Source organism: Osmerus mordax, chromosome 8, assembly GCF_038355195.1.
Source record: "Osmerus mordax isolate fOsmMor3 chromosome 8, fOsmMor3.pri, whole genome shotgun sequence".
Classification (NCBI taxonomy): domain Eukaryota; kingdom Metazoa; phylum Chordata; class Actinopteri; order Osmeriformes; family Osmeridae; genus Osmerus; species Osmerus mordax.
In genome coordinates this window covers 18,627,212-18,699,300 of record NC_090057.1, presented here as the reverse complement: position 1 = coordinate 18,699,300, position 72,089 = coordinate 18,627,212, and the positions used below count along the sequence as shown (strand labels likewise).

At 42.3% G+C, this 72,089-nt stretch overlaps 2 protein-coding genes across 3 annotated transcripts; both read right to left on the bottom strand.

The window, feature by feature from the left end:
• Positions 1-14,242: 14,242 nt before the first annotated feature.
• hlx1 (H2.0-like homeo box 1 (Drosophila)) lies at positions 14,243-16,802 on the bottom strand. Of its 2 annotated transcripts, XM_067241998.1 has the most exons (4): positions 16,273-16,802; positions 15,708-15,884; positions 15,280-15,464; positions 14,243-14,921 (listed from the first exon to the last, which is right to left on the bottom strand). In XM_067241998.1, exons 1-4 carry the CDS (start codon positions 16,706-16,708, stop codon positions 14,607-14,609), a joined length of 1,113 nt encoding a protein of 370 aa, XP_067098099.1. In that variant the 5' UTR covers positions 16,709-16,802; the 3' UTR covers positions 14,243-14,606. The 2 variants fall into 2 exon arrangements, with proteins under 2 accessions (XP_067098099.1, XP_067098100.1); XM_067241999.1 differs by lacking the exon at positions 15,708-15,884.
• A 19,052-nt stretch (positions 16,803-35,854) lies between these two features.
• Positions 35,855-55,581, bottom strand: slc35f6 (solute carrier family 35 member F6). Its single transcript, XM_067242004.1, has 6 exons — positions 55,463-55,581; positions 54,201-54,273; positions 53,918-54,089; positions 52,473-52,688; positions 47,438-47,548; positions 35,855-37,110 (listed from the first exon to the last, which is right to left on the bottom strand). The coding sequence occupies exons 1-6, from the start codon at positions 55,537-55,539 to the stop codon at positions 36,623-36,625; spliced, it is 1,137 nt and encodes a 378-aa protein (XP_067098105.1). The 5' UTR covers positions 55,540-55,581; the 3' UTR covers positions 35,855-36,622.
• Between the last annotated feature and the right edge of the window lie 16,508 nt (positions 55,582-72,089).

Here is a 72,089-nt window from a genome sequence, read left to right as displayed (position 1 = left end):
TGAAATAAAAAATACTAGGTTGTTAATAATTTTAAGGGTTTAAGGACCTTAAACACAAAGGACCTGTCACAATTAAAGTCACCCAAAAGTTAAACAACTTTGAAGTTATTTTCATGTAAGTTCATGATTTGAGAAACTACTAGTTAATGTAGCTAGGGCCATAGGCTACTTTGTGTGGGCATCAATCTTTGCATGTCATGAAACGTAATATGTCATCACCTTTTGAGGAGAGAGAATGTATTTCACCCATGCCACAGCATATTTCCCCTCACTTGTGGACAAATCTGTCTCAAAGTAGATAGGCTATTTTTGATACAGACAACACCAAAAAGTGGCAGTCGGAGACTTTTATCCCACCCCAGACTTAAATGGATGTTTGTTTTTATTCTATTCACTTGCCAAACCATTTCTCCACATATTGAAGTATTTTGAGCAGTACCCTTAAAGGGATTACCAGGTCCATCTTTTGTTTAATACAATTTCATTCAAAAGATCCAAGATTCCATACAACTCCATTCATTTTGGTCTTGTTATTCTATCTGTCATAATCCTATTTGCAAAAATTCAATTTTGATATCTCCTGTGATTCACACATTGCAACTCTGTATAAGAAAACTGCCTGTGGAACATCAAGTGATTTGTAATTGCTTATCTGGCATAAACCTTGAAGAGGTGGTTAGAACTATTAGTAATCATATGTTATCTTACATTTACGTTTATATAATTTGAGAGACAAGCAAATGACATTCTACTTTGTCACTTCTGCAAATATCAACCAAGACTGGCAAAGGTGCTGAATACTTTCCAATATTTAATGTTTTTATTCATTTTTTTAAATATATATCTACCTATTAGGTAGTGATATCACATATTGCAGACAGTAGACCATGAAACCAATAAAGATGACCTGGAATGTGCTATTAACCTCACCAGAGTCTCTGCCTGAATGTGTTTAGATTTGATGTCATCGCAGTGCATTAGGCACAGTATAAACACAGGGAACAGGCCTTTTACTGTGTCTGAAACCAGACACACAATACTGATAATCAAACAAGTTAAAGAACACTGTAAGTGCAGTCTCATGCAAATAATTAAAACAAACATTTTGGAGGCACACTAGTCTGACCTAGATAGTGTCACAGGGTGAGAGTGAATGGGTGGGGAATCACAAGTCATCTTCTAAAAACACCATGCAGACAGTTCAAAGAATGTCCAAACATAGAAAGTGACATCCATCATATCAAAACCGTTTTACGTTTTATTTGGGCCTCTGGTATCTCTCATCGCTCTCGTAACATGACAGTAATTACAGCCATCAAGGTGCTCGGCTGGAGCCATCGTCCAAGAGCACGGAGACTGCTTCTCCTCAGTGCTCCCAGCATGGACGCTTGACATCATCTGCTCGTTTATTTTAAAAGGGCCTGAAGTATGTAATGGCGGTAATTGCAGACAGGTCAGATTTATACAGAGAGCCATCGCCCCAGCCTTATCCATACATCAACTTAACTGTTACTCTGAGAATAATCTTATAAACAAGATAAAGTATTACAGAGAGGAGGGAACATCCTATACAAAACCGCGTGTCTGCTTTACTTGTTCAAGACTTGTAAACGGTCAGAAAATCTGTCCTTCTCTGCCAGTATCTGAGATGAAGTCACAGATACGGAGGGAGTAGAATAAATTTGGGTGATAAATGTTGACATTTTTGTACAGGAACTGGCACATAAAACAAGCAGTGATAACACTTAACTATCTGAATATGTTCACATTTTGCCGCAACAGCTATTTGTTGGGGTTACTACCTCTTGCAGCTGGCTTCAGGGCAAGCAAGACCTTGAGCAAAAAAACTACTAAAATATGTCTCAAAGTTCTCAAAGTTATTACATGTATTTTAATTTCAATGGATAATGTTTTTCCTTTCCCCTCTTAAATATGAAATACTCAAGACTAGAATTTAGCATCTTTACTTCCATGAAACGTAACAACACATAATTGTTCTGTGTAAAACAGGCTTGATTGATTTGCAGTGGTAGTTATTGAGGTGTTACTATATTAGGTTTCACAGTATTAATGTCTATGATGTCATTACTTTCCATATTATTAATGTGTTCTGAATGATTTAACAATCACACCACCACATATTAATTCAAAGGAATATGGTACAGCTAAATCACAAAAAAAGTATTTAAAATACTTCAATAAAACTGAGACTGGGAATAGAAAAAGGGCTCCTCTTGGGAGAGCAATGTGCATAACATCAACAATCTGCTCTGAAATGTAAAATAAAGAAAGTGACCCTTGGCCTCAGCTCCAGCCTGTCTACTATTCATCAGCTTCCACAAGCTCCACTAAAAGCAGGCTTACAGCTGTCCGGCGCACACGGCATGAAATATGTTCTTGTGAATAGACAGAAAGTGTCGATGAGGTGGTATTTCTCAGGCCCCCTGTCTGTACGTTATCGTAGGATGTGGAGGCAGAGGGTGGGAGAGAGAGCGGAGTGGGGTGGAGAGGAGCCCTAAAGCATGATTTACTTGACCTCGCAAAGCTGGAACTCACGGCAAGAGCCTCATTAATTCCCAGGGTCATTCCGTTTGGACATAAATTGGTTAAAAATCGGAACGAGTGGAAGACTTCCAGACATACACAAAGAATTATGAAATCACAAGCCCACTCCCTCCCTATTCGACGCTCCAATGTCCTTACTCTTGCTAGTTTCCAAATCGGCCCACGTAAATCACCCAGACCGGTTCAGAGGAGTCGCCTAATCCTGATCGAGGGGAGTCGGCCAGTGGAACATTTTGTGCTTATTAGGCTGCAAATATGGTGTTGTTTTATGCGATTATCAACTGCGAAGGATTTTTCACCCCCATCCATTTTGGGGCCTGGCTCTGTCTTTTGTTTGGGAAAACAGAGGCTGGAGGAACTGCAGGACCGAGTAGGAAGCCCAATAAATTACACTAATGCACACAATCAAAGCGGCTCATATTCCTCCTGGCTTGTTATCAAGACTACTCCAGAGAGAATGTAAACTACCTCTCCCTCTTTCCCCTCCCCGTGCCAATATTTAATACTATCTTCTTTTAAAACATCTCTGTTTATGTAACAACAAATAAAAAGGCAGATTATTTCCAGCTTTTCTCATTTTCATTTTTGCAAAGACAAAAAGCTGTCAAATGTTGCTGCTGGTTTCATTAATACAGATAAAGATAAAGATACAGCATGAGTTCTATAAACTACAAAATAAAATTATGATCTGATGGTGAAGTCACACCTTCAGTTTATTTAGCCAGAGACAGGCTCCAGGATGAGGCTTTCTGAAAGAAACGTAGGCCCACACAAGGAAGAATCTGGAAAAGAAAACAAGCTAAAACCTGATTTAAAAAAACGTGTGTTTTCAGGCAAGGTTTATTTGGAAACCCACAGGCTAAGGTTAAAATGAACCTAATGAGACAGCAGCCTGTCCAGAATAGATTAATCACTGCTAGATCAGGGTTATCACCCACTGCCGTGCTCCAGTACTTTTAATCAGGCTCCTCACTGGTCACTCCCTATCACCCAGCAGTCCATCTCTGCAGCCGTCACCATCCATCAGGACCCACTGACAGGTCCAGGGAGCAAGGCTGGGAAGTGCATTAGTAAATTATTGCCTAGTGTCTTAGGCACTGTGTCCGTCATGTCTCAGACACAAACACTAATACACACTCATACACACACATAGCCGTGCATTAGTCTGTGCCCATACAAACACACACAAACACACACACATGCACTTACCACACAATTTCACCCATCCATCCACAGTTCAAATGTATCTGCACAAATGAGCGCATGCCCACAAACATGTTCATGAGCACATACACACACTTACACAAACACACACCATGTTCTTCCATACAAACAGACACACTTATCTTCTGCTGAGTGCTGGTCTGTCACACTCTTTATGTATGTGTGTGGAGGGTCTGTCTCTTGATTATTTTAAGTTTAAAGGTGATTTAGTGTTGCTGGAGCAAAATCAGTCACTGCAAATGACATGCCCCCCCAACCTCACCACCTCCCAATTGCAAGGGAATGTGGTCAAAGCAGTCTTTTGTCTCACTGAGGTGATAAAGCGAAAATAAAATATGATTTCCTTTGGCTTTAGTAAGAAGAGAGGGGGTAGTGGAAAGGACAACAATTGATTGCTTTATTATGTCGCTGGTGTATGTTTGAAGACTCTTCCATAATTTTTTATCTCATAAAACACAAAAGGCCAAGTTAGCCTCGACATGCTCCATCTACCACATTTCAAGGCATCTCTGTTTTGGGGGGACAAAACATTTGCAAGTATTATCTGCACTCTTTGGTTTTTGGAATAAGAATCCCAGCAAGTATGCTTCTCCCTGCAAGACATGACAAAGACGCAAGAACTATGAGAAGCTGCTTATGTTGTTGGAAAGCAAGCACATTGGTCAGTTGCTCAATGATGTGGTTGAGAATTGTAAAGGGAAGTATCTTGCCACGTCACCAATTTGCTATCCTGCTTGGCCACAGTACAGACACCAAGGTGCGGTGCTACATTCATGATTGTTATAAACAAACTGGATGCAGTTTAGCATGGTCTTGCATAAAAAATTCAATGCTATGGATGGTGATCAGCATTTTTATTTTTACATAAGTAAAATAAAGTACATAATATCATCATATATTATTTTGCAAGTCTCTTGCAAAATAATATATGTATTCAGACTGCAAGATGTTATCATCCTTTGAGTCACTTTTGGCACCACAACAATGGTGGCAGTGGTGGTGCGAAATTTACTGGCCTTTTGCCTACACTAATGTATACAGGGGTTATGAATGCATTGTGACGAAAAGTGATATTGGTGACAAATTTCCTTGAACTGAATAAGAATTATAGAAATGTATGACAATTGTATCAATAAATCTGTATGTAAAATATGGAATTTGTCAACCAAAATGTAACAGTGAAAAGCACTCTCTTCCTTTTAGCTTGTAAGACTGTCTATACTTTTTATGTTTGTATATTTTCTAGCTTTGTATACTTTCCCATCAAAAGAGGTCTGCTTGATTAATAACTGGACACATTTAAGGTGTTAGATCACATTAGAGTAGGCTCCGTTACAGCACCTATACAACAAGCCAACAACTGACTTCCTTGACTTATGGCTATCGGTGCAAAGACTTCTGGGTATGGAGGTCAAGAGAAAGAGAGTCGCGCACTTGATAATTGTTTTACACATTTGCTAATATTTTTACCTTGTTTTCTAGTGGAACAGGAGTGACTTAGCCTGGAAACCAGACCAATCTGCAAGCTCATGTTTTCTCTGCTCTGGCAGATGGGTCTGGACACCCTCCTTTTCAGACATATTTCCAGCAGACCTGGCCCAGGTCAGGCCAATCACAACTGTTTATCTATTATGGGGTGGATTTGATGACTGTACAGTGGAGTGCCGTTGAGGAATTTTTGTAAACAATCAATGTCTGCCACTGATTTTAAACAGCCTGTTGAATACGCTGAGAGGAACTGAATTTAACTATAAGAACAAACAATAGCACTTAAAGCTTTAGTTGATAAGAAAATTGTGTTTGCCTATGTGTGTGTGTGTTCACCTATCTACCTATTATTGTTCTCCTTGTAAATTGACTAAAGAAGGATATACTATTTCTGCATCTACCTCTTGGAGCCTCTACACATCTATCAGATCTTTGTGTAGTCCAGCTGGATCTGTACACGATATAGCCACAAATGAGCTCTAAGGGCTTCCCTTCCTCACCACTGTTCAACATCATCTGCTGCATATTCAGGGAGCTCCAACCAAGTCCTGGACAGACAGCCATCAGAGATTAGGCATCAGGCATTTTCCAGATAAAGAGACAACAAATCAAATTCAAACAACACAAAAACAAACAAACTCATCTGGTTGCTATTCCTCCTGCTGCCTGCAGTATCCATGCTGTGCAACATCCGTCTGCAGGGCCCTTGCTGCTGCCTGTCGCTGTATGGCCCTGTGTCCTGTCATAGCCCTAATGGAAGCCAGATGGCTGCCTGTCTGTTTAAGGCTCATAATCAATAGGCTGTGCTTGTCCCCGGCCATTGCTTGTGATCTGACAGCTTGTTATGAGAAGATCAGTGAAGAAGCAGTGCAAACAATTGGAAGTGTGTCGAGAGTGAGATAAACTAATTGGAATCCCCACATGGCTGGTTGGGGAGAAGGGTGGGGGCTGAGAGTGTGTGTGGGGGGGGGGGGGAGGGGAGGTTGGGGAGGGAGGGGAGGTTGGGGGGGGGGTCAGGGAAGGGATCTCTCCCTCCAGCCTCAACAAGCTTCATGACACCTCAGGCGTGTTCTCAGGACTTCCAGCCAACGCAAGGATTCCGGAAGATGGGGGAATTACGCCGGGAATTTTTTTTCTTCTCCCTGTCCAGATCCATAACCTGAAGTGGCACTCGAAGCAATGCAGTGCATCTCCATTTCCTGCGACTGTTTCCTGCAGTCACGGCCAATAGCTTCATTTCTCAATCAACCGCCTCATGTTAGGAAACATTAAGCCGGCACCTTTTTCCCTGGTGTAGGGAAGCGCACAGCAGCTCAAGACTTCGAGCCCCTAGAGAGAGAGGCCAAGGTGTCTGGGTTGGAGTGTGTAGGTCACAACCTGGAGCTTGTAATGATCACCTGATGGATATTGTGAGCCTGAGTTCAAACATGTGTTGGGGGAGTGGGCTAAAGAAGAGGCAGAGAGGACGGAAGGAAGGGAAAGGAGAGCTGGAGTAAAAAGCGATACACTTTACAAGTTGTAGCAATACACTTTATCTTCGCTGTCACACAGTGCATACTTTTGTAACAAACTTCATCCTACTTTCATTTGACTTCACTTGGGTAATTTAGAAGCAATGTTTGACTGATTTGAAGTCAAGCACATTTTTCATACAATACTTATGACCACATTCAAGGGCCAATAGAACATGTCTGCCATTCAGTTAAATTGACTGTTGCAGGAGAGCAGGAAGGAGCAGCGGACGCCTGAGGCTGGGGGTCAGAGGCTGTGGGCCTGAGGCTGGGCGTCTAAGGCTGGGGCCTGAGGCTGGGGGTCTGTAGGAATATCTCCATCTTAGCTGATAAAAGCAGCTGGCCGTGGCGACGCTCAGTAAAGTTTTATAGCCAGATATGCACAGATGATGTATTCCCAAACAGACCCTGCAGGAACTGAACTTTCACCTCTCATACACATGGGTTACAGGGCTCACACTCATACACCCCACATGATACACACACACACATGCGCGTGCATGCACATACACACACACACATACACACACACACACACACAATGACCCTGACTGAGTACTGAAACTGCTTACCCTTTGTAAAAGAGTATTGTGCGAAACAGTGCTGTGCATGAGACTGTGACTGACTGTGGCTATAACCACATGGATGCAAACAAGACGTGTAATAATGGTATCTCCTCTGTGTCTGTCCCCCCAACCAAGTCAGTTGGAAGGAAACACGAATAAAGGATGTGAAACCGAGATCGCTTTCTATAAATCGCCTGTGTGCTCCCTCTCTTGTGACTGTGCTCTGGTTGGTGTGGCCCTAGGGGTGTATTGCAGCAGGCCCCACACAGCCCTGTAGGTCTGGCCAGGCCGCTTTGTTTAAGTCCCAGCTCTCATCTTTCATTCTGCCAGTCAGAAGCGCTGTCACCCACTTTCTCTCTGTGTACTCTGTTTATTTTGGAACAAGAGCAAGACAAACTGAGGTGACATCTTATTTATTTTGGGACTATAACTCCCTCCCTCCCTAGGACAAGCCGAAGTGCGAAGAAGAATTCCTTGTTAATCCGTTAGTATCAGTTTGTGAAGAGTGTGTTCTCAGGAGGGTGTTGACACTGCAGGCTCCCCTCCTTTCACACGCCAACAGGCTCACATTTGCACACGCACACACATGTACATGCGCATACACGCACGCAGAGACACGTACATGTACAAACAAATGCATATGAACACATGCGTGTGCAAAAAAGCTTAGAGGAGCACATACATATGATCAATGGAGCCTGAGTCAGGTAATGAAGGCATTATCTGATAAAAGGACATGAAGAATGAGCTCATTTAGGCTGCTGGGATAGTTTGCCAAGGTGGTCTGAACACAGACCCCAGTTTCTCTGCCCCAACAGCAACAAACTGTTGCTGTTGGGGCGGCAAACTGTTTATTTGGCACAAAAAGACAAATACAGTTTATCTATTTCTGTTTTGCATCAGTCATTTTCCTTTCACACATTGAATAGCCCCTACACATTTAGAGAGAAATGTTTGATGTTTGTTTCCATAAAAAGATTGTGATTACACAATACATTTTCTTGCAGTGGAATTCCAAATGACAGCCATGAAAGCATTTAACATATTTTATGTGACCACATTAACCAAACTTCAATCACATCACACCTAAAAATGTGCTCATAGGCTCTTTTAGGCCTCATTATTTCACAAGACAAAAAACATGTTGCCATTGGGCTCCAGTTTGAAAAGATGTACAAGATGTATATCTTGATGTAAATAGATTCATATACAGTGTTGCTGTTTCATTTTAGAAGCTCTTCCACATTAAACTGCATCTGTGAGCCACGATAAGGCTGATGAAAGGGAACTGAGCAAACCTCAGGCTATGCTTAACATCTCTTCTCCTCTTGTACACCAGCAGGTAATCTCACGCAAGATGTGTCCTGTCACATACTGTTGCGTTGCATTACAGTAACACACAAATTAGTTCACCCTGTATTCAATATTATTAAATAAGCAATGTATATTCCATTCTTTACAGGAACATAATGAACTGTATATCCTATGGTTTCTGCAATGAGATAAAGAATGAGATGGGGAAGGCCTTAAAAAGCTTTGCAAATTATCATTTTGTCCAACAGCACCCTAAATACCTTATGTTATCAGTGTGATTAAACCCTGTGACCATCAAGTGAAACATTAGCACTAAACAGTTCCTTCCTGAACATTAGGGAGTCAGGTGGCTGAGCGGTGAGAGAATCGGGCTAGTAATCCGAAGGTTGCCAGTTCAATTCCCGGTCATGCCAACTGACGCTGTGTCCTTGGGCAAGGCACTTCACCCTACTTGCCTCTGGGGGAATGTCCCTGTACTTACTGTAAGTCGCTCTGGATAAGAGCGTCTGCTAAATGACTAAATGTAAATGTAAATGTAAATTAGTTAACCATGGAAATCATGACACACTTGGCAGCTAGAAAGAACTCTCTTTGTTGGTGCTTAACAGCTCTGATGCTTGCAGTAAAACTTCAAACACAAATCATGAAGCCACTGTTGGCTCAACACACTTTTAGAAACAGGATTTCAAGTCTTGGTTATGTCCCGACCATGACCACCGTATGAATGGAAGATCTTTTCTATCATCTCTGTGTTAATGTGTAAGCAGGCAGGCCAGGTGTACTGCTGTAGCACCCCAGTCGCTGTGTACAGTACTCCCTGAATTCAGCTTTTAGGGAAACAGGCAGGGGGCTGGAAAGAGGCCATCCCAGAGTACTAATTAATACCAAACCTCACCACTCCTCCCAACTAACAGTGTTCACCCAAGTATTTGGCCCAGAATGACATGGCTGCTGTCTGTAAGAAAATAATTCCTTTATGTCCACATTAAGGCAGGTCAAAGGGCCTTTTAGATCATAACTGATGGCTGTTGGCGATCAGTGGTGAGTGTGCAGGCAGGGTATTATTTGAGACGGGCGGTGAAATAGTTTTTAAGTAGGGGTGTCCAGGTGGCACTCCCTCTGAGGACTCTGCTGTCTGTGTGCCTTCCAAGGAAAACTCTGGTTGTTCCGAGGGGAGAGCTTCTGTTCAGGCTAAGAGGGAGGAACTCACAACAGGGTTTTCACTGCCCCGTGGTGCCCTGCTGGCTGTGGTGGCCCAGCCAGTGCAGGAGTAGGTAACTCTGGAGCCAAGGTGGAGTGAGAGAGGAAGGGAGGGAACTTGAGAGAAACCATGAAAAATGCAGAGTATGAAAATGTCTCCCTTGGTTTATGGCAGCAGAGCAAACCTTCCAAGAGAAACACATCTTTAAATTTAACTTGGGATGCCTTTTTTCTTCCTCTCCCAACAGTTGGCGAGGGTTTGGTTTCGAAAGCAAGGCCAAGTTGCTTGGAAACTGCAACCATGTTAAAAAAGCACTCAATAACGCGGGTTTTGGAAATGTGGCGACAGCTTCTGTATGAGGGGTTCAGTTTTCAACTTTGGAGAACATGTTTGGTTCAGGATTCATTTTGGGCAGTTATATAATAATCTTGAAGTGTTCAGACAAATATTTACATATACTTCATAAACGAGAAATTCATTTTTTATCATTTATAAATTTATGATTGCAAAGGGATAGACTGAAAGGATATTTTGATACCTGCAGGATTTTTAAAGGCATCATTCATAGATTATTTTTTTTTCACAGACTTATTTTGGCAACATTTGATGCAAATATAAAACATAAAGCCAGTATCGGTGGTCTGTTTCAAATGGAATACAGTATCACATTTTGATTATATTCAAACTATTCAAGACTGAAGACCATGAGGAACCCTCCCGATTAGAACCGCAATAATTGCACATAAATAACATATTTAATACATATTATTCCACTGAACTGGATTAACATGAAGGCTGGAAACAGTTTTGTCATGTTATCAAATTAAAGGTTTTATACCGTGCAACAATATTTTTCTAGGCTTGTGTGGAAGTAATCTCTCATGCTGATGACTCGGGGCTCATTTAGTAGAGAGCATCCTGGCACAGTCTCATAAATCTTCGATGGAACAAACACACCTTGGTCAGCACACACATCCCCAAAGAGTGACTGAATAAAATGCACCATTGAGATGAACAGCACCCAAAATATAACCAAATTAAATGTTTCTGCCTAAATTAACTGGCTGACCCAAGATGACTCCCTGGCAAGATTCCTAGTCAGTATTTACACATGATGGCTAGATCTTTCATGGTGGCCAATGGCTTTGATATCAAGTGGCTGCAGATTTAGCATGAACAGATTATTATCATGTTCATATTATGATCAGAATTTTATGTTTGCACAAAATTATATTGAGGACTTTGTACACCAGATGTAAAGAAATTAACTCCCCTTTGTCAGTGACTTTTGCCATTCTTTCCAGCTTAATATGCAGATATTTGTGGAATTTTGGTGTCGCTTTTGTCCTCTAGCAGTGTCACGTTGGAGGCCAGCATTGAATCATTGTGGCAATACAGCAGACATTTCCATCAGCTTATCAACAAACTTCACGGATAATGCTTCAAGGTGCTGGAGACGTCACAGTGGCAGTCATACTAATCCTTCAACTTGATTGTGTTTGGTGGATGAAACCCCCAAAGATTTTTCAACAGTAATTTGTTTTACACAGTTACTTTTTCAAACACTGAATACTGGAGAATCTTTGAGGTTGATATGTTTTATGTGTTACCCTGTTATGGGTTGCCAAAGGGGATGTATACAACAGGTTTAAATGGAGAGAGAAGGCTGACATTAAATATGGTCCAGATGGACTTTCTCCTATCCTAGCCATAAAAGTTCTTAGGGCAGTTCACAAATCAAGGCCTCTCAGTATTATGTTAAGCGTTAGGCTTGTTATTGTTATTTTATGTTTGCAAATACTTACGTAATTTACAACTTTTCATGGGTAATTTCAGAATCAACCCACCTAGACGTTTTGTACGTGTGCTTAACATTTAATACTTGACTGATAAACTATCCAGAGCCGTGTCTCTATTCCATGGAAACAGGTCAGTCTGATACTTAAGCAACATCCCATTGGGCTAGCATGAATTAAGAGCTAGGATAAAGAAGAACACTACCTACTTCATAACTACAGTCAGAGTGCTTTATGAGTAAGGGCACATTAGTTCATCTAAGTGTTGGTGTAATGTGTCTCTCATGGAAAAGAAACACGAGGCAGCAGGTAGTGAGGAGCGGGAAGGAGAAATGAAATTCAAGATGCTGGGCTTAAACGGAAAAACGGTTGATCTCCAGGGGTCATCCTTCTTTCCGGAGGAGAGGAAAGTGGACGCCATGGTGGGGAGAACTTCTGGTGGTGGTCTGGGACTGGGTCATTTTCTATGAAGTTGTTTCTCTCACACAACCCTGTATTATGGAAGACCTTTTCATGGTCAGTAACCATCTCAAGGTTTATTGAATGTAATAGTAACCCTACAAGCAAGATTAATTTTACGGTAAAAATGGGATTGCTCAAAACACTGTGTCACTTCTATTATGCACTATGCTAAGAAAATGTTTTTTCATTGAAGAAGAGCATCAGGGAATGTCGCAGATTTATGAGTTCTTTTAAAATATAATTATTCTCACAGACACCAATGGTCTTAACAGACATGGGTGAGGGGCTTGTGGGGCTCACTGATGGCATAACATCAGGCTGGAATGTGCTGCGTCCTGTAGGCCTATGTACAATACTTCTAGCTGACTTTGTGTCTTCCTGAGGGCATAGAAGTGAATACAGACAATCACAGACCAATATAATTCCTAAACACAAGGCATGTTGTAAATAATTTTGGTTATTTAATCTTGCATATCTGCATGCAGTTTTTTGCTGTTGGCCAAAACTGTATCCTGTGTCAATAATTAATCTAAACATCACACCAAAACATAGTAGTAGTAATAGTAATAGTAATTCATGTAATATTATTGGCCATGTCGGCCAAAACTGTATCCTGTGTCAATGATGAATCAGAACGCCACATCATAACAAAGTATAGTAGTAATAGTACTAGTATTTCATGTAACTAAATTGAGCTACTGCCATTAATTATTTTTAAACAGCAAAACATCCTGAACATTTAGCTACGTGTGAGGGTTCCGTCGGGAAAATAACAGGAATAGGATGATGTCCAGAAGAACACAGGCCTGCCTATGTCATATGGAATGTTGTGGGAAGCTAACATTATAGGCTTAGGAGGTTTAGCCAGTGTGAAGTTTGTTGCATTATTGCTGTATCAATGAATTATATCTGTTATCAAAACAGGGCATTTGGCAACCAACTTTATTGCCTGTCTGTTGGATTACTTGAGAAGTATAGATGTCCATAAATGGAGATAGTTTTGATTCTTAGATCAGCGCCTGGATATATAAAATATACTTGTCCATTTCTTTGCTGATTTCTGGAGCCAGCAAATGTATACAAACTATAAATCTCCCTGTGCTCCTGCCGCTTTCTGAAGCGCCCCACATTTCTTCTAGCATTTTCTGTAGAAAATAACTTAACTGACTTATATTAGTGTAACATGGTAAGAGCCAAGTGATGTCAAATGATAATTTGTAAAATGTTTATGACTAATATTTAACAATAGAAATCACATATTTATATAAGATGTTTAAATTAATTAATTCAGCCCTCCAGAGCTTGAATAACATCATGATCCTGATAAATTACCTTCAATGGAGAAATAAAGACTATGATGCTGAGGTCTAATAGCCTAGTCCTAGCTCTAAGGCTTGGACTCACTGTCATTCACCAGTGCTGGTCCCACACAGAGACAAAGAAGAGGCCAAAGTTATCGAGCAAACTGACCAACAGGTGAATCAATTTATGTATAATTCTGCACTGAATAAAGTCAGAAATATCTCAGAATATATGCATTGCCTTACAAGTTTTAAAGCCTTCTTTTGAGGATTCAGGAAAACTTATCTACCTTGTAAAGTAATCTAACTAAAAGCAGCAAAGGACTGTTAACCCCACTCTTGTGTGCTTGTTATATTTTGCCAAGGCAGCATGTTCATTAGAATAGCGTATATGCAATCACCATGTGTGCCACAGTAAAAAGCTACTGATGATACTGTACTGTAACTTGTCTCTGAATGTTTTGAAAGGAGCCAAATAAGAAATAAATTGTGTGGTTTTGTTTTTAGCCTATAGACTAGAAATACAACTCTTAATATGAACACTTGTAACCAGGGAGTTAAAGCACAATCACATCATTTTGTTCGAAATCAGCTTCTAAGCTGAATATTAGAGACATAAATGATGCATTTAGACTACAAAGACCATCTGACAGGAAACGAGAAAAAAGGAGTGAAGTCAATTACAGTAGCCTATTAAACATAGCTTGAATAATAGTAATAACATAACTTACAAAAATAATATTATGTCTATATCAACAACAACAAACAATATTATTTTGCATTTACATAAATAAATAAATGTTTGGTCTGTGCATAGGCTTAAATGTAAGAAACCTTTTATTTACAATATTTTCAGTGCAACTTATTATGGACATATTATTATACAACAATATGCATCAACGCTTTGAGGGAAAATTACATCATCATTATTTAATATTCAGAGATTTTCATAATGTGAAAAAGTGGTTAAAATTCACAACTGAATATTTCCTTCATTTAAGGAAAGGGTCATGCACATGGTGCTCCTAAAAGGTGTTATTCTTAAGGAACTTAAAAAATAGGCACATAGCTGATGCTTTGCACAGCATAAACCTATCTATGCATTTCAATAATATCTGTCTCAATTATAAAAATACTTAAATTACCGTTATCAAATGACGAAAATTGACCAAGTCCATTCACATCACCATTTGCGATGATGCCACAGCGTCTGTGAGAGGATTGATTGTTGTCTCCACTGTATTCACTGGGGTAGCCCCTGTCATGATGACACTAGTCTTAATATGTTCAGTGATGTCAACATCACTCTTGTCTTCTTGTCCCTCATCGAATTCAGATTCGCTCGCCTCACTCTCACACTCGGACTCCTCCGGTTCTTTGGGCTCGGCCTCTACTAGTGTTTTGTCTGGCTGCTCCTTCTCCTTGTCTTTCTGTGCCTGTGCTTCTTTAGAATGTCTCCACTTCATACGCCTGTTCTGGAACCACACTTTGACCTGCAAAGTAATGACAAGAGTTAAAGCCTAAACATGTACGGAGTGAAATTATCTCAGATAAATCAACGTTTCCATAGCCTACTCCGCAAATCAAACTAGTGCTTGTGTGTGTTTGATGAATTATTTAACCAAGTTTGACCTCTGTGACCTCTCTATTTGCAATAATTTGTTGTAATTGACTTTCATTTCCTCAGAAGTATCCATTGCGTAAGGTAAGCTACTGCTTACAGGCTAAATTGTGGGGTGTATCCTTGAGTGGAAACTTCCTGTCTCTGACTACAAAGCCATGCGCAATTGTGGTGTTCTGAAATGAAGTTGTATAACTCGGCTTGGTTATTATAAATCAATAAAAACTTACCTGTGCGTCTGTAAGTCCAAGCATTGCAGCCAGTTGTTTTCTGTCAGGTTTGGTCACATATTTTTGTATTTCAAAGCGTTTCTCAAGTCCCTTTCTCTGCAGGTTAGAGAAGACTGCCCTGGACCAAGACCTTTTCCTTTTGTATGTCTGTGGCATTGTGTCTTTCGTAAGTACAGCATATGGACCTGAACAAATAGAAAGACACAGAGGATAAGGTAATTATATTTCATAAAGTATGAAGAAAAAGGTCACTTGTTCAGTACACACCAACTTAGATACATTTAGACAGGGGACAGGCTACCATGCACCAAATATTTACGAATGTGGGCACTAATAAAGCTTATCTTAATGTAGTGAAAATTTGTTTGTCTGATTGGACGCCATTATACCCTGTGTGTCTAAAAGGCCCTGTACGTAAGGACGTCTACCTGGGAAGGTGTCCTGAAACTGATGCTGCCCTGATTGCCTGGCGCTGTTTAGTGAGCTCATCATGGAGGATGCGTCGCTCATCCCAGGGTCTATGGACGCGAAGTAGTGGCTCGCCGAGGGCTGCACTGGGACGTGAATCCCTGACTGACGGTTCGAGCTAACAATGGATGTAAGATCTGTCACAGGGCGAGAGATAAACCAATAAATATTACCGCTACGTCTGTTTATCATTAATGTCTGACAAAATCTAAAGGAACATGAACCGAAGCTCGAATGTAGCCTTTCAATTTTATGGTGGAAACGTAGGTGTTTGCATTAGAGGGTTAAGAGAGTAAATAAAATAAGGCCATAAGGCCTACACATATTTCCAGTGCTTGCTTTTGTCATTAGTTATTTAATAAATGAGAGGCCCTGAATGTGACTTCATGGCATGATAGATTTCTTGAATGCTTTATTTTACTGACAGAAAGGGAAAATAGTTCATCTTAGCTGTTTTTAGATAATGGCAAGTGGTTGACTCGTTCATTTTAGAGACTGCATTTCGAAGTGCTAATTAAAACATACCTCTTAATGATGTCGTTTCTTTCATTTTTATGTCGAAATCTGTTGACAATATCCTATCGATTCCGAACTTCAGGTCTTTACTTGAAGGTGGGGGAGCTTGTTGGGAGCTGAGCGCTGTTCTTGAGAGAGAAGTTAAGTGTATTCCATGTCTGTGATACGGAGACGCTGGGTTCACTCTCGCACCGTAAAGTGAGGGCTCTGGAGCAACCGGAGAAGGACGCAACGGAGACCCGGAGGACTGAACCTGAGAACGGTGTCCCATATGAGCCATGAGGGCCGACGACCCCGGGATGTTTTCGGTATCCCCAACCTGCAATATGTCTGCAATGCAAAATGAGGGTTTCTTCATTGTATCCACTGCAAAACCCCCCGTGCAATAAGCAGACCAAAGACTAAAGTTTGATGCGTAAAACGGGTTTAGTCCGGCTGTATACATCCTGGACTCTACGTCTTTAGTTTATCAAAGTCGTCAAGATAATGTAATAGGCATGTACGTTGGTGAGGAGTCAGAGATAGTTGTGTCCTTATAGTAGGTGCCAGCAACAGTTCTCACAACTCTCAAACTATAGCCTGTTGGTTCCAAAATGAAGTTTCAACTCTGATAGCGATTGGTTACTTCCTAGCCAATGGAGGTCTGGTCCTCACGTTTAACACGCCCTTGCGATGGAGATTCGGTGTCTGATATTGACATTGACAATGTCTTGGTTGACTCAAACATTGTGGGCTATGTTTTATGTAAATGAGTATGTGTAATTGCAGGCCTATGTGTTATCGAGATAGTCTAACATGTTTATGAAAATCCTGTGTGACTTATAATTATACAGTACTACAAAGTACATATATTTAAATTAATTTTGTTGCCTAAACTCCAGACCTAAATGTTCTCCACATAAGTAACAATTCTAAATAACTGCAATGCAAGTTTATTTCCATTCGCATTGCTGCTGTTTACCACGCAGACTCCTTTAAACACTGCCAAACGGTCCACTTTAGATTGCAGATTTCACTTAAATGTAGGATCCGTAGGAATACATTCTGAAATGTATGAATGGGTGTATTCTGATTGCATTTGTATTAGGCCTACATTTAAATTGTACATAATAATAAACCCATCCCCAGTAAATTCATTGCAAGCGTATGCAGACAGGCCTTTATGTGCGTAAAGTCTACAGGGTAGCCTAGGAGTTTCTCAAAGGAGTTTCTATTAGATTCAGCTCATCCTGTTTTTGATGGTCTAGATTCGTGTTAAATGAGCGGATATGCCTGCTAGATTTGTTCAAAAATAGAACCTGTTTTAGTATTTTAGGATACAGCAGAAATCCTTATTTCTTCCGGCGCAAAAGGGGGAAACTTTATAATGACTGTTGGAACTTCCCTTTTTCAATATTTGTGCAACTTTATCTCGACCTGCAAGTTGCACGGTGACGCAAATCCGTCCCTATGCTCATAATAAACAAAGGAAATCTATTCCCCACTAAAACGAAAACATAATTAACTTCTGAGGAGATGGTTTGAGACTTACCGTACAAGAACAGACAAAGTCACACAGTGTGAGGAGTTGAACAATGACAAATTTGGGGGGGGGGGGGGGGGATTTTCATACCATTACTCTAACTATCATAGGCTACTGAAATAATGATACGAAGAATATTGATATCTTAATAATAAATAATGACATAGCGTGGGCGTTTTTTTGTGGCCTACTAATATTGTAATTATTATAAGTGAATGCAAGAATCATAATGTTTTATTATTAATGTCCAAACGTTTTACTATTACGTTTAAACTATCATTAGTTTAATATAAGTGGTGTAAGCTATTAATCATTACATTTTCAGCAAATAGGTCACGCAAACCGATTCCCAGCACTAAAATACAATAGTTGCACCCTGAACCTTACTGAAAATAAGCGTGTGTGTGTGTGTGTATGTGTGTGGGCTATGACTGTATGTTTATGCATGTAAGAGTGTCATCTCCATTGCCAATCAAATAAATTAAATGCCCTTGAAGACACGCGCGTGTATACACACACATACTTCTTTATCACACACACACTTCTTTATCTTTATCTCTCTCTCTCAAATCGCATGCTGTAACCAGTACTACAGAACGCATCGTTATACTGCATTCATTCCCTGACTCCCTCCTATCACGTAGTTTTCGAGTGACACCTTTCCGGGTTAAAATTAGAAATGAAATATAACGTTCTGCCCTCGATCATGCAGTCAAAAAAATCCAGGGAAGGGGATGTAGGAGACGCGATGAGGGTTAGCACGCCTCAGATATTTAAGGTGTCTATGTGTCCTTTGAAAGTAGCATTAAAACCTGTCAAAGTGGTAAAGTACACCCAGCGTTCGCTTGAGACATGTGTTTGCCTACTTCAAAATTTACGCATGCAATATGTAATTCTCATTTAACATCTCTTGTGAGCCTGACCATACTAGATTTCCCATCGTTTATGCAAAACAGAATATGTCACAACACAAGTAAAGAATTGCCCACCCCCAGTAAAAGAAAACACTGTTTTAATGAACCCTACCTTTGAAACTATTGTGTTCGTCTGATTTTGTGAAACCATGGGTAACACAATAGACTACTCAGTGGGTTGAAAACCAAGTTTGACTCGTCTTTGCTACACAACACATTTTGTGCTTGATTGCTTGGTGTCATATTTTCAGGAAGCCTTATTATGTTAAGGAAAAATGAGTTTGGCCAATAACATTAATTTAGCATAAATTTATCCAGAGGAGATGCTCTCGGATCAGTTCAATTAAATCATTTTCATTATTATATCATTTTATTATAACAGAGAATTATTGCTGTCCTCTTCGAAACATAAAACCAGGCCAAGATGACTATTTCTGGCAATGTTTGTCTCAGGAAGGAACTTTCGCAGATTTAATGGGACCTGGGCCATTGTACACGGCCTTCTGTATGGCAATGAGCCACTATTTCCATTGCAAAAAAAGAAAAAAAAAGATCTGAGGGAGTTGTCCATTCCAAGTCAATTCAAAACAAGATTGTGCAGTTAATGTGAGCCCAAATGTGTGTTTTTTTACATTCATCTGGTTGCATTAATGCTGCATGAAATTGTACTTTGGGCAATGTTATGACAATGTCTGTCTTATTAAAAGTAATACAGCCTATCATGCGTCCAATCATGTTTGTAACCGTGCAATTTTTAACTGTTCAGTCTTAAAGATCAACCTGGCATGAATATGACTCTGAAGTGGAGTTTGAAGCTATGTGCGCCTGACAGATCCTCAGTATGCGAATTAAAAACGTTTATTATTATTTCATTTTTTTCTCATATGGTAAAATCATCTACGCATCAGGACCATTGGAGTCTCTATATGTTTGTTTTGATTTCTGGGGTTTTGGAGCCCATCATTTTGATCTGTTTCTAAGGGCCGGGCCAAGATGAACTCTGCTTGGATGATGCGGCCTGAGAGGCTTACCATGCCCGTCAGTGGAGACAGGACTCATCACGCAGGAAACATAAAAAAAGAAATATTATCTTCCACCATGGGAAACGATGGAAAAATTATTTATCGAATCTTTAGGCGAATCTTTAGGCGAATTCTCAACGCCAACGTTGAGAATTCAACTCCCTGCATTTAAACTTTGAAGCTATCATCCATAGGCCTATAGGCCTATAATTGTTCTCAATTACCGATGGCTGTCAATGTTCTCAATGACTGTCACAATTAAAATAATAAAATCAGAACAACCCTAAAGCTTATTTCCTATTAAAACGTAATTATACATTTGGTCATTCTATTTGTATTACGAAAACGAAAGTTTCTCCACACTTAGGCTGCCTAGTAGGCCTATACAACCAGATTTAACATTTAGTTTTTTTCCATGTCATTTCTCGAAAGAATAATATTTTTTCACTTCGCTGAAAAAAGATAGTAGGCCTATATAAAGTTTAGAGTGGAGAATGTTGTCTTTGTCCCTTCTGTGGTCATAAAATTGGACGGATTTTTTGCTTTCCCCACAAAAGAGGATGTAGATAAAGACATTACGTGGTCGTTAGATGGACATTAGAGTGGTAGACTAACCTCGCTAGCCTTAGGCTGTCTCTTCGTTTAAACAATCTAAAGGGCTTCTTTAATGGAAGCTTTTAAATGTGGTGGAGTCGCAGTCCCACTGTCTGTCTATTAACAGCCTCTTTGTTTACATTAAAATAACCTCATCGCAGATTAAAGTCGCTCTTCCGCGCCTTTTGCGAGTAGGGCTTAAGGCCCTAATTACTCCATGGTTCAATGTACACAGGGGTAAATCACATTCACTGAGCACTGCAGGGTCGTCGTGCTAAATAGAAGAATGAACTAATGGAAACGCAAAAGGTCATCATAACAAACCATTACATTTTTCTCTCGGTGTCCTGGCATGCATCCCACTGAACGCCGCGCAGCAGAGTGCACAGTGCATAATTATACCCATGTGACCAATGGCCTGGGTCGCACTCTGAAACCCCGTGCAAAAAGCACTAGCCAGGTCCACCGTGCACCCCGAGCACTGTCTGTGACTTTAGAGGTGATCAATTTCACATGATGTTTACAGCAAGCCTTCAGCGTTGAGGTTGGACAGAACCTCTCACAGCAGAAGAGATCTATATAGTTGTCACATAGTGCCAAGGGACTGTAGGGCCTACTGCCGTGTTGGTTAATCGTTGTAGTAACACGCCACTGTGGAAACAAATGCACAAATTATCAGGTGAGCAAATGACAATGGAACCAGACACGGTAAAGTAGCAGGTGTCTGAATAGGCTACTCAATTTGTCTGTTGACTGTCATGTACAATAGTTCATTAATCAACCCTAAGGTGAGTAGCCTATGAACGAGTATCGTTTAGCAAGAGAGATAGAGAGGCAAAGAGAGAGAATGAGAGGGCGAGAAAAAGGGCGTGAGAGAGACATTGCAGTTTTAGGTTGATAACCATTGTATGCACTTAGATTTCAGCATGGACTGACAGCTATGGTTCTATGTACGTGAGAATCAATGAAATTGGGATTACTTTGTGCTGCTGATTTGTGTTTATCCACTGATAAAAGGCATTTATTAAATTATTGTCACATAAAAATTAATAATCATGTTTTATTTGAAAAAAGACTCAAAGGTAGGCTACAGCTGGGTTCCTACAGGACAACAGTGCACTTCACCGATTGCCACACAAGGGTAAAAGGTTATGTGAAATTCTGTTTAGAAAGTCAATGTCCATATACTTTTCCTTTTATGTACATTAAAAGCTATAGACATTCAGTTTTAAATAATATTGTGTGTTTATAAATCAAGAATGTACACTGACCCTAAGGCAAAATAAAATAAAAAATACTTCTATAATTCTATATGCATTCTATTATTGTGTTCTGTAACAAGAGGGGTAGGATTAGCAAAATGCTGGAGGATCTTCAGGAAGGGTCTACCTTTCAACGACAACCCAATTCTGACATCTAGTGGTGATTTCTGAAAACAGCAAGCGGGACATACTGCAGATATCATAAATTGCTTTTGACAAATGTCAGAGAAAAGTGCATAGAGAGAAGCAGTTGAAATCAACTGAACCCTGGTATTCTCCATGAGTGCTATGGGAACAGCTCAGCGGGGGCTACGTGATCCACATGTGGAGCTGTACATGAACATTAGATAGCTTCTGGGAGACCACCTCCCAGAGCACCACTCCCAAGGAGCCATAGGAGGAAACTTGGCAAGTGTATCATAACCAAGAACAGACCTACTGTAACATATGGCCTGCCTAATGAGAAAAGTAGAATCTAGAAGGGATTGATTTGTTTCTCATGGAGTGCCTTAGTATTACAAGAATGGAACCCTAGATCATGATGCAAAGTAGACCTACTGTAATACCCAATCAAGATGAAAGAACAACTCAATTGCATACCATACTATTGATCACAGGAACAAAAGGTCCACTCCTGATCCAAAATGCAACTGCACAAAGTAGCCTTTCTGAGATGATTTAAACATGTGTTGAGGGTGTTTGGTTTTAGACTTTGACCTCTGTTAGAACCTTAACATGGCCATCAGGGGCAATAGTATGTACCTGCAGAGCCGGAGAGCTGCAGTTTCAGGACCGCAGTTTCAGGACCCTCGTTTTATCTGACAGCGCCACCTAGCGAATTGGATGACAAAATATACTATTGCGTAAGTGTCACTGGATCGCAACAAGATAGGCTATTTGAACGGTTTGAGAGAGGCAAGAAACCAGGAAAACCGGGGAATTTAGTTATTCAGATATGGATATATTTAAAATATATAGACAATAATAAACAATAACAATCGCAGTGTCACATCCTCCACCCCTCCACCAAATACACCTGCATCGCTCCATCTAACTCTTCATCATTCCCTTCACCCCATCAACCACTCTTGAGAGCAACATTTTGAAGGATTTCTAGATTTTTGCGACCACCAAAAGACCAAAAAGAGTGCGACCAAAGTAGTATTCCCCACAAACTTTCTGTCTTCAACTTGGTTGTATGTTTGGCAATCAGGGTAGCTCATAGGTAAAAGTAGCTAATGTGAATCACGTGTGGTTATGTATAAATCCACTCCGGTGTCGTGAAATCATTTTGACAGTAAAGTTGACGTTAGCTAGCTAACGTTAACTTTATTGTTCAATTCAAAACACCAGATGTACACATACATACATGAAAAAAAGGGGCACATGCGATTTACATTAAAGAGGTTGTAAGGCATTGTAAAAATCCGGATGGCTTTCTTATTTGTCAGTCCTTTTATAGTTTCAAAATATAATTTCATGTCACTTTTAAATTGGTGAATATTTGGTTTTCTTTCAGACCATTTACATTTATGGATATAACATTTTCCAAATAAAATTAAAAGATTCAAAATGAAAACATGGCATTTATCCAAATCATTACTTTCATAGTATAAAATCTGTACTTTGTAATTTTATCCTAGAGCCACACAATACATGAAATACATCCCCACATCAATCCAGAACAATCTGCCATAAAAACATTCACAAAACAAATGTGCAATCGTCTCTGTGAAAACACCAAAAAAATATGCAGGATTCAGAAAGATCAGATTTATATTTCTTTAAAATGTGATTTGTTGGGTAGATGCAATGGACAATTTTTAAATATACTTCATTTACTTTATTATTAACAACCTATTTATTATAATAGGTCCAAATCAAATTCCAATTGATATTCCCAAAATAGTTATTCCAATAATATTTGCATCGAGCAGCTGTGGGGCAATATATCAAATGTCTAAAATATCTATTATTGGACTTTTTATCCTTTATGTCAATGCCATTTAATAAAACATCTGTTCTAAATGTTGACTGGTCATTAGACACATTACTACCCTGCAGCACTCTTACGTAACCTGTGGGTATAACATCAAATACTATGCTATAATCTTGTGCAATTATTGGAATATTACATTTCATTAAGAATTCTGAATATGTAAGTAAGTGATCGTTGTCATTAATCAACTGGGAGATCAATAAAATATTGTTTTGGACCCATTTGGGCTAGAATATTGACTTGTTCTTATACATTAAGTCTTTATTATTCCATATCAAATGTTTGTGGGGTGAGAAATTGTCGCCTCGATTTATTAAAACTATTTGTTTGTAAACCTCGACCTACGGTCTCGGTTAACAAACGTTTTGACCTGTCGAGGAGTAAACATTTGCTGTTTCTTATATACTAGTGTAATAATTGGACCAATACGCAATTCCTATTGTAAGACGTTCCCAAAAGTTAATAAATCCGTTTATATACCTTCTGAAAGTTTGCAGAGGTAAATAAACGTTTTTACGGACCTAGCAACAAGCGGTTACCTTGGAGATGTAGCCATTGACCTTAACAACGTGGCATCTTCTCGGCAACAAAGTCGCCTAAATTGCAAAAAAAAAAAACTAAAACAACCAAATATGGTTTTTGCACAGGTCCACAAATGCCCCGCAATTAGTGATGTGTCGTTCGTGAACGATTTGTTCATTTTGAACGAATCCTTACAAGGACTCGGGAGTAACGAGTCCTCTCAAAGAGTGATTCGTTCATTTTCTCGTGGCCGCGCATCGGGACTGTTGCATAGGCTTGTCCAAGTAAACATAAATGATTCGTTCATTTCCCAACTCGGTCTTCGGGTACGAGTCTTTGGATCATTTTTCACGTGACCTGCATAGGCTCTGTACTGGTAGCGAGAGGAAACTCTAGAGGGAACGATTCGTTCATTTCCCAACTCGGTCTTTTCTACGAGTCTTTGGATCATTTTTCACGTGACCTGCATAGGCTCTGTACTGGCAGCTAGAGGAAACGAACGATTAGTTCATTTCCCGACTCGGTCTTTCTACGAGTCTTTGGATCATTTTTCACGTGACCTGCATAGGCTCTGTTGTGGTAGCTAGAGGAAACGCTAGAGGGAACGATTCGTTCATTTCCCGACTCGGTCTTTCTACGAGTCTTTGGATCATTTTTCACGTGACCTGCATAGGCTCTGTAGTGGCAGCTAGAGGAAACGAACGATTCGTTCATTTCCCGACTCGGTCTTTCTACGAGTCTTTGGATCATTTTTTCACGTGACCCGCATTGTATTTTTTAGTAGAGGAAACAGTTCCCACTTATCTTCCCACGTATTGTTGTAGTATATAAGAAACCAAATGTTTACTCCTCGACAGGTCGGCAAACGCTTTGTCGTCTCGATTTGTTAAAACGATTTACAAACGTTTGAACAAATCTCGGTTTACAAAGGCGTTTGCAGACCTGTCGAGGAGTAAACATTTGCAGTTTATACATAAGAAGCCAACATAAAAGAACCTGTCTATGAAAGTTAGATAGCTGAAGAGGGATTTTATCAATACCAAACTTGCATTTTAGTAAGAATTCAATACCCCCAACTTTTTGAAAAATAAAGTTTGGAATGAAATACCACAGTTTATCTTAATTTTTTATATAATGTTTAATCCAGTTCCTCTTGGAAATTATATTAGATGTATAGAAATAAAGAACATTCAAATCTCCTTGATTACATAAAGTATTTTTGTTTAAATAGTGAGGCTTATTTTTCCATATGAAATTGAATATTGTAGAATCTATTTTCTTAAATCCGGCCATAGCTAATACTTTGGCCAGATAAACTACTCTGGATAATCCTTCAGTTTTGGATAAAAGTACCCGACCTTTGAGTTATAAATCTCTCATGAGCCATCTATCAAATTCATTTTTAACTATTGTAATGAGAGGTTGAAAATTGGATTTCATCCTTTCTGTCTGACTTTTACAAATATGAATTCCGAAGTTCCCCTCCCTGAGTCACCACCTTACCGCGGTGGAGGGGTTTGCGTGTCCTAATGATCCTGGAAGCTATGTTGTCGGGGGCTTTATGCCCCTGGTAGGGTCACCCAAGGCAAACAGGTTCCAGGCGAAGGATCAGACAAAGCGTGGCACAAAAAACTACCATGAAGAAAACTAACAATGGTTCTCAGTTGCCCCTGCCCGGAAGCGGGTCACCGGGGCCCCCCCCTGGAGCCAGGCCCGGGGGTGGGGCTCGATGGCGAGCGCCTGGTGGCCGGGCCTTTTCCCATGGGGCCCGGTCGGGCACAGCCCGAAGAGACAACGTGGGACCCCCTTCCAGTGGGCTCACCATCCGCAGGAGGGGTCATGGGGGTTGGGTGCAGTGCGAGACGGGCGGCGGCCGAAGGCGGGGGCCTTGGCGGTCCGATCCTCGGCTGCAGAAGCTAGCTCTAGGGACGTGGAACGTCACCTCACTGGCGGGAAAGGAGCCGGAGCTGGTGCGCGAGGTAGAGAGGTTCCGGCTAGATATAGTCGGCCTCGCCTCGACGCACAGCATCGGCTCCGGAACCAGTCTCCTTGAGAGGGGCTGGACTCTCTTCCACTCTGGAGTTGCCCTCGGTGAGAGGCGTCGAGCTGGGGTGGGAATACTTGTTTCCCCTCGGTTCGGCGGCTGTACGTTGGGGTTCACCCCGGTGGACGAGAGGGTAGCCTCCCTCCGCCTTCGGGTGGGGGGACGGGTCCTCACTGTTGTTTGTGCTTATGCACCAAATGGCAGTGCAGAGTACCCACCCTTTTTGGAGTCTCTGGGAGGGGTGCTGGAAATCTCCCGGAGATTCCCTCGTCCTCCTGGGGGACTTCAATGCTCATGTGGGCAATGACAGTGAGACCTGGAGGGGCGTGATTGGGAGGAACGGCCCCCCCAATCTGAACCCGAGCGGTGTTTTGTTGTTGGACTTCTGTGCTAGACACGGCTTGTCCATAACGAACACCATGTTCAAGCATAAGGGTGTCCTTATGTGCACTTACCAGGACACCCGAGGTCTCAGTTCGATGATAGACTTTGTAGTCGTGTCGTCGGATCTGAGGCCGAATGTCTTGGACACTCGGGTGAGGAGAGGGGCGGAGCTGTCAACTGATCACCATCTGGTGGTGAGTTGGCTACGATGGTGGGGGAAGACGCCGGTCAGGCCTGGCAGGCCCAAACGTAATGTGAGGGTCTGCTGGGAACGGCTGGCAGAATCCCCTGTCAGAAGGAGCTTCAACTCCCACCTCCGGGAGAGCTTCGACCATGTCTCGGGGGAGGCCGGGGACATTGAGTCCGAATGGGCCATGTTCCGGGCCTCCATTGTTGAGGCGGCTGACCGGAGCTGCGGACACAAGGCGGTCGGTGCATGTCGCGGCGGTAACCCTCGGACTCGGTGGTGGACGCCGGAGGTGAGGGAAGCCGTCAAGCTGAAGAAGGAGGCCTATTGGACTTTGTTGGCTGGTAGGACTCCAGAGGCAGCTGATGTGTACCGGCAGGCCAAGCGGAATGCGGCTTTGGCGGTCGCGGAGGCAAAAACCCGGGCGTGGGAGGAGTTCGGCGAGGCCATGGAGAATGACTTCGGAACGGCTTCGAAAAGGTTCTGGACCACCATCCGGCGACTCAGGAGGGGGAAGCAGTACACTGTCAGCGCTGTATATGGTGGGGATGGTGCGCTGCTGACCTCGATGGGGGATGTCCTGGATTGGTGGAAGGAATACTTTGAAGACCTCCTTAATCCCACCAACACGCGTTCCGACGTGGAGGCAGAGTCTGGGGACATTGGGGGGGGCCCTTCTATCTCTGGGGCTGAGGTCGCCGAGGTGGTTGAAAAGCTCCGCGGTGGCAAGGCCCCTGGGGTGGATGAGGTCCGCCCGGAGTTCCTTAAGGCTCTGGATGTTGTAGGGCTGTCTTGGTTGGCACGACTCTGCAACATCGCGTGGACATCAGGGACAGTGCCTCTGGACTGGCAGACCGGGGTGGTGGTTCCCCTCTTTAAAAAGGGGGACCGGAGGGTGTGCTCCAACTTTAGGGGGATCACACTCCTCAGCCTCCCTGGGAAAGTCTATTCAGGGGTGCTGGAGAGGAGGGTCCGTCGGATTGTCGAACCTTGGATTCAGGAGGAGCAATGTGGTTTTCGTCCTGGCCGTGGAACTGTGGACCAGCTCTATACCCTCGGCAGGGTTCTGGAGGGTGCATGGGAGTTCGCCCAACCAGTCTACACATGTTTTGTGGATTTGGAAAAGGCGTTCGACCGTGTCCCTCAGGGGCTCATGTGGGGGGTGCTCCGGGAGTACGGGGTACCGGACTCCCTGATCGGGGCTGTTCGGTCCCTGTACGACCGGTGCCAGAGTTTGGTCCGCATTGCCGGTAGTAAGTCGAACTTGTTCCCGGTGAGGGTTGGACTCCGCCAGGGCTGCCCTTTGTCACCGATTCTGTTCATAACTTATATGGACAGAATTTCTAGGCGCAGCCAGGGCGTTGAGGGGGTCCGGTTTGGGGACCTCAGGATCGGGTCGCTGCTTTTTGCAGATGATGTGGTCCTGTTGGCTTCATCGGGCCGTGACCTCCAGCTCTCACTGGAGCGGTTCGCAACCGAATGCGAAGCGGCTGGGATGGAAATCAGCACCTCCAAATCTGAGGCCATGGTTATTGACCGGAAAAAGGTGGAGTGCAATCTCCGGGTCGGGGAGGAGATCTTGTCCCAAGCGGAGGAGTTCAAGTATCTCGGGGTCTTGTTCACGAGTGAGGGAAGGATGGAGCGCGAGATTGACAGGCGGATCGGTGCGGCGTCCGCAGTGATGCGGGCTCTGCATCGGTCCGTTGTGGTGAAGAAGGAGCTGAGTCGAAAGGCGAAGCTCTCTATTTACCAGTCGATCTACGTTCCTACCCTCACCTATGGTCACGAACTGTGGGTAGTGACTGAAAGAACGAGATCGCGAATACAAGCGGCCGAAATGAGTTTTCTCCGCAGGGTGTCCGGGCTCTCCCTTAGAGATAGGGTGAGAAGCTCGGTCATCCGGGAGGGGCTCAGAGTAGAACCGCTGCTCCTCCGCGTCGAGAGGGGTCAGTTGAGGTGGCTCGGGCATCTGATAAGGATGCCTCCTGGACGCCTCCCTGGTGAGGTGTTCTGGGCACGTCCCACTGGGAAGAGGCCCCGGGAAGACCCAGGACACGCTGGAGGGACTATGTCTCTCGGCTGGCCTGGGAACGCCTCGGGGTCCCCCAGGAAGAGCTGGTGGAAGTGGCCGGGGAGAGGAAAGTCTGGGTCTCCCTGCTTAGGTTGCTGCCCCCGCGACCCGACCCCCGGACAAGCGGAAGATGATGGATGGAATTCCTAAGTTTGTTACTTCCTCTTTAACAGGGATACCCATTTATTTCTTTGAGTGGAAAAAGGGTAATTTTTCCTAATCCTGAAAATTTAGAAAAACACATTAAGACAGTTAATAACTTTTTTAACCTGAAATTCATCTTTTAAGAAAATGGCTGTATCATCAGCTAGCTGGCAACATTTTATTTATTTCCCTACAACATTAATGCCTTGAAAGTTGTAATTATACAAATGTAGTGCCATTACTTGCATTACTAAGAGAAACAAGAACGGATTTGCAGGAGGGAGTCAGGTGGCTGAGCGGTTAGCGAATCGGGCTTGTAATCAGAAGGTTGCCGGTTCGATTTCTGGCAGTTCAAATTGACATTGTGTCCTTGGGCAAGGCACTTCACCCTACTTGCCTCGGGGGAGGAATGTCCCTGTACTTACTGTAAGTCGCTATGGATAAGAGCGTCTGCTAAATGACTAAATCTCTTTGTTTTATACCACGAGATGTTAAATCTATGAGTTGTTCCCCACAGAAGTTTAACTGAACTATTGCAGTCACTATACAAAGTTTGTATTGCTCTTTTGAAGTATTGACCAAAGCCAAAAAAATCTTACACATCAAATAAAAAGCTAAGCTTTACAGTATCAAAGGCTTTATATGTCTATGAATAAAATGTAGCTGATGTCTGTTATGTAATACTTATAGTCAATCAAATCTCAAATCAAGCGAATATTGTTACTGATGTGCCTTCCCTGCATAAATCCAGACTGGCAGTCATCTATAATTGTGTCTAGACATGCCTTGAGTCTTTGTGTAAAGATTTGAGAGAATAATTTTGTATCATTATTAATTAGGGTTATGGGTCTCCAGTTATCAAGCACGAGTTTGTCTTTATTAGGTTTAGGGATCAAGGTAATTATACCCTGACACATAGTTGGTGGAAGTTTGCCAACATCTATAGCCTCTCTGAAAACGTATAGTAAAAATTCAGAAATATAGTCTTGAAATACCTTGTAAAATTCAACAGTGAGGCCATCATTACCTGGGGCTTTATTATCTTTCAGTTTACTAATATTCTTTTTTAATTCATAGAGTGACAGCTCTTGATCACAGATGTCTTTTTGAGTTTGGTCAATACCTCGTGCCTCATTTGTTATAGAGATGAAAAAATCAGATGTGTTCCTTTTGCTCGGAATATAATTTTGTGGACTTTGTCGACAGGTCTGCAAACGCCTTTGTCGCCTCGACAGGTCTGCAAACACTAGATTGTAATTCGGTTAACTTATTGATATCTGTTTGAGACATATTGTCTTTTTCATAAATATAAATTATATTCTTAAGTATTCTATCTTGTTATTTCTTTACCCCTTTTAATTGCCATATTCCAAATCTGAAATTTTGTATATTCCCAGTGTTGACCATACATTTTTTCTTCTTGAGCTTTCCTACAGTTTTCATAAAAAATGTCCTCTGCTTTTGCTTTTAAGATTTTATCACATAAAAGTGAATTGTTCAATTTCCAGAAATGTGGAAAACATAAACATAACTGGTTCTTTGTATGCAATGTTAAAGATATACTTTTGTGATCAGTGAAGATTGAAGGTTGTATTTTTACTTCTTTTACTTTATCTATTAATTCATTTGATATAAGCCAAAAGTCAATCCTGGATCTTTTTGTTAAATCATTGTTATTCCAAGTGAACTGGATTTGATCTGGATTATTTACTCTCCATCTGTCACAACAGTTAAAATGCAAGTTATTAAATTCTCCATATGTGCCTTTTATCTCTTGTGGGTTCTCTCACCAACTAGGGAGTTGGTGAGAGACATTTTAAACTTAGCTGAGAATGTGGAGGACCTGCTGACCCAGAGCATGTAGCGAGTAAAGCAGAGGAATTTATTGAAGTTCTTGGAGTTATTTCCGCACTTTGCAATACTACGGCTAATAATCAAGGGGAAGACTCGGTCCTGCTAGCCAGAGCTGGACTGGCCATCCGGCATACTGGGCATTTGCCCGGTGGGCCGACGCATTTCTGGGCCGAATCGCCGATATCATTTATAGGCTTTTTTGGGGGGGGGGGGTCGGGCCGGCCCATAGAGAACTGACAGCAGCCCATTGGTTAATTTTCTTTACTGGCACTGGCCTGACCGAATCAAATCCAGGAACCCCCTTCCCCTGATTCATTATATCGCCTCCCGCAGGCCCTGAGACACGAGCTGTTGGTTAATGCGTATGCTGGTTTACCTAGGGTGACCAGACGTCCTCTTTTACCCGGACATGTCCTCTTTTCGAGACCTAAAAAATGCGTCCGACAGGGATTCAAAAATTGTCCGGGATTTTGCCTCGTCAGATATTTGTGTTTCTCTGGGTCTTTCACAAACTATTACGCCCTTACAAGCTTTGGAAAGGGTATATCCCTTACGTTCCACCGTCTTGCGCGAGCTCTGACTGTAGAGAGAACTGTCATTTTGATCAGATAGTGCGGCATGCAATACACGAAAAGTGTCCTCTTTTTCACAAACTCAAATCTGGTTACCCTAGTTTAGCATCGTTAAAGTTTAGCATCGCTAAAATGGAGAAACGACCACCAAAGCGCAAGGGAGACGCAGAAAAGTTAAGGGAGAAAAATATAAAAAAAATCTACAGGCGAATGCCACAAAATGTGCCAACATTTCAAACATGTTTGTGTGTGTGTGTGGGGGGCTTTAGCTGCTTCAACATCAGCATTACCTACATTTACATTTAGTCATTTAGCATACGCTCTTATCCAGAGACTTACAGTGAGTACACAGACATTCCACTTGTAGAGGAAGGAGGAGAGGTAGCTGGCTCAGAGAGGCAGAAACATACTGACAGGGTCAGGGAAGGAGCCGAGGAGGAGGAGAGTGACCATGACAGGGCCATGGGAGCGAGTGAGGAAAAGATGAGAAGAGTAGTTGACGACGTGGTAAGGAGTAGGCAAATTAACAGGGGCTCAGGAAGGGAGGGAGGCTGTGTGTGAGTTTCTGTATTGTATTTAGCATACACTTTTATCCAAAGCGACAAAATATGAATCTTACTATAAATAAAATTAACAGTAAACAGTTTTAAGTAAAAAGTTGCCAAGCCATTATTAAGCAAAATAGTAATAATAACAACAATACAATATCAAATATCAATATGTATATATATTTTTATACCATAAATATGCACATCATAACTCAAAGAATTAATGAATTATTTAAGTGTAAGATCAACATATAAATCTTGAGACATTTCTTGAAGGATCCAAAACTATCACATGAATGCAGAACACTAGGCAAATCATATTATAGAATGCACGCATATTTTAAGGACTGTCTGCAGGGAATGTGTCTGACCAGTCTGACGGTGGGAGTGGGCCGCATGGGCCAAAAATGCCAGGGTTTGTCTTGTTATGTTTGTAACTTGAATTTTGTATCGTATTGTCTTGCTCTTCTTAAATACATAGTTGTTTAAATAAAGTAGTGGTGGTTGTTTTGCCCAGTTTCGAAGTGCTGCTTTCTGTTTATTGCCAGTAAAATTATCACCAGCCGCTACTGAGTATAATTATAACAAGCAAACAGAACTGAGTGATGAACTGCTGGCTTCGGTGGATGGTCCAGGTGCGACCGGAGGAGGAACGGCCGGGAAGGCGATGGTAGGTACGGCTCCGCGCTGCAAGAGAAGCCGTGTGTCCCTGAACCCCGTCTCTGGTCCATGTTAAAACTATCCGCCATTAAATGGTCACTGCAGAGGCGGCTGTTTATCCGAAGCTTTCCATCAGCGTGGCTCTTCACAAAATCAATCCGCCTATTTTTCCTTTCCTCATCAATAGGAAATTAAATAGCGTTGCAGCGCAGCTGTAGTTCTTGCATCCAGGGAAGATGCAGTTGCGGGTGGCGTGAGACATCCTGAAGCTAGCTAGCTAGCTGATGTAGGCTACAATAACAGTAAAGCAGGAGGAGCCATTCAGTGATCTGACGTAGATGGGTCAAAATGACGTAGATCATTTTTTGGCTTCGCCCATTAAAACCTGTTCTGTAAACGGAAGAAAAACTGTTCTATGGTCTAACTCCACATTTCAGTGACAAAGTTTTCGCGCTTTGCACATGGTTTCAGGAACTCATTTCACACATATACTGTACTGAGAAGCAAATCATGCTTTACAGGATCTTAAAGTCCCATTGTACCGAATTTTGTTGCAGTTCCACCAGAGTTCCACTGGCAGTGATCACGGTCGAATGCAAAATGAATGGGAGTCTATGGAGCTAAACGGCAAAATTTGTCTCTTTCACCTGATTGTCGTTGAGAAATAGGGTTGCCAACCGTCCAGAATTGTCCGGGACATCCCGGATTATGGGTGATTTTGATTTGTCCCGTCAGGGACAGCTCCAGTCCCGTATTCCAATCACAGCCTCACCGGACAATAATAGGCTACTGTAAACGCGTCAAAACTCACGCAAACGTTGCTATGGGACACGTTTGTTGCTTGTTGGTGACAGTGTGTGTGAACTGGCCACTGGGGAGGTGAGCGTTATTGTGTGTCAAAAGGAGAAACTTAATAATTGCCTTGACTATTACTTTGAACAATACATCCAAGCGAGTAGCTATTAGTGGTTTGCCAAAATTACACTGATTGAGTAGGTGTATCATGGTATGGCTAGTGAAAGCTTGCGATTTCCGTTATTGTTTTTCAGCTGTTGGTGCGTGCGCATGTGCGTGTGCACACCTGGAAGAAAGTGTCCCTCATTTGGGGTTGAGAAAGGGGTTGGCAAACCTATTGAGAAATCTCAGATTTGATTGTAGTTTTTGCATGTTCAACATGGATTATAGGTCGAAAGTTGAATGAACGAGTACTTATGTCCTTTCGATTTTTTTAATTCTGCTATGAATGCTGCTGATTGGTTAGTGAAGGACTGGCTACAAACAGAGATCCCGCTTGATGGCATCCGAAGTGGAATCAGAATGTCAGAGCATTAGTAACATTAGCACCAACATTAGCAAGCCAAAACTCTTTCTAGCATATGTATTGACAAGTAGAGCCTAACCTGTCAGCTGTGTTGTCGATGCCTCGAGAGAAAAAAGGAAGTAACCAGAGCTTGCCGTAATGCAGTATCTCTGGCCGTACAATGTGTATGACGTCATTGACATTGTAAAAGGCTTTTTAGAACAAAAAAGCGACTTAAAAAAAATCTAACATCCAGCAGTGTGTATTTGTTTTGCCTCCCCTTTCGATTTCAAAATTCAAATGACAAGAAAAAAATTATATCCTGAGAAAAGTGGATTTTGAGGGGTATAGCTCTATAGACGTCCATTCATTCTGCACTCGACCGTTAGCGCCCTCATATGGAACTAGAGTGGAACTGCAACCAGTTCAGAACCCGGAAGTTCTGAACTGGGAGTGGGAGTTCTCTAGCCTGGCTCTGCCCTCCTACGTACTTCCGCTCAATTTTGATTTTGCTTCTGTAGGTCTGGCCATGAGGTACGTAAGTCAGATGTCTCAGGTAGATTTTCTACCGGCGAATCAGCGAACAGAGGGAGTGGCTGAGAACGATGATGTTGATGTTGTGTGCTAGTTTGTGTTGTAGTTCCGTAATGGCGGCGGAGAAAGATGTGAGCGAAGCCATTCTGTCCGTTGTGGCAACACTGCCGAATATATATAAACTAAAGCCGGAGCAAGAACAAGTTTTGCTGAGTTTTGTTGGTGGCCATGATGTTGTGGCCCTCCTCCCCACGGGGTTCGGGAACAGTTTGATTTTGCAGCCATCGATTGGTTATGGCAGATGAGAGTGGCTCTGGGCAGATCCAATAGTTTTAAACTTCAACAGAGTACCCGCCTACAAGGAAGTCAACGCTTGTCAATGGAGCGAGGCCAGACTCTGTACAAATGAAATGTACGAGTCTGGTTAGGACCAGGCTAGGAATTCTCCCCATATTAGACATTCTCTGCCTACATTCACTACTGCAGGAAAATATTGTCTTGTTCCGGTCCATGGTTATCCAATTCGCTAGGTGGCGCTGTCAGATAAAACGAGGGTCCTAGAACTGCGGTCCTGAAACTGCAGCTCTCTGGCTCTGCAGGCATAGACATAATAAATAGTAGACACCGCCATCTTGGACAGGGCAAACTCCTAGTTGCGTAGCATCAGAATAAACAAGATGCCAGCACTGTGCAGCATATTCCTGCTCAAATCGGCAAACAATCGCAAACAGTGCTCGGGGGATTACTTTTCACAAGTAAGATTTAACATCACCATACTATTGGTTGTTTTGTGAAAAGAATAACCATGTCCTGTATCATAGCTACATGTATGACCTTTGCAGCAAAGCAAACCGCGTGAAAATCAGTTCGGTATTCAGTTTGGTATGATTAATTAAATGCGCTGACAGCTCATTGCCCCAGCCAAACAGATTACACTGAGTGGAGCGGTTGCCCGTTCCAAGATGACGGCCCCACGGCTCGTCAGCGCCAGTAGGCAGTAGCGGTCGATGCGGCGTCTACTCTTTATTATGTCTATGTGTGCAGGTACATGCAACTCATCAGAGGGGAACTGGAGGAAGGCATGAAGCCAGCTACTATCTGATTGGCTAACAGTTGATGATGGACACCTGCCCTGCCTGTTCATCACACATGGAAGCTGTCTACATTAGTCAATTAGTCAGTTGTTGCTAAAAACAATATGATGGCCATTTTCAGATGAGCTAGTGCAAAAAGGGATAAGCACTAAATAGCACTCGTCATAACAAAAAAAAGGCAATAATAATTCATTTATTTGAAAACCCTTACCATCCGCATTTTAGACTAGTTCATTCGATCCAGTCATATGAATTAAAAGTCCCTTTTAATTGGTAAGCTATTCAGCAAACCTGTTTTATCAATGATTTGAGAGTTGCACAGTCAGTTAAAACCAAATAATGTCAAGAAACGAATATTCAAATGCACAAAATGGCATTCAGAATATATTTTTGAAGGATTTCAGCATGTGACACAACCACTGAAAAATACTTAGAAAAATGCAACAAACCCGTTCTTTAAAAAGGAAACCACAAAAGATGAATTCCTTGAATTACGGAAAATATATAACATAGGCCCATGTGTGAGCAGTGGCATTGGCAACATGAACATAGGAGCAGTAAATACACTACAAGCACACAGTCGCAAACATCATTGTCATTATTGTGGGTTAGGGTTAGTCCAAAAAGAACATAACTATCTAAAACATGAGCTAAAACATTTACAAAATGTCACAAAACGGTCAGTTGTGGCAGTTGACTGTTGTGACTTAGCCATGTACTACAGTACACATTTCAGTAATTTGATAAGGAAGGTCAGGTTCACACAATTTAACTGGCCATAAACTCAATTTAAATGAATTTGCCCCCTGAAAGAAGACAACATTGAAAAACCTGTAACTTAATTAAATATTTATATTCTTCTAGGCTATTCTTAGTATTAAAATCAAATTAAAATGCCTAAACCAATAACATGTATAACAGCTGTACAATTGTCTAGTAATCAATGTTTGGCTGAATTCATAATGTCTGTATAGACAAAATGGTCCTACTGACCATACAATAACATTGCATTCATCAACAAGGTGACCTCAGGCCTACAGAGATTTACCACAAATGCATACAGTCAATCTACTCAGGATTGGTGTAGTGACAGGCATGGCCAAGGATAGTGATTTGGTCAGCCATTCCACTGTTAGCTCTGCTCATCAGCCTGCACCCTCCCATCAGCCAGCAGCCTCTCCCTCTCTGCTGGGTTCCCCCCCTCCTCCTCCAGCATCATCCCAGCACAGCAGGGGATCCTGGCCACCAGGGGGCGATGGAGGCCATTGTACAGCGCTGCTCCCACTAGCAGGATGATGAAGCCCAGCACCTGCAGGCCATGGAAGCTCTCCCAGCCCAGCATCAGGCTGGCCGCCCAGATCACCACAGTGCGCAGGCTGTCCAGCACCATCCGGGTGGTGGCGCTTATCTCCTTGGTGACACTGATGCCTGCAAAGTTGAAAAAGGCGATGCTGATGGTGTTGCCCAGCAATGCCAGGATGATGAGGGGCTGGTGGCCGATCTGACAGAAGGCGTCCAGCGCGTCCTCCAGAACGTGACGAGGGTTGCTGCTGAAGCCGCCCACGGGGATGAAAAACATAGGGATGAGAAGCAGCGAGAGGATGATGAACCCAAAGAAGCCTGCAGAAAAAAATAATAATTGAGGTGCATTCACAGATTGACCATTTTTTTTTATTACACTGGGATATATATATATATATACACACTCACCGGCCACTTTATTAGGTACGCCTCAATTGCTTGTTAACACAAATAGCTGATCAGCCAATCACATGGCAGCAACTCAATGCATTTAGGCATGTAGACGTGGTCAAGACAACTTGCTGAAGTTCAAACCAAGCATCAGAATGGGGATTTAAGTGACTTTGAACATGGCATGGTTATTGGTGCCAGACAGGCTGGTCTTACTATTTCAGAAACTGCTGATCTACTGGGATTTTCACACACAACCATTTCTATTGTTTACAAAGAATGGTCCGAAAAAGAGAAAATATCCAGTGAGCGGCAGTTGTGTGGACAAAAATGCCTTGTTGATGTCAGAGATCAGAGGAGAATGGGCAGACTGGTTCAAGATGATAGAAAGGCAACAGTAACTCAAATAACCACTCGTTACAACCAAGGTATGCAGAATACCATCTCTGAACGCACAACACGTCGAACCTTGAAGCAGATGGGCTATAGCAGCAGAAGACCACATCGATTTCAGCTACAACATTCAGATGGTAGGGTCAGAATTTGGTATAAACAACTTGAAGGCATGGATCCATCCTCCCTTGTATAAACGGTTCAGGCTGGTGGTGGTGTAATGGTGTGGGGGATATTTTCTTGGCACACTTTGGGCTCCTTAGTACCAATTGAGCATCGTTTAAACAGCCTACCTGAGTATTGTTGCTGACCATGTCCATCCCTTTATGACCACAGTGTACCCATATTCTGATGGCTACTTCCAGCATGATAATGCACCATGTCACAAAGCTAAAATCATCTCAAACTGGTTTGTTGAACATGACAATGGCCTCCACAGTCACCAGATCTCAATCCAATAGAGCACCTTTGGGATGTGGAGGAACGGGAGATAAGCATAATTTTATACCTTTACGTCCTTATCTTCATATTTTTGCAGGACTCCCTGTATCTTGTATCTCGTATATTTTATATTTTATATATTTTAAATTGTTACTCTGAGTGCTGTACTGTACCCTGCTGCTGTTGCAAACTGCAATTTCCCCACTGCGGGACAAATAAAGGATTATTTTATTTTATCTTAATGGATGTGCATCAAATCTGCAGCAACTGATAACATATTGACATGATGCTATCATCTCTTACCAAAATCTCAGAGGAATGTTTCCAATACCTTGTTGAAAGCATGCCACGAAGAATTAAGGCTGTTCTAAGGTCAAAAGGGTTTTTTCTATGTACACAAAAGGTCTATTTCTCTCAAATATTGCTCACAAATCTGTTTAAATCTGTGTTTGTGAACACTTCTCCTTTGCCGAGAAAATCCATCCACCTCACAGTTGTGGCATATCAAGATGCTTATTAGACAGCATGATTATTGCACTGGTTTTCGGACTCCCCCTATACAATAAAACTGCACATTTTATAGTGGCTTTTTATTGTGGCCAGTTTAAGGCACACCTGTGCAATAATCATGCCGTCTAATCAGCATCTTGATATTTACATTTACATTTATTCATTTAGCAGACGCTTTTATCCAAAGCGACTTCCAAGAGAGAGCTTTACAAAGTGCATAGGTCACTGATCATAACAACAAGATAGCCAAAAAAACATCGCGAGTAGCCAAAACATGAAGCACACATTGTGAACAACCAAAGTAAGTGCCAAAGGGAAGAACCATAAGAGCATGTAGTTAAACAAGTCACAACCAAACAACATGAACAGCTATAAGTGCAGTGATATGCCACAACTGTAAGGTGTAGGGCTGTCCCCACTCAATCGACTAGTCGATTGTTTGGTCGATATGCTCTTGGTCGACTAAGATTTTTTTTAGTCGAGCTGCCGGTGTTACCATTTTCACTTTCGTTAATCTGCGTTTTGTTTTTTGCACACGGCACATTAGCACAATTGTAGCTGTTAGCCTAAACTCTACCATACCAAAATGGCAAATAAATCTGTGGTATGGACAGAGATGGGCAGTATTTCAATTACTTGTATTTGAAATACATATTTCAATAACTTGTATTTGAAATACATATTTCAACAGTTTTGAGTATTTTGTAATTTGTATTTGATAGGGCCGATAAAAAATCTATTGTAATTTGTAACAAAATACTTTAGAGTGGAGTAATTTTGTATTTAAAATACTCGAAATACTTTCTCGACGAATCAAAAAACAGTTCACGAGTTCAGTCTTCAGATCAAAGCTGAGTTAGAGACCCTTCGTTTTCTGGAGGACACCAGAAAAGGCCTGCTTTCTCTTCAGCAGTACCCACTTATCAAGCTCCTTTTTGTTCGATTTAACACAACCCTCCCCTCTTCAGCTCCGGTTGAGAGACTCTTCTCGTTTGCAGGAATAATATTCCATCCGCACAGGAGGCAGTTAACCCCAGAAATATTTGAAAAGTTAGTTGTTCTTAAAAGGCATCTAAACTGGCTACTCAGTGGTTGGGTCTCAACTCACTGGTTAAGTTATCTGTTCACTTTTGTATTGAAGTTTGTAAGTTCATTTTTTGTACAGAAAGTTGGACGATCTGATGCTTCAGTTTCCCCTGCTCAGCTTATATTGTTTTAGGTGTGAGTGAGTGCCTACTCATCCTCTGATGCCTCAGCGTGTGTGTGTGTGTGTGTGTGTGTGTGTGTGTGAGGGAGAGTCTGTGTGACTCGTCAGGTGGAGGGGCAGGTAGTGTGGATTACACACACACACACACATTCCCCTGTGCCTATGGGAAAACACACATGGATTTGTCAAAGCGTCACAAAAGCTTGTCCCTCTCTGTGCCACCCTGACTCCGCCACGCCTCTCCCACCCATGCCGAGACAGAGAGAGAGAGAATTTTAAATTTTCAACAACTATTTATTATAATTTTTGAAAACCACACAAGAACATTATCATATCATTTTGAGACAATATTGAATGAATAAATATATTGAAGTTTGTAAGTTTATGGGCTGTTCCATAAACCCATTATTAAGTCCAATTATTAAAAAAATATATATATACACATTATCAATCAAGTTGTTGTCTTTTAATAGCTTGGCTTAGTTACACTGACATTCTGTGACCGTTCTTTCTTTTTGTGGGGTTCACCAGAGCTTTGTGTACATTATATAGCCCAAACCTGAATGCACTGCTATACCAAATTGTGAGAAAACTGAAAATCCAGAAAAAGTGTTTCCTATATTTTAAATACAAATACATGTATTGTATTTTGTTACATTTTCTGGCACCGGTATTTTGTAGTTTATTTTAATACATTTATTTGAGGGGTATTTTTTATCAAAATACATTTTGATGTATTTTTGCTCATCTCTGGGTATGGAAGCATTTTATCAAAGTACCGGGTGACTCAAAACATGTTGAATGCACACAACACAACAACGGTTTATATTCCATAGTTCGACGTCGAATATGATGTAGCCTACCACTTGAAAACTGTAAATTGGCCATCCTATCATTATTTTACAGTGTAGCATATAGGCTAGGCATAGGATTTTTATGTTTCAGGAATGAAAGTTTTAGGCTATGTCTGCTTATGCTGTGCTACTGTAGGTCTAACCATCTGCATTTTATTTTGAACAACAGCCTAGTTTTTGATTTGAGAGACCGCACGCTGTCAACAATTATGTCAGCTTTGGATGTGCTAAGTTGTTAGACTCTTGTTAGTAGTCAAATAGCTAGTTCTGTATATACCATATACAGAACTACCAATACCAATATGTTACATTTAGTCATTTATCAGACGCTCTTATCCAAAGTGACTTACAGTGAGTACAGGGACATTCCCCCGAGGCAAGTAGGGTGAAGTGCCTTGCCCAAGGACACAACGTCATTTTTGACGGCCAGGAATCGAACCGGCAACCTTCAGATTAATAGCCCGATTCCCTAACCGCTCAGCCATCCGACTCCCATACGTGTGTGTAATCAAAGACATGAAGCAAGATTGCGGGTTTATTCCCTAAATTGAAGTTTACAATTTGAAATATAGCTGCAAGCGAGAGGGAGTCAGTTGGCTGAGCGGTGAGGGAGTCGGGCTAGTAATCCGAAGGTTGCCAGTTCGATTCCCGGTCTTGCCAACTGACGTTGTGTCCTTGGGCAAGGCACTTCACCCTACTTGCCTCGGGGGAATGTCCCTGTACTTACTGTAAGTCGCTCTGGATAAGAGCGTCTGCTAAATGACTAAATGTAAAATGTTATGTAATGCAAGCAGCGATGCGGGTTCCTCCGCAAAATATTATAAAATGTACATTGTAGAAGATCAAGAGTTGGACAAGAGAGCAAAACTACTTCATGTTTGGCCAACAACAAAAGACTGAATGGGGATTTGAACTCATGAGCATAAGGTTACAAGTCAGTCTCTCTATCCTCTCTGCTACACACCAACTGTTGAGATTTTATGAATAGAAAGGGCACTGTCAGCTTTAACAGCTGTAATTCAGTGATCTTTTGACATATCAAGATGCAATTGCTATGGTACTTCAGAATGTCATCCTGTTTAACTAAACAGATCATCAAAATTATGACAGGGTCAAAGACTATGGCTGGATTTGAACCTATGACCTTGCACTTGTAAGGCTGGGTGTCAAACCTGCCCCCACCTCTCATATGCTAAAGTCTGGAGTTTCTGGACGGTCTCAACTTGATGGGTCTCACACCCCATTCAAGATTTGGTCTGATTGGTTGTCCTTGTGTATAAAGGGAATTGTAATGCATTGTTCTGTGGATTCTTCATCTCCTGAGACCTTTTCCTCAGTTCTCCCTTGTCCTACTCTTGCTTTCTCTCTGATTTACAATAATCATGGTAGAGTAGGTAAGATTTAAAGTAGTGGTGGGCATAGATAATTGTTTTAAATCTAGATTAATCTCACTGTAATCTTGGTGTTAATCTAGGCTCATTTGAATTCTGCCGAAGGCATTCAGAATATGTGTGCTACCCAAATAATGATTTAAAGTAAGTCTTTGAGAACGGGTTTCTCAAGCCATGTGGCGCATTAGACCAGGAGCTTATCTCCTGTTTCCAAAATACATCACAAACTGCTTGAGAAAGCTGTTCTGCTATGATAATTGGTGATGAAAATAAATTATGTTCAATAAGATGTACTTGTGTTTATTAACTGTTTATTAGATTAGTTAGTTTGGCTGATAGAGCTGTGCTGACGGGCTTGCCTCGGTTGCACTCAAACATCGTAGTTTGACGACGACTCTTCCCCTGCGCTACATCAGTGCTTGGCCCGGCATCTTCCGCATTAGCTAAGGCATGCTTTGCGTTTAGGTGGTATTTGAGACTGGAAGAACTCCTACCTACAGTAAACTAATTCCGCATAGCACAAGGTGCAATCAACCTTAGTCTTGTCGAGGTTTCCATTGGGAAGCTTCTTAAAAATAAATTTTCCCTGAAGCAAACCAGGCGGCTTCATAGCTGCATCCATGTTAGCACGTCACGTTTGATGTGATAATTGCATACACAGGGCATACACACAGGTTCGAAGACTCGTTCTCGCCCCCTACAGTGCAATTTGGCTATGTATACATCCGCGCTAAAATATCAAGGTGAAAGTCATCATAGCTTTCGTAGTATGGATCCAGCTCCCAACCCAACTTTGAGAATAGATTAACGGCGATATTTTGTTTATCGCCCGATAAGAGTCTCACTCCGTTAACGCCGATAACGGCCCACCACTAATTTAAAGTCTTCATTTTGTAACATGTTTGCTTTGTAATTGATTTCATTCATTTGCAATGTTATTAAATGCGTATTCCATTTAACCGTACTTTGACCATTCTTGCTCTGATTTAACCCAGAGTCAAATAACCTTAATTCTATTTGTATTGGCATTATTTGGTTGATGATAATACACTATTCAGTTTCCCATCTTCCTTTAACCATCCACCATAGGGGAATTCGTTTAGGTTGTTTGGCCAATATTTAACCCCCTACACACTTTACAGCACATTGTCTCAACCCATTGAGCCATTCTCAGTGTTGAATATTGTCATGGTCAGTTACAGTATAAAAAACTAATCCGTTTCTCCTGTGGTAAGCGTTGCTAGATTCGGCTAAAGTTCAAACAGCTGTAATTCAATCATATTTTGACATACCAAGGTGAAATTGTTTATGGTACTTCAGAGTGATGTCATCTTGAACCATGTTTGAAAAGCCATCGGTCAAAATTATATTTGATTTATTGACACAAAGATATTGAGGCAATGTGTACATTTACATAAATACACACCTTTCAGCCATTTTGTATTGTATTTCACCCTATATAAAGACATGTAGTCTACACACCTGTAACACATTTCAAGTTGATTGGATCTATGGTTCATGAGGAGAATGTTTTGAAGGTTGTACAAAATTTGAACAGTACAGCTAAATCTATCATGCCGGACCTTATGTCTTTGAGGCTTTTTTGTTCCCCTTGAGAAATAAGACATGTATACCAATTTTCTGGCATTGGAGTAATGGGGCGCAGGGGAAATCACCTAGATTTTGGGCATGGCTTATAGCGCCACCTATGGGCGTACGTGGGCCATTAGCGGTCTGGGAGTAGTGAGTGACCTGGTGTATCATTGGGCCAAATTTGAAAAAGAATCGGGCCAAGGACTTTTTTAGCTATTGACCCATTTCGTGGAGAAATATAATAATAATAATAATAATAATAGTAGGAACAAAAACAATAGGTTTCCTCCTACCGGAGGAACCCTAATAATCTAGGTTAAAGATATCACATCCAAATCGAATGACATTATCTTCTCCAACAACAAAATCTATCTCTGTAGCACCGTTCCCCACTCGATTTGCATGTTAATGTTTGAATGTTCCATGATTACAGGCTTTCTGCTGTTTGGAATAGGCGCTGGCTTTGTATATCGTAAAATCAAGGAAACGGCTGCAGCCGTCAAAAGCCCCGTTAGGCTGCCCGATATGATTGAAGCGGTGGGCAGAGTTGCTGGAGCTCAGTCTGTGAACTTACAACGCAGCATTGATTACAACAGGGATAAGTTTGCGGCTCTGCAGAGGAAGATGGAGGACGTGGAGACCTTCCTGAAGGGTGGACGCGAAAATTGAGTTGCGGCTACTCGTCAAAACAACTACCCCAATCTTATCCTCTTTCGGCCCCGTAACCAGCACAAGCCCTGGCCAAGGTCGTTGCTGGAAAACAACTCCCCTGGAGAGCGCTGAAGCGAGACTATCTTGCTCCTCCCTTCCCCCCCCCCCCCCCACCGACATCTGTGGTTTGGTCTCTTCCCGGGTCATGACCAAGGATGTCTCCTGGCCAACACAATCTGCATAGGGAGAATCGGACTGATTGTGGCCTAGGTCGAGGGCGCCAACCCAGACTTACTCACACATTAACTTTCACCTACTACAGATATCACCACCCCCCCACCCCCATCCAACGCCTTCGCCTGTTTGTTTCCCCAGGGTGGCTGGCGGTTCTGTGTCCAGCGCCTACCATGGCTGCAGGTCCAGATGCTGCTTGTCTACCCCCCCCCCCCAATGTTGTTGTGCTTATGTGCTGAGGTTTTTGTCTGTTCCCACACTGTACTCCTCTAGGAGCATTCTGGGTGTTGCCTTTTTCTCTCCTCCTCTCTCCTCATGTTATGCTGTAACTTTCTAGTGGCGCCGAAATTGGCTGCCTAGGTAGGCTCTCCTACCGAAGTAAATTCCTTGTCTGTGCAAACTTTCATGGCAAATAAAAACCCATTCTGATTCTGATTCTGATTCTAAACAAACAATATTTGTTATATTTAGTACATTGTAAGAGATCATATTTTTAATATGTAGTACATTGTAAGAGATAATAAATAATAATAAGCCATTTTTTATTATATCGGCATTCGGTAACAACAGGACTGGTGACACAAGGCTTATTATTAGTAGCTTAATACAGTTAGGTCCATAAGTATTTGGACATTGACACAATTTATCATTTTGGCTCTGTATACCACCACAATGGATTTGAAATGAAACAATCAATATGTGCTTTAAGTGCAGACTTTCAGCTTTAATTTCAGGGTATTTACATCCAAATCAGGTGAACGGTGTAGGAATTACAACACATTTCATATGTGGCCCCCCCCTTTTTAAGGGACCAAAAGTAATTGGACAATTGGCTGCTCAGCTGTTCCATGGCCAGGTGTATGTTATTCCCTCATAAAGGGAGTTCGTTATTTCATTGACAAGGAGCAGATAAAAGGTCTAGAGTTAATTTCAAGTATGGTATTTGTGTTTGGAATCTGTTGCTGTCAACTGTCAATATGAAGTCCAAAGAGCTGTCACCATCAGTGAAGCAAGCCATCGTTAGGCTGAAAAATCAAAACAAACCTATCAGAGAGATAGCAAAAACATTAGGTGTGGCCAAATCAACTGTTTGGTACATTCTTAAAAAGAAAGAACGCACTGGTGAGCTCAGCAACACCAAAAGACCCGGAAGACCACGGAAAACAACTGTGGTGGATGACAGAAGAATTCTTTCCCTGGTGAGGAAAAACCCCTTCACAACAGTTGGTCAGATCAAGAACACTCTCCAGGAGGTAGGCGTATCTTTGTCAAAGTCAACAATTAAGAGAAGACTTCACCAGAGTAAATACAGAGGGTTCACCACAAGATGTAAACCATTGGTGAGTCTCAAAAACAGGATGACCAGATTGGAGTTTGCCAAAAAACATCTAAAAGAGCCTGTACAGTTCTGGAACAACATCCTATGGACAGATGAGACCAAGATCAACTTGTACCAGAATGATGAGAAGAGTATGGAGAAGGGAAGGAACTGCTCATGATCCAAAGCATACCACCTCATCAGTGAAGCATGGTGGAGGTAGTGTTATGGCGTGGGCATGTATGGCTGCCAATGGAACTGGTTCCCTTGTATTTATCGATGATGTGACTGCTGACAAAAGCAGTAGGATGAATTCTGAAGTGTTTCAGGCAATATTATCTGCTCAGATTCAGCCAAACGCTTCAGAACTCATAGGACGGCGCTTCACAGTGCAGATGGACAATGACCCGAATCATACTGCGAAAGCAATAAGTTTTTTAAGGCAAAGAAGTGGAATGTTCTGCAATGGCCAAGTCAATCACCTGACCTAAATCCAATTGAGCATGCATTTCACTTGCTAAAGACAAAACTGAAGGGAAAATGCCCCAAGAACAAGCAGGAACTGAAGACAGTTGCAGTAGAGGCCTGGCAGAGCATCACCAGGGATGAAACCCAGCATCTGGTGATGTCTATGGGTTCCAGACTTCAGGCTGTCATTGACTGCAAAGGATTTGCAACCAAGTATTAAAAGTGACAATTAGATTTATGATTATGTTAGTTTGTCCAATTATTTTTGGTCCCTTAAAAAAAATAAAATGTGTTGTAATTCCTACACCGTTCACCTGATTTGGATGTAAATACCCTGAAATTAAAGCTGAAAGTCTGCACTTAAAGCACATCTTGATTGTTTCATTTCAAATCCATTGTGGTGGTATACAGAGCCAAAATGATGAAAATTGTGTCAATGTCCAAATACTTATGGACCTAACTGTAGCAAATTTGATAGCTGCTGAATCTGGAATGTCCAGCAGCTACATTGAGTCAGATCGGGAAAATGTTTGTACATTTATGTTTGTCTAGTTGTCAATCTCCCTTCTTACGTAGCCTATGTATTTCTTTCAGATTCTCTCTTAAAACAATGAGAGAAAGCAAGTGATATGTCTAGAAACACTGGCTTTCATAGTCTGAAAGGGAAACCAGAGCTATAGGCTACCTACATGACCAACGATGTGTGCAAACTTTATCAGGACAAAGTAAGGCATTGTGGAAATACCAGAAATGATTGCTCCCATCTAACGACACCAACCTATCTTTCCAACATGCCAAAAACAAAACATGTGCCAACAACAATCTGGTTCAAGTTTTTATAAACTTCACAGTAGCTCTGAAAAAAAGTTATATGCATTACGACGTTGGTTGCGTTTTAGTTACTAACTGCGACCAGAAGCTCTATAGCAAGTAGCTGTTAGATGTGTCACTCAGTGGCTGATAACGTTTGAACATTCACTAGCTATTTGGCTTTAAAAAGTGTATTTTTCACTCTGCAATAAATGCAAATAAAAGCTCAGTTAAAGGCAAACAATTGTTCAGTTATTGTGGTGTTTGTTTAGTTATTTAGTCAATGTAGTAGTAGTAGTAATGCAATTCAATTTACTGCACTTGAAAGTCCTCAATGGCAAAACACTAAAGTGGACTGATGATATGGCAGAGTGTTTTGTATTACCTTCAGTTCCCACTGCCCGCAGAGGGTGAACATCGTGCTTATAGACAAACTTCTCCTCCAGGACCATTTGCACTGCGGCAATGACCTGAGCCATGATGATCAGAAGGTCACCTGGAAGTCAGAAGGTTAAGCGAAGATCAAGCATATTTTTTGCTCACTTTGAGATTGCAGAAAAGTCAGACACATTGGGCATGGTTGTTAGTTGTAAATCTATGCTACAGAAAACTATGAGGATAAACAATAAGGATGGGGCAAATAAGGCATGTTTCAGAGAAGTTGGACGCAAAATCAAAATGAAGACGCCAAACAACATGACTAAAAACAGATGATTTCAAATATGGTGTTTACTAGGGATGGGACGTATGGCACTGACACATCAATGCTTGTGTCGCAAAACACGCAGTTTCGAAAAAGTGTTTTGGAGCTTGTATCAAATTACAATAACCACATGATAGATGACGTTCAATGCTTCAAACGTCACGAACTGGTTCAAAGTTTTGCCGCTCTTCTGAACCAGAGCCATAGAGGGAACGAAGCCAGTAAGTAACAGCTTTTTCGGTGGTGTAGCTGGTTAAAACGATGTTCGACGACATATTGTTAACGCAAGTCTGGATACCTGAATTTGCGCCCCAGTGCAGGGCACCTCGGACGTTATTCTTTAACTTTTACTGTGAGAAAATGACACAATTCTAACGGCCTACAGATGTATCACAACATTTTAATGTGTGAGCACTACTATCAGATCAAAATGAACACATGTAGCCTTAATTAAAATACTAAATAATGTAGGGTAGTCTACCGTCGCTTCCCTCTGTGTTGTTACCTTGCCGTGGTGGGGAGGCTTGTGTACTTCCATTGACTGGAGGCTATACCGGTGGGGGCTATACCCTTGGCAGGTCTTACCAAGCCGGGCAGGTTTTAGGGTAGAGGTCAGACTAAAGGCAACACCTGGTCCTCCATCGGTACATGGAACGTAAGGACCATGTTCGAAGCTGGAAAGAGCGAACAAGTTACCACCGAGATGAGGAAGTACAACCTTGCCATACTCGGAATCAGTGAATCAAGATGGATGGGTTCTGGACAGAAGAGGCTTGCAACAGGAGAGCTGATGCTGTACTCGGGCCATGAGGAGGACAACGCACACCACACCCAGGGAGTCGCTTAGATGCTGTCCAAGGCTGCTCAGAGAACACTCATGGGATGGGAGGCACATGGCCCGAGAGCAATAGCAGCGACATTCAAAACAAAGAAGGAAAGAATAAACATGAACATCATTCAGTGCTATGGCCCAACCAACGACAGTGACGAAGAGAGCAAGGACGAATTCTATAGCAGAATACAGACCATCATCCAGAGATACCCAGGAAGAGACATTACCATCTTAATGGGAGACCTCAATGCAAAAATTGGAAGTAACAACAGAGGCTATGAGAGGATAATGGGGCAGCATGGTCTAGGAGATGAACGAAATGAAGAGAGATTCGCAGAACTATGTGCAAACATAGTTTGCAACCTTGTCAGCGGAGGAAGTGTCTTCCCCCACAGGCGAGTACACAAAGCCACATGGGTATCACTGGACCTCTCCACTGAGAACCAAATAAACCATGTATGTGTCACAAAGAAGTTTAGGAGGTCCCTCCTAGATGTACGAGCCAGAAGAGGAGCTGACGTAGCATTAGACCACCATCTTCTCGTTGCCAAAGTCCAATTGAAGTTGAGGAGAAACTGGACAGGTGAGAAGAGACAGATAAAGAAATTCAACACAGCACTATTAAGAGATCCAGCAGCAGCTGAGAAATTCAAGATCAGACTAAAGAACAAGTGTCAGGCCGTGCAAGAGCTAGATAAGGAAGGTGAGGAAAGAAACATAGATGGGATGTGGGTTAGGGTATCTTGTTAAGATGCCAAAGAAAGGGGGCCTGAGCAACTGTGGAAACTATAGGGGGATCATGCTACTATCCATTCCAGGAAAGGTCTTCTACAGGGTCTTACTGGACAGGATGAAGGATATGATTGACCCCCAGCTTAGAGACCAGCAGGCGGGCTTCTGCAAGGACAGATCATGTATAGACCAGATTGCCACACTGTGCATCATCCTGGAACAGTCAATAGAGTGGAATTCACCGATATTCATAAACTTCATCAACTACGAGAAGGCTTTCGATAGTGTGGACAGGGAGACCCTCTGGAAGCTTCTCAGGCACTACGGAGTGCCTGAGAAGCTAATATCATCAGAAACACCTATGAGGGAATGACCTGCAGAGTGATCCACGAGGGACAACCTACTGGTGCTTTCTGCGTACAAACGGGAGTGAGGCAGGGGGTGCATACTATCGCCGTTCTTGTTCCTGCTGGGAATGGATTGGGTAATGAAGCAATCCACAGCAGAAAGGAAAAAACTGCATACAGTGGACAATGTGGGCACAGCTCAATGACCTGGACTTTGCAGATGACTTGGCCCTTCTCTCTCATACCTAGCAGCAGATGCAGGAAAAGACCAGCACCATCGCAGCCAACTCTGCTCGCCTCGGTCTTAACATCCACAGAGAGAAGAGCAAAGTCATGAGAGTCAACTCTGCCAACACTGCATCCATCATGCTGGAAGGCGAAGCTCTGGAGGAGGTTGAGGAGTTCACCTACCTTGGCAGCATTGTCAACAAGCAGGGTGGAACAGATGCAGATGTGAAAGTCAGGATTGGCAAGGCCAGAGTTGCGTACCTCCAACTAAAAAACATCTGGAGCGCAAAAGACCTGGCCATCACAGATGAATATCAAGATCTTTAACAGCAATGTGAAGTCAGTCCTACTCTATGGTGCTGAGACATGGAGGACTAGTCAGGGCCGCGTTTGTGCAATGGGCAGGAGGGGCTGCTGCCCTGGGCCCCGGCCACTAGGGGGCCCCAGCACGGGAGATAAAAAAAATAAAGAATAATAATACATATTTTTGATGCATTTACCCACCCGTAGTGAAGTCCACGTTCTCTTAGCGTCATGTGTCGTTGCCGGTATCAAAGCATGCAAGACAACAATGGCTTCGCATGAAGGTGATGTGAAACGAGTTTGACTTGCTTCGCCAAATCGACTTCAACGATTTGATTCGTGACTTTGCCTTCAAAAAAGTAGACAGTAAAGAGTAAAGAGTGGACTTAAACTAGTCCCACACTGATTATCTAGCCTATGTTCTTTTCAGTAGGCGGCCACAGCCTGATAATTAAATTGTTCAATCGAGTTGTTTGTATATATGTGTTCGCTGGGCTGTGTGTGTGCACGCTAGACTGCATGTTCCAATTTATTTGACATTGTGGCTGGCTAGGGGTGCGTGTTACAATGTATTACAATCAGTGGCGATTTCTTTAAGACCGCAAGGGAAGCTCAGCGTCCCCTAAAATTTAAAAAAATTAATGTTCAAATATTTACTATTGTGTTAACATTTTAAATGCGTTAGAACACGTTCATATCGAAGACCAGTTCTTTCAGAATCAGCTACATATATTAGCAGGTCGACTGACTGATTTCCTTCTTATACATTCCCGTAGCGTCACAGTGAATTTCCCTGTTGAAGCTCAGCTTCCATGGACTTCAATGGGGCTGCTTTTAACAGTTTTTTTCAGTGCTTCGAAACTATACGGTCATTGGATGAATGCTGAGATTATGTCCCGCCTCGGACGCTCAGCGTCTCTGGGGGTGAATGGTAGAGTGGGCTGGCCTGGACGCTGGGCTTCCGCGTGATGATTGAAGGGTCTGTCGAAAGACTGCTTCTCCTTTTGATTGACAGTAATTTTGTACTACAAAAAGTCACCGAAGCTATTCAAGCTCAGTCCCATCGCGGATTTTGCAACTGGAGTTGAAAGACAAAACGGCAGCAACCTATTTATTGGTATTTGCTTGGCGAAATTGCTAACCAATTTTCATCATACATTTCATACAATTATACACCACGTTCCTTGTTTCAGTTTAACCCTTATTTCCACATTTCCTCCTTGATTAATATTGTTTTGTTAGATCGCTCGTTCATTCATTCAGTAGGCTAGGCTAGTGTCGTAGGGTGAACTAGCCAGTAAACTAGCCAAATAAAACATTTTTAGGATGTGGGCCGAAAATGAGCTTCCCCTCTTTGAAAGACCAGCAGCCGCCATTGATTACAATGTATCACATACTGATATTTTTGTCTGTCATAATTTAATTACCAATCCCTCTCTCTTTCTATAATATATATTGATAAAAATCATAGCAATAATAACATATATATATATTAAAAAATTGCATGGGGGGGCCTCAGGGAGGCTTCTGTCCCGGGCCCCAGATGACCTTAACCTGGCCCTGACTACAGTGAATACGACAAACAAAATCCAGTCATTCATCAATAACCGTCTGCGACAAATCCTCCAGATCCACTGGCCTAACACCATCAGTAACAAAGAACTGGGGGAACGTACCAGCCAAAAGCCAGCGGACGAAGAGATCCTCCAATGATGTTGGAGATGGATAAGCCATACTCTCCGCAAACCAGCCACAAACATCACAAAACAGTCCCTCAAGTGGAATCCCCAAGGGAAAAGAAAGAGAGGTCGGCCGCAAAACACATGGCGCAGAGACTGGGAGGCAGATGCCAAGAAAATGGGCTACACTTGGGGACAGCTTGAGATGTTGGCTCAGGACCAAGATGCTTGGAGAATCTTGTTGGCGGCCTAAGCCCCAGAATAAATGGTAGTAGGCGATAGTAGTAGTAGTCTACCGTCGGAGACAACCACTACGCCTCATTCAACCAGTTTAAACGGCTGCTAGATGACGCTGTTAATTTTGAATGCGCCGATAGTTCGGCTCTTTGGGCCGGCACAATCCGGAAAAAAACACCAAAGCTTCACAAGGCATCGTTCGCCCATCCCTAGTGTTTACTTCCTTTAAAATAGACTTTATTCAACACGGTCCTACTACAAAATATAGATATTGCCTCACACATTTCCATGAATTTCAATGCTGGCTTTCCAGCTCCCATCTGATCACACCAATAGCACCCCTTCTCCTCCAAGTGTACCTGTGAGGATGTCGCTGAGTTTGTGGGTTTCGTCCCTGTGGCCGCTGAAGAAGTCGGCCAGGCCCACCACCACCAGTCCCAGGATGGTGATCAGGATGCCCAACCACTGGCTGACCACTAAGCGACGTCCCAGGAAAGCCACGGACAGCAGGCCTGTGAAGATGATCACGGCCCCACGCAGCATCTGGAAGCTGGAGGCGCTCGTCATGTTGAGGGCTGGGGGTACAAGGGGGTCACAGGCAGGTTTAGGACAGAGTGTAATAGCGACTAATTGTTTCCAATGATCATGAATCTAGACATTTCTATACTACCATGTCACAATCTGTGGCATAGTTGGGCAAAACCTGATTATCTTCAGCATTATACTGCTATAATGTGACACTGAAGGTCATGATGGAGTGGTGATCGGACACTTGACCATTGTCCTGCCTTTGGGAAGGAAGATCACACCTCCATTCTTCTCCTAAACTACAGACAACACCTCAAACAGGTACTTCAATGCTGGAGTGAGGAATCCATTGCTACTCCCCAGGCTTGTTTTGAAACCACAAACTGGCAGATGTTCTGTGTTGTAGCTGGTGGAGAGACTGATGAATGCAAAGACTCTGTCCTCGGTAAGTGCAGCTTATCTTCAAGTGTACTGATGGTGTTGTCGCAAGTCAATGTTAGGACTTTCCCCAACCAAAAGCTCTGGGTTAATGGTGATGTCTGTGCTATGCTCCCCTCATAGCCCTTGGGAGCTTGAGAAAATCCAGATAGGACCTTCGGGGACAATCAGAGATACCAAGAGCCTACAGGGACAAGTCACCACTACCTATCACAGCTCTGACCCCAGATTTGTGTGGGGTGCGCTCCATCATAGACTACAGGGGGAGAAATAGCAATGATGCCTCTCTTCCTTCCTCCACCTTCTACACATGGTTTGAGGCGAGGGACACAATCTTGATGGTTTGACTAGTTGAGGACCAGGACAACACCATTCTGTCCCCATCCATGGCTGACGCGAGGAGAGCTAACAGTTAACCTCTCCCTGAACTGTCTGTAATCCCCTCCTGCTTCAAACAGACAACCACTGTCCCCGTACCAAAGACACCTTCCATCACCTCACTTTGACTTTGATGTTGCAACTATACCATGGCTTAACCTACACAGTCAAATAATTCTGAAGGGAAACGCCAGACAGCAGATTTTTTTCTCAACTTTAGTTAATAGGATCACATGTGGTTCACCCAGTGGTAGTCTACATAGGCTACGGGGCCACAGATTTCACAAGGATTTCCTGTATGCTCAATGTAAAATTTGAATTGATACATGGGTGGGTGCTGAAAAGGGGAGGAGAGGGGTTTAGAAAATTGATCGTATGCCCACTACGACATCCCAGACTACACCACTGTCATTACTGACAATGAGAAGACAAAGACAAACACATAACACGTGTTACGTACCAACATACATGATGGACGTCGCAGTCATGTCGCACAAGGCCGGGGGGAGGAAGAGGAGGGCGTTAAAGCTCTGGCCTGCGTTCATCCTTGGTACTGGCGCCCTGCGGTCATGACACAGCAGAATGTGGAAGACCACCAAACAGCTGAGCTCTCCCAAGAACATACCTACTGCCTGGACGGCAGACCAACGGATAAGAGACACACAAGAACAACAATGTTAAGACAAATTTTCAATGTCAAATTTCTCTCTCAAGTTTCTCTAGATGTCTGAAAAGAACCACACCTGGACAAAGGGGTGGGAGAAGGTGTGCTCATCAGAGTCTTTGCAGCCCTTTGCTGAGAACATGTCTGCCCATCTGTAAAAGACACATTTGAAGTTAGTAAGCTATGAGAAAAACCTCACTTGCATTCATTCAGCTACATACCACATTTCCTAAAGGTTAAGTAATACATTCAATAAAAAACTGAAAGTAGAATTCAAAGCCGTAACAAAACAAACCAGTTTGTGACGCCTTTCTACCTCCACAGAGATAATGAGTAGCTTATCTGCTCAACCTCATTGCCCTTGTTTTATGGACAAATCAACACAAGCATGACTAGCATGTGATGTGCTTACAAAGCAATATTGCAGCTAATTTGACTAGTTTGAAACCCAGAACAGGCTTGGGTGATTAACCTTGCTGATGAAGCTGTAGGTTCTAATTATGAAGGCAAAGATAAGAGGGACTGGAAGCCATCTGTATGTAAATTTCAAGTATCAGTTACCTTCAGTAGAGCGTAGTAAAGTAGTTTGGCTTCAGGTAGCAAACTTTTTGAGAGGCGGACTGAGTGAAACCTAACCTTTGTTTTATCACATTTCCTCATTCAACTAAGCAACAGTACAGGGCCAGTTTCAGCAAGGTATCATTTCAAATGCCAACTGGTCAAAACGGTGTAGCCTAACATTAAAAGTAGCAGAAGTACAACTGCCCATTTCACTTGACAGGGCAAAAGGGAAGCCAAACGGACACTGGGCCGGGAGGGAGGTTGGAGACGGAGAAGTCTGTCTGTAGTGCATAAAGCATTTGCTGATGAAGCATACTGACAATGTTCTTGCGGTTCTTTCATGTCAAGACACATTTGCACGTGAAAGATTTCTCTCTGACACATCAATTTGTGATGAAATGTAAATGTGGAGTAGGCTACCGAAGGTTAAACCTTCATAATGTAAAGGAGTGGAGTGAAAGTAACTCCTGGTCCATTCTTATAACGGGTTACACATGGCTAGGCTTTCAGTTTACTTCCCAACCTTTTTCCCACTATCCCCTCTGTACTTATGATCAGTCTATAAAGAATTCTGACAAGTTCAATTCCCATACTAGTCCGATACTTATTCACCAGTGCAGCGATTTATTTAGTACTGCGTCAGTGTCTTTACATAGCCTATGGTTTTACAATTGTCATTTGGCCTACATAAACCAGATCTGATGATCAAATTATATGGCATTATATTACAAATACTTTCACAAAACATGGAATACAAATATCGCGAAAATCTTCACTTACTTTGCCGACAGCGTGTTTATAGAGCCAGTCGTGAGCATCAAACCAGCTAGAAAAAGCTGATATTTGGACCAGGCCATGCTGATAGTTGGCAAAGTTGACAGTGTGGGCTGTTGGACAAACACGGCTTGATAGAGAGCGGTACAGGCTGTTTTGTTTCTTCAGTCAGTAGTCTACCTAGATAATTTGAATCACATGACTTTCTTTGTCAGCTGACTCTTCAGAGCGTTTTCCAAATGAACACATATCCTCCGTGAGCAGCAGATGGCGTAAAAAACTCAATTCGATCGTTTCCAAAGACGCCAGAATACCACCAGGGCAGGCTGATAATGAGTAGTTTGTATCAAGGTCAGTCACTAGTTTCGTTACCCGATTGACAATGTTCTACATACTCTCAATTTCCTTTGAAGTGTTATAACCTTTTGCGAATGTCTGATGGTACATTTCATTCTCAACTGACAGAGCCAGCCCTTTGCAATGGAGGACAGTTTCAGGCAAATGCTAAGGACAGCTAATGAGAGTTAGGGACCTTCTGTGCTGTCCTCTCCTGACTCTCTGACGCCACTTATCTCCCCTCATTGCTGACTGGAGCCCTCTCACTCCCACACTTCACTGCAATGTCTGGTCAAGCGCACTTCCACGTGATACTTAACAAGCTGTAGCCCAACCCTTTGAGAATGGCATTCCGTTGTATTTTCAAATAGTTTACAACTACACATTTCCCTTTTTTTCACCTGGCTAAACAGTTCTCTTTGTCCCAGGGTGTTTATCATATAGCGAGCATGTTTGTAGAATGAAGTTGAATGTTGAATTATGACAATTTTAATTGAAAGATAGCTCAAAGGATAGGGAGGCTGTTTTATTGATTACTTAAAAATATTTACATTACTGATCATTACATGCATTGTTTTAAGACTTTACATTTGTAAAGGCAGCTGATTGTGACAGACAATGCAGAGGACGGGCAAGGATGTTTTGATGACACCAGGACACCGTTAGGGCAACAAAACGCAGCAGAGTGAACTGCATTTTATTCATTTTCAGTGCTCAACAATCCCTGGCATCAAAATGTTTGTGATTCTCACAGACAGAAGGCCTGCATACATATACCCGGTTGAAGACAAAAAAACATAAACGTCAAGAAGAAACAAGTCCTCGAGACTCATGCAACATCTGCATGACAGAGCCATGAAAAAAATATGAGTGGCCAGGAGCATGTTGATTTCACACTGAATGGCCTGGAAACATTTGATTGACAGATCCTTCACTTGTGTTTAGGGGTGGGGGTTGGTTGCTTTGCCATGGCGGGAGAAACTGTACAGCACGTTCCATGTCACAGGACAGAGAGAGGGGAGATCTATAGAAACTAGCTGAGGTCAGGACTTTTGACCCCGCAGACTAATCCAAACAGAAGTCTTGGGAAATGACTCACGACTCTGCAATGCTTGGAATCAGCTATGTTTCTATGCTTTGTCATGTTAAACTCTGTGGTCATATGGTTTAGCCTAATGTTGACCGCAGCCGTTCATGTTGCTGTGTTTAAGACTACTGGGTTTAGGTATTTGTCTCTGTTGTATTCTGAGTTTCAGCTACAGCAAGGGTTACAAAATGTCTTGGGGCATGGACATGTTCAGACCATTTAGTATAAATCCAAGCCTTTACCACAATTTGCTACTTTAAAAGGAAGCCGTCTCGCCTGCACACTTCACAGTGCAAGGTCTGGTATTGCACATCCATGTAACAATTAAGAAGCTGTAGCCAGACCCCTTGACAATGACATTCTGTTGAGTTGAATAATATAAATTAAAATGGAAAGCTAGCTCAAAGGATAAGAGGGTGGCTACTTGATTTGATTACTTTAAAATTAAACATTACTGAGCATATGCCTTTTTTGTAGGACTTTCACATAGGCAGCTCCTTGTAGTCATGTGTTTATAATGAATACCTACACACCCACAAAACTAACCAACTTATAGAATGCATAGCACTGCAAAGGTCTTCACACCCTGATGAAGACTGTTTGTAATGTCACGCGTGGGTGACCCAGTGTACAAGCACCATGTAAAAATATTCTTTAGGTTTTTAGATTTCCTTTTAAACTTGTTGCCAGGAGAGTACCCCAGAGCTTTTTTCTGTTATGAACTGCTTAAGGTCTGTTGTTTCAAATTATTAATCAATCTTAATTAAGCTTGTTGCTTAGCTACATATTTCCAGACACATTAGATGCCTTCCTAGTCATATTAATTTATTTATGTTTTCTTCAGCTTTCTTCTTACTGCTAAGGTCAATTAGAAGTAGGCGTTGCTCGTTTCTGACATTGATGGGCAAATTTTCCTTCAAAACGATCACAAAGAAATCATGGTACTGTATGTACTGTATCTACATTTGAGGGATCACGTTTTTTTATAGTTTTGATCTTAAAAAGCTTTCCCTCCATGGAGCCCCATGTGTTGGTGTGTGTTAGTGGAGGGAAGAACACTGCCCTCCAAGCCTCCACAGTCACCAGCTGCTGTGCCACTAGGACAACTTGCTCAGGATTGTACAGCCATTCCTTACTGCTGCCTGCAGGCCATTCATCTACACACACACACACACACACACACACACACACACACACACACACACACACACACACACACACACACACACACAGACAGGGAGACACATGCACAAAAACACACACACAAGGACAGAGACACACACATGCATGCACACACACAAGGACAGAGACACGCACACAAACACACACATGGACAGACACACATAAGCACACATATGGAGAGAGACACATGCATGCATACTCACTCACAGACACACACATACAACAAAAACACACACACAAAGACATACACACACACTTCGGGGCCCAGTTCTTTGCCTTTGGCTGTAAATGTGCAGGATGTAATGGCATTGGCAGCCCTCCATATCCCTCAGAGAATATGTCAACAATCAGTCTGTATCGTTGTAATAACTGTTATTTCCAACTCAGAGGCAGGCCGACGTATTCCTGGATGGCCTTTCATTGGAGATCAAGACATACAAATTGAAGAGGCATTCAGACTGAACTGAACATCTACAGTATTGGGGACTCTGCCATTACCAATACTTAGGTGGCCGTTGACATATGAAACTGAGAATATAGAGGGATGAGTAGCTAAATGCTATGTACCACAGTATGTTAGCAAAACTGTGTATCCTTGGAAACACAGAAAACCTTCACTCATGGTGAATTGGGGAAAAATAAATAATAAATAATAAATACATTCTAATACTGTAAAATAGATCACTTTTTTTATAGTGGTTGCACTGTCATACACACACAATCTGAGAGCCTTATTTGGCTGTGAGGATACATATGTCTGTCTGACGGGGTTAGCTAATTTAGCTGCTTTAGGAAACGATCTTTACTCTGACAAGTGTGTCTGTGTTGTCATCGTACTGCTACTATGGGTTAGCATATGAGTGTATTTAACACTACTTTGTCTTGCCAATGAAAATACACGATCATGTGTGACGTGATCTGTAGTCGAGGGGAGGAAGGGATGGGGGCTATCAAACTTTGAGAAGAGTTCAACAAAACATCCAGCAGGTGGTGGTATACAGTCAAATTGAGATTTTATCGCATAGTTTGGAGATGTTGAAGCGTGATATCTAATTGTGGAGGACATAACTACGTCCCCGGATATGTTGACAGCATTGATGGTCAGTTTGGTGACCCTGGATCAAGTTAATATCCCCAGAAAAACAGCAGCGGCCAGTGTTTAGAAGTGCGGTCGGGTTTGGACAAGGGTAGCGCACGGCTAATTTACCGGCGCCAGCGTCTTTTGACCGGCTCTAGTAAAGTCTAAGCTAACTCTAAATTTTTAAACAATATTTAGCTCGAAAGGTAAGAAGTTAAAGCTTAACGTGAAATCAGTAAATCAGCTGAAAACGTGATACGATTATTTTTATCAATATTTGAAGTGGCATTTTATCAGAATGTTAGCTAAAAACCGGTCGGGATTGGACACAGTGGCGCTGACTGTTTATTGAGAAAAGAAAATAACCATATATGGAAAAGGAAATAGAAATGATGGTAATTATTTTATTCATTCTGTACTACTACGTACAGATTGTTTTTTATTTGATCCTGGATTTAGGTTGGTTCCAAACCATAACGACTTGGATGGCGAGCCTGTCCCAGTGAACGACATTCTACAGGAGGAACGTTTGGACACAGTGTGGCCAGCTGTGTCGGATCCTTTCCTATAGTGACTGAACAGATTTGTATCCAGATCTCGGGTACCGAATTCTGGATTCCAGATAAGGAACACTTGAATGTGACTTTGGTTTACTACCCGGGTAGAGTGATTTTCCATTTGCCCAAAGACAATCTATTTTGTTTTCATACATTTTTCTAATCAAAGAGCTCTATTTTATTTTGGGGGATTTGCCCCCGAACCCCCACGGGGAGGGCCACAACATCATGGCCACCAACAAAACTCAGCAAAACTTGTTCTTGCTCCGGCTTTAGCTGTGAGATATTCGGCAACGTTGCCACAACGGACCGAATGGCTTTGCTCGCATCTTTCTCCGCCGCCATTACGGAACTACAACACAAACTAGCGCACGTCATCGTTCTCAGGCACTCCCTCTGTTCGCTGATTCGCCGGTAGAAAATCAACCTGAAAATCTGACTTACGTACCTCATGGCCAGACCTATGTACAGAAGCAAAAATAAAATTGAGTACGTAGGAGGGCAGAGCCAGGCTATCTGTATGTTTCACACATTGAACAAATAAATTCTAATTATATACGGTTTTGTTCGGCTTGACGTAGCGTCCATTATCTGGGTCGGAGGTGGCCTACTTGAGAGAGCTGGCGCCTTCCAGCAAGGGGGCCGAGCTTCAGCTCCTTCAGGCGACACGCCCCCCCCCCCAGTCTCAAGCAGAGAAGAGTGCAGATTTGTTCACTATTTCAAAGCCTAATTTAACATACTTGTCAGTGTTATTTTTTCATTCGAATTTGGATGGGTAGTTAATAACACACTATTCTGTGGTGTGGCGAACTTAAAACTCGTTTTCAGTTCCACTTTACAGGATCTTTAACATTATAATGTGATACAAACCTTTCACGTTATAACAAAATAACTTATCTTGAAATAACATGAACAGTTTTACTTTATAACGAGAAGTGCTGGGAAGACCCCTTCCCCCATTATCCGGTTGTGAACTGTACACTAGTTAGGCCTATAGCCACTTAATTGGCCTTTTGAAAATGAACTTCCATTACCACGGCCCACTGTTGAGATTTCTACGATATTGCGGTGTAGGCTACCTTATCACAGTATCATTCACCGTGCTCAATAAAAGCAGAATCTCGCCATGTCTCAGCCCAAGCATGAAGTAAAACTTAACCAAGTCTTGTAAATGAGCCATGTTCCTCAATTTATCCTTAAGTTTAACTTATATGAACTATTGAAATTATGTTTCAATAGAACTAGGTTATTATGTTAGAATGTGAAACTTTATGTTATAACAATATAAAGTTTAACGTTATAACAAAATAAATATATATGTTTCTTGTTAGAATGTGTTTGTAACATATGTAAATGTTACATAGGAAACGTAATCGAGAATCAAACATTTTGACATGATAATTTAGAATTCCTAAGGTTAATATGTATAATTTAGAACTTCATTGATTTTTTTTTCCTGCTACATACCTGAGGAGTGAGTTTCACGGTTTTCACACCGTTACATTAGCCCTAGCATGAATAACTGTTAATATGTTATTCAAAATTTGAATAACATAAATCTATTGTTTTTAAATCAAATGTATTTGTATAGCCCTTTTTACACGCAAGCATGTCACAGAGGGCTTCACATATGCCCATAGAACTGCCCCTCAACCAACCTAAACCATCAAGGAAGACAAGGAAAAACTCCCAGAAAAACTCCCAACAGGAGAAAAAATGGAAGAAACCTTGGGAGGAGCATTTCAGAGAGGGATCCCCTCCTCCAGAGACGGTTGGTGGGAGAGAGGAGCAGAACACAGGCTAAACATAGTCATACAGTGTCAATGGGTTTTGAAACACCAAAATCCATTGTTCAACTTTATAGATGTAGGACAGGACCAGGAGACTCGCGACCAGGTCCAGCGTTGGCCGACCGACGACCAGGCAGGTGCTGACAGCTCAAAGCCCCCACACCACAAGGGATGTGTGTGTGGGGGGGGGGGGACAGAGAGAGGAGAGCAGGGATTAGACAATGCCAGGAGCAGCTAACAGTTACAGTCATAATAGAATGAGAATCCCACCGGTCAAGTGTGGACTCGTGCAGCCATTTAACAGAGCAAAAAGGGGTATTTGATGCAGCCCCACACACCAAGACAGCGACAGCCCCCCTCGGTTGGAACATGAAATCTGTTCCAGGGGAAATAACTCTAAAATAAGTTATACTTATAGAATAAGGATGAAAACAACCCGTCCCCCCGTCTCCAACTAGTAACAGAAACAATAACAGTAACAATATACAGCAACGGAAACTATAACAGTAACAATATACAGTAACAGATTTACTTTATTTGTAACATCTAGATGTAACATCCAGATGGGGCAATGCTTTTAGTTGAAATCTAATGCATTAGAGAACATTTGAGTTTAAAACCAATATGAGATGTATAAGCCGATATGTGAACCTATAGTTTTGTGTTTTATTGAAATGGTCAAAATGAATTTTGCTAATGTGGAACGTGCCAGACAACACGTGGTGATATTGTGCTGCTAGATTGTGTACCTATTGTAAAGAAATATATATCTTTATTTCTTTTTTCTTTTACTTTGGGGTATGTTTTGCATTAGAAGAATATAGACTAGCGTGGTTATGTTGAGAGAAATGTGCAAATTAGCAACAGTAAATGACAGAACCGGACGCATTTTGTAGTCGGGCCTTTTTGTTGTCTCTCGCTGTAGCATGGTTGTGTTGCAGCGTTACCATGGGAAGGGATACAATTAGGGAATATGAAATATTGAGTGATATTTGTGTAAGTTTGAGTTTATAACTAATATTTAACTCTGTTTTATGTCTGTTTCATTTCCCGACTGGGTCTTCGGGTTACGAGTCTTTGGATAATTTTTCACGTGACTTGCATAGGCTCAGTACTGGTAGCTAGAGGAAACAGAAATTATTCTTTCATTTCCAGACTGGGTCTTCGGGTACGAGTCAGACCCATAGACTTATATATTAATAGACACAGCTAGATTTTTCTTCCAAGATGCCCCATTCATTTCTATGAAAGTGCTCAGTGGCGCAGTGAGGCAAGCGAGAGCGCGAAATGGACATCGCCATCTTTCCAGACCGACTCGTCCGGTCTTGCACAGAAGCTTGTTCCTGGCTCCGAAACTCGTGCATGCTTGCAACTAGCTGTACACGTCATACTTTGCGACAACCAGTCGCAAGCTTGTGAGCTGGAGCTAAGACTTTGCAGAAAACTGTCAGAATGTGTTCAAGTTCAAGTCTTTTATTGTCAGATACAGGGCTGGACTGGCCATCTGGCATACCGGGCATTTGCCCGGTGGGCTGACGCACTTTTGGGCCGACTCGCCGAGATAATGTTTTTTTCATATATATATATATATATTTTTTGGTCGGGCCGGCCCATAAAGAACTGACAGCGGCCCATTGTTTTGTTTTTGGTCAGGCCGGCCCATAGAGAACTGACAGCGGCCCATTGGTTAATGTCCTTAATTGGCACTTGCCTGACCCAATCAAATCCAAGAAGACACGAGCTGTTGGCTAATGCCTAACATGGTTTGACATCGTTAAAGTTTAGCATCGATAAAAATTGAGAAACGAAAGCACAAGGGAGGCGCAGAAAAGCTTATAGAGAAAAAGCTAAAAAATCTACAGGCGGATGCCGCAAAATGTACACAAATTTCGAGCATGTTTGGGGGGGATTCAACATCATCACCTGTAGTAGGGAAGGAGGAGAGGCGTCTGGCTCAGAGAGGCAGAAAGATATTGAAAAGGTCAGGGAAGAAGCCGAGGAGGAGAGTGACCATGACAGGGCCATGGGAGCGAGTGAGGAAAAGATGGAAGAAAGAGTAGTTGACGACGTGGTAAGGAGTAGGCAAATTAACAGGGATTCAGGAAGGGGGGGAGGCTGTGTGTGTGTGTGTGTGTGTGTGTGTTAATGTGCACCTTACGTCGTAACTGCAAAAATCCAATAACATGAATAATACTGAATGAAGTACTGAAGGGGAAGATTATGGGCATATACCACACTCACACAACTGATTTGTTATAGGCTAGTAGTTATATAGAAATAAAATAAATTATCTATCTAGCTAAATTGGAGGACACAGTATTACTAGGTTACCCTATTTTAACCACTGCGGCCACCAAGCATATAGGTAAAATGGTATCAAAAGGTATCTGTATGGTATTGAATATAAGAAGTTATTAACATAATATATTACTGTTTGCTTATTACTATTATGGTTTTGTTTTAATTGTAAATTGTAGGTAGATATCTTCCAAGTAATTGGTTGTGGTATTTCCCAGCCAATCACCCCTTTCTCTCTCTCTGTCTAGTCATGCCAGGTTGTTGAGGTAGAGGTCGAGGAGACAGCCAGGGAAGAACAGGCTATAGAATATTTTGTCCGTCCTGATCCTGCTATCCTGCAAACAGTTTTAAAATACCATCCCAAACAAGACACAAATAACCCTGTTGTCAAGAAGGCCTTCATTAATAGAGAAGGCAAACCCTGGAAGTGGCTGACGTACTGTAGTGAGCGTCATTCTTTATTTTGCTTTTTGTGCCTTGCTTTTAGCAAGATAACCGACCCCAGCATTTTTCTGAGTGGAATGTCAGACTGGAGGCATGTGCACCAAAGAATTGAAGAGCACGAGCAAAGCGTGACTCATAGAAATTGTGCCAAAGCATTTCTTTTAAACTGCTCTAATGCTGATATTAACAACCTGCTTGGGGGCAAATATCTGCCAGTGCACCGCGACCAGGTGAGGAAGAGACGCCAGGTTTTGGAACGGGTAGTGGAGGTTGTCAAAGTTTTAGGCAAGAGAGGCCTGAGTTACAGACACGTGGACAATGAGGCTGCATACAACCTCGATATTGATAGTATAGACCATGGCAATTTTTTGGAGCTAATAATATTGCTTGGCAAAGTACGATGTGTGCTTGAAAGAACACCTCAATAGTGTTATTGCAAAGAGCAAAGAAATGCACGAGTCAGGGTCAAGAGGCAGAGGTTCATTTGTGACATTACTGTCCAAAACAACCATCAACTCTGTCATTGATGCAATCCGGACCTTAATTCAAGAAAACATCTCCACCGAGATCCAGAAAGCAGGAATGTTTTCCGTTCAGCTGGACACAACTCAGGACGTAGCAGGGCAAGATCAATGTTCAGTGATTTTAAGATATGTCACTGATGTGGTCCATGAGAGGCTTGTCGCAGTGGTCCAGTGCAGTGCATCCACTGGACAGTCCTTTGTGAAGTTGCTTACAGAGGTCCTTGAGCATTTCAAATTGGACATAAGCCTGTGCATAGGAAATTCCACAGATGGGGCTTCAAACATGCAGGGACAGTACAGAGGCTTCTCTGCGTTGCTCACATTACAGTTCCCCAACCATGTGCATGTGTGGTGCTATGCGCATGTCCTCAACCTCGTGTTAGCTGAGACCACTCAGATAGTGATTGAGAGTGGGTCACTGTTTGATCTCCTCAATGATAACGCAGTGTTCATCAGGGAGTCATATCAAAGAGTGAGCCTGTGGGAGAAGGAGAGTCATGACAAGAGGCACAGGCGCATTGCTCCAATTGGAGAGACACGGTGGTGGTCGAAGCACGATGCCTTGAAGAAAGTATTTGGAGCATTTGGCAAACCCCAAGACTGTCTGTACATTGAGGTGGTGTCCACACTCTCAGCCATACAGGAACAGAAGACAACAAAAGGAAATGTACGCACCAAAGCCAGAGGATACAAAGAGGGCCTACTCAGGTATGAGACCATTCTTACAGCTCAGCTATTCCTCAGAATATTTGAGCTTACATCTCCACTGTCAAAGTACCTGCAGACTGGAGGGATGGACATCCTATCTGCCCATAGGATGGTCATCACTACTCAAGATGCCCTAAAATAGATCTCAAGAGACTTCCAGGTTGTGAAAGATGTGGCTGACGATTTTGTCAAATGGGCAAATGCAAAAATAGAATAGCAAGATGAGGACACAGATATTGAAGTGGAGGCTGCACTGCCCCAGAAAATAGTCAAAAAGAAGAAATCCATGTCAGGAGAGACATGGAGAAATCCATGTCAGGAGAGATGCAGAGAGAGCCTATGAGGTTGGGGTACATAATCAGATTCTTGATACAGCTAGTGAGGCCATCCAACGAAGATTTCTGACCCATGGGACTCTTTACCGCCTTAACCCAAAAATGCCAGGGACGATTTTGGTCCCAGTCCAGCCCTGGTCAGATACACAGAACAACACAAGGTCAGACTGGGCACTGAAATTCTTAAGACAAGACAACGCAAGCACCTGGCATGACATAACTTAACAAATAAGTACACAGAACATAATTTACATCTATGCTAAACTTAAATGAGTAAAACTTCATAAATATACAGATAACAATAAATAATACACTATACTAACCCTAAATACACATAAAACCTATTACAACCCTATAACCTATTCTAACCTAGGTGGAGTACAGTGAGTGCAATAGTGCAAAATTACAGATTACAGCAGCTGAAAGTGAGTGTGTAAGTAACTATTAAGAGGTCAATCAATGACTATGTCAATGACCATACAGGAGCCTGATGGCGAAGTACAGTAGTGCAATGTTACTGATAGTGCAACCAGTAGCTGAAAGTGATAGTGTTTAAATTGTCTAGTCAAATCAAATGTATTTGTATAGCCCTTTTTACACGCAAGCATGTCACAGAGGGCTTCACATACGCCCATAGAACTGCCCCTCAACCAACCTAAACCCTCAAGGAAGACAAGGAAAAACTCCCAAAAAACTCTCAACAGGAGAAAAAAAAATGGAAGAAACCTTGGGAGGAGCAATTCAGAGAGGGATCCAGAGACGGTTGGTGAGAGAGAGGAGCAGAACACAGGCTAAACATAGTCATACAGTGTCGATGGGTTTTGAAACACCAAAATCCATTGTTCAACTTTATAGATGTAGGACAGGACCGGGAGACTCGCGACCAGGTCCAGCGTTGGCTGACCGACGACCAGGCAGGTGCTGACAACTCAAACCCCCCACACCACAAGGGATGTGTGTGGGGAGGGACAGAGAGAGGAGAGCAGGGATTAGAGAATGCCAGGAGCAGCTAACAGTTACAGTCATAATAGAATGAGATCCCCACCGGTCAAGTGTGGACTGGTGCAGCAATTTAACAGAGCAAAAAAGGGGAATTTGATGCAACCCCACACACCAAGACAGCGAAAGCCCCCCTCGTTTGGAACATGAAATCTGTTCCAGGGGAAGAGAACTCTAAAATAAGTTATACTTATAGAATAAGGATGGAAACAACCCGTCCCCCGTTGTCTCCAACTAGTAACATACTTACCTTTAACAGTCGTAGAATTGACTAAACAATAACGTTTTTAACCTCATTTTAAATGTCGAAACAGTATCAGACTCCTTAATTGAGACGGGTAATTTGTTCCAGAGAAGAGGTGCTCTTTATGAGAACGCCCTACCTCCAGCTGTTTTTTTCTTAATTTTGGGAACCACCAGATAGCCGGCATCTTGAGATCTAAGTGTCCTTGCGGGGCAATAGGGTGCAAGGAGACCGGAGAGGTACAGTGGTGCCAATCCATGCAGAGATTTGTAGGTTAGTAGTAGAACTTTGAAGTCAGCTCTGGCTTGGATAGGGAGCCAGTGTAGAGAGACAAGAGTAGATGTTATGTGATCAAACTTTCTTGTTCTGGTCAATAGTCTAGCAGCAGCATTTTGCACCCGCTGTAAATTTTTTAGGTGGGTAATTGGGAGGCCAGAGAACAACACATTGCAATAGTCCAATCGGGACGTAACAAATGCATGTATTAGTTTTTCGGCATCATCCTTTGAGAGAAATTTTCGTATTTTGGCAATATTACGTAGATGGAAAAATGCAGTTCTGGTAATTTGCTTAATATGGTACTCAAACGAAAGGTCTGGGTCCATTGTGACTCCTAAATTTTTTACTAGCTGGCTTTGAGAGACTTTGACGCCGTCTAGGTCTAAGGTCAGATTGGAAAAATTATTTCTATATTTTTTAGGACCGAAAATTTGAACCTCGGTTTTATCCGAATTTAGAAGAAGGAAATTTGCAGTCATCCAAGCTCTCAACCTAGAAACACATTTTTCCATAGCATGTGGAAATTCTCCAGACTTTATAGACATATATAGCTGAGTATCATCTGCATAACAGTGAAAATTTACCCCAGAGCTTCTAATTATGTTTCCTAAAGGCAGCATATAGAATGAAAATAACAGAGAGCCTAGAACTGAACCCTGTGGTACTCTGTATTTTACAGTGGAGCTCCTGGATGAGCAGCCATCATAGTGGACATATTGTGATCTATCAGACAGATACGATCTAAACCACTGAAGTGACGTACCAGAAATCCCAACATAGTTCTCCATACGTTCCAAGAGAATCTCATGATCCACCGTGTCAAAAGCTGCACTTAGGTCTAGAAGAACCAGGACAGAGATAGAACCCGCGTCAGAGGCTAACAGTAGATCATTGACTACCTTGGCTAACGCAGTTTCAGTGCTGTGGTGGAGATGAGACTAGTGTGAAGTGAATCAATGTCCATATCAATGTCCATTCAGAAGCCTGATGGCCCTTGGGTAGAAACTGTTGACCGAATGCTGCGGTAACGCCTGCCAGAAGGCAACGGGGTAAAGAGACTGAAGGATGGGTGGTAACAGTTGTCAGGAATATTAATCTATCAAGCATTGCACAGTCAGTCGGTGAACAAGTTTAAGAAAGCTTTATTGCTTGCGGCCGGCCCACAAGGAGACAAAAACATCACACGCCATTGTGCTACAAAGTTTGTCTGCTAGCATGTTGCGCTAGCTACCTATTTAAGCAGACCCACTCTTTACAGTCATTGGTTAAGACAAAGGCATGCAAATGTCCCATGGCTCTTCTTCATTGGCACCCTTGCATAGACCTGGCGCGCGTGTGTGCGTGCATGTTTACATGTGTGCGTGTTTACGACATCAACCCTGATTGAAACACAACAACAGGATCTCCGGTCCTGGGGTCGTAAACTCCTTCACATAGGTGTCAACAAATGGTCACCAGACCTTGCGTCTCCACCTATAGTCCTTGTCACAAAGTATCTTAAAACAACCCCTCTTCTAAGTCCTCAGCCCCAAGATAAGGGTCCTGTATGTTTACCCAGAGTTCAGATTGGGGGTTAGGCCTCTCTTTGCACCCAAGGAATACTGAACACAGAATCATTCTTATACAGGATAAATGTGTTACATCTTCAATTTTTCCAACAACAGTCTCTTAGAATCCTGCCAGTTTTCCTGAGGCAACGTGTGTGGTAGGTGTCCTGTAGGGCTGGGAGCTTCCTGCCGATGATGAACTCAGCAGAACGGCCCACACTTCATAGGGCCTTGCGATCCCTGTCTGTGCAGCTCCCATTACCACACTGTAATGCAACCAGTCAGAATGCTCTCTATAGTGCATCTGTAAACGTTAGTGAGGATGACTGAGTCCATACCAAACTTCTTCAGTCTCCTCAGGAAGAAGGGGCATTTACGGGCCGCTTTGACCACCTTGTCCGTGTGAACAGACCAGGTGAGATCATTGCTGATGTTCACCCCGAGGAACTTGAAGCAGCTGACCTTCTCCACTTCGGACCCGTTGATGTGAAGGGGTGCATGCTCCTCCTCCTGCCGCCTCCTATAGTCCACAATCATCTCCTTGGTCTTGCTGATGTTGAGAGAGAGGTTATTGTCCTGACACCATGATGTCAGGGTGTCAACCTCCCCTCTGTACGCTGACTCGTCACTGTCAGAGATGAGGCCCAGGATGGTTGTGTCGTCAGCAAACTTAAGAAGGAGGTTGGAGCTGTGCGTTGCCGCACAGTCGTGAGTGAACAAGGACAACAGGAGAGGGCTGAGCACACAGCCCTGAGGGGTGCCTGTGTTGGTGATCAGTGTGGATGAGGTGCGGTCACCGATCTCACCACCTGTGGCGTCCCCGTCAGGAAGTGGAAGATCCACTTGCAGAGGGAGGTGCTTAGTCCCAGGTCCACAAGCTTGGAGACCAGTCTGGAGGGGATGATGGTGTTGAAAGCTGAGCTTCCAGGTGGGAGAGAGCGGTGTGCATAGTCAAAGCGATGGCATCGTCTGTAGACCTGTTGGACCGGTATGCAAACTGCATAGGGTCCAGGGTGGGGGGCAGCGAGGAGCAGATGAATGATTTGACTAGCCGCTCGAAGCACTTCATGATGACAGAGGTCAGTGCTATCGGGCGATAGTCGTTCGAACATGTGACCTTGGTGTTCTTGGGCACAGGGATAATGGTGGTCCTCTTGAAGCAGGTGGGGAGTACAGACAGGCTGAGGGAAAGCCTGGGCCAGGTGCCTTGCGAGGGTTGATCTTTTTGAACTACTGCCTCACCTCGGCTGCTGTTAGTGTAGGCACACCACTGGCTAGGCTTCCAGGTAGCTCCACTGCAGGGGGGTCTCTGTCCCTCTCAAATGTGGTAGAACTACAAGTCCGATCAAGAAGTAGATACAGGTGAATTTTACGAAAAATAAACACTATTACATTTACATTTAGTCATTTAGCAGACGCTCTTATCCAGAGAGACTTACAGTAAGTACAGGGACATACGCCCGAGGCAAGTAGGGTGAAGTGCCTTGCCCAAGGACACAACGTCAGTTCGCATGACCGGGAATCGAACTGGCAACCTTCGGATTACTAGCCCGATTCCCTCACCGCTCAGCCATCTGACTCCCTATTACAGACATCCCAAGTCTCCCGGAAGTTCCGGGAGTCTTCCGCATTTCAATAGCGGCTCCCTGACGCCCGCAAATGCTAGACAATCTCCCAAAATCGGGGATTTTGTATTTACAGCGAGCGAGAGACTGTCCAATGGTCATTTCTGGTAGAGAAAGGTGCATATAGCGCGTCCTGATTGCGTCTCGGGGGGTGGGGATGGGGGGTTTACAAAAAAAAGGAACAATCTGGCAGCTGAGACCCCAGATTAAATCCATTAAATTACAGTAAAGTTTTTTATTAACATTAATTAACCATAAAATAATTGTAATTTTCCTGTACCACATTTACAAGGTATATCTGTGATATTACATTACAGGCTGTTCTTTGCCGGTAAATATGTTTTTTATTAATTGAACTTCTCTGTAATCTAATGTCTAATTTTAAATGTGTACTATTATCCTGAATAAACCAGATTTGCGGGGGAAAAAACGATTTGTAATTGTACAAACATGTACGTTGTGTTTGTTCATATTACAAACCCATGTTATGACACGTTCCAGTACGAAATTTACAAGATATATCTGTAATATTACATTACAGGCTGTTCTTTATCGGTAAATAATACTTTTATTAATTAAACTTCAATGTAAAATTCAGCATTTTCAATACATTAAAATATTCAATAAAGCCAAAACAAGATATCACGATTTAACATGATCATTCGAAAGTAGTCGTGTACACAACATACAGACTGCAGATAGTGTAATCAGTATCCAAATATTTACTAATGTAGCGCCAGCTACCTGTATGAATTGGAGAGAAATATTGCTCATCGCAAATGTGTCTTGTAAGACAGTTTATATAGCCATCTAACTGGACAACACTCACACTCAGGGTGAACACTTCATTTATCCAAACTACAGACCATCACATTACACATATAAAAACAGAACGAACACAACAACAAACTCCAAACAATGCTTATCTAACTAAGCTTAAACCTTTAACTCTGTAGCTTTTCAGCTTGCCGCGGGGCATTCTGGGTAACAGGAGCGTTGCCGCTACACAACTGTCTAATCAACTTTCCTTCGTCCTACTCTGGAGTCTTTACATGTATTCATTTAGCAAACGCTTTTATCCAAAGCGACTTCCAAGAGAGAGCTTTACTAAAAGTGCATTGGTCACTGAGCATAAACAACGAGATAACCCCAAAAAGGCTTTTGCAGGTTTTTGTAGTCTTTGATATTGACTGGTGCATGCTGGGATAGCATGACGTCAACTACCCGAGCTCAGTTCACAATTCAAGGTTCCTATGTCTAAACCAAAAATTATGTTATTAAGAAGTTATTTGTCCGTGGGATGAAAGTAAATATCTGCAAAATAACTGTTAAAATAGCTAGTTTTGAAATTATGTGTTTTAACAGAATATTTTGGTGAAAATGTTGTAATTATGAAATTAAGTGTTTTAACAGAACATTTTGGTGAAAATGTTAATAATGTTTGTAAAAAAACAGACATTTTAGTGTATTTTTAAGCAACAATATTTGGCTGTAATTTTTATGTAAAAATATACATTTACAGTTTGCCATTGTCTTTCGTGTGCTTGCTTGCGTCGGTTGCACAGGGGTCCGTTTTTGAATGACATTTTTACAACTGATA

Coding starts and splice junctions, on each gene's coding strand:
- hlx1 (XM_067241998.1), bottom strand. CDS start 16,708: ATGTATACAGCCGGACTAAACCCGTTTTACGCATCAAACTTTAGTCTT. Junction 15,885..16,272: donor AGAAACGACATCATTAAGAG/GTATGTTTTAAT, acceptor GCCCTGTGACAG/ATCTTACATCCATTGTTAGC. Junction 14,922..15,279: donor TTGGACTTACAGACGCACAG/GTAAGTTTTTAT, acceptor ATTACTTTGCAG/GTCAAAGTGTGGTTCCAGAA.
- slc35f6 (XM_067242004.1), bottom strand. CDS start 55,539: ATGGCCTGGTCCAAATATCAGCTTTTTCTAGCTGGTTTGATGCTCACG. Junction 52,689..53,917: donor GACGTCCATCATGTATGTTG/GTACGTAACACG, acceptor TTGTACCCCCAG/CCCTCAACATGACGAGCGCC. Junction 47,549..52,472: donor ACTCAGCGACATCCTCACAG/GTACACTTGGAG, acceptor TCTGACTTCCAG/GTGACCTTCTGATCATCATG.